Below are 72089 nucleotides of genomic sequence, written 5' to 3'. Positions count from 1 at the left end.
GTAGGAGGCAAAAACAGAAATGCTAGCTAAGTCCAGAAAACCAGAGAAGTTGGCAGCTATCGGATTGCAGACCCCTGAACCTATCAACACAACTAGCAGTAGCCGTGGGGGGTTCCTACGATGCCCTAGACCCCTCGATCACAGCCAGAGAATTAAATAGGCCTAAACAAAGAAAGGGGAAATCTAAACTGCCCCAGAGCAGACCCCAAAGCAATAGGCAGCCCCCAACATATAATGACGGTGAAGCAAGATGAAAATACTAACACAGACAGAAAGATAGACAGAGCAAAGAGGGGCCCAAGCTAACTACATAGGAAAGGACAGGAAGGCTGCTGTCTGCAATCCGTGAAAAACCCTATGAAAATAAGAGCCATCAAATTGACAGTGAAAAAGGCCCTGAAGACGCTAGGCTTCAAAAAACTATGTCAGCACTCAGGAATATACTGAAGACAGAGCTACAGGCAAAAGGAGATTCAGCTCACCCCAGCAGGGGATGGCAGAATACTGAAAAGCAAGGAAAACAAAAAACAAAACAAAAAAGGCTAACAGCCAAAACAGAAAACTTAGCTTTAGGAGCAGGAATCAGACTGGTGTCCTAGGAGTCCACAGAGAAATCACCCGCAGGGCAGAAGGGCGTCGGCAGCCTTATATCCAGTCTGTGTCTCCACTCAGCCAGTCATCCTCATTAGACTCAGGTGCCTGATAATCAGGCTCATTACCTTCCTTCACCAGAATAGGGAGTTCACCAGAATCCAGTGACGAAGGGGAAAATGAACTCACAACAGTACCTCCCCCTTGAGGAGGGGTCACCAAACCCTCAACCACGCCACCATGGCGATCAGGGTGAGCCTGATGAAATGCACGCACCAATCTTTTGGCATGAATATCAGAGGCAGAGACCCAGGAATTATCCTCCTGACCATAACCCTTCCACTTAACCAAATACTGGAGTCTCCGTCTAGCCAGACGGGAATCCAGTATTTTCTCTACCTCATATTTCATGTTACCTTCAACCAAGACAGGGTCTGGAGGTGCCACCCCAGGAACAACTGGTTCAACAAACCTCTTCAACAAGGACTTATGGAACACTTTATGGATTTTAAATGTGACAGGAAGAGCCAAACGAAAAGAGACCGGATTAATAATCTCCAAAATCTTGTAAGGTCCAATAAATCTAGGCTTAAACTTAGGAGAAGCCACCTTCATAGCAATATTTTTTGATGATAACCACACCATATCACCAATCTTAAACTGGGGACCAATGTTCCTATATCGATTGGAAAACCGCTGGGCCTTTTCCTGGGAGAGAGATAACTTATCCACCACTTGGTCCCAGATCTGGTGCATTCTCTCCACCACAGTGTCAACACCTGGGCAGGCAGAAGGCTCCACCTGCCCTGAAGAAAATCGAGGATGAAACCCAAAGTTACAAAAAAAAGGTGACATCAAAGTGGCAGAACTAGCTCTATTATTTAAAGCAAATTCGGCCAAGGGCAAAAATGAAACCCAATCATCCTGATCAGCGGAAATAAAACATCTCAAATACGACTCCAAGGTCTGGTTTGTTCTCTCTGTCTGCCCATTGGTCTGAGGGTGAAAAGCAGAGGAGAAGGACAACTGAATTCCCAGCTTAGAACAGAAAGTCCTCCAAAATCTAGACACAAACTGAACTCCTCTGTCAGATACAATGTTCTCAGGAATCCTGTGTAAGCGAACCACCTGTTGCAAAAACAGGGGCACCAACTCAGAGGAAGATGGCAACTTAGGGAGTGGTACAAGATGAACCATCTTAGAGAACCTATCACAAATCACCCAAATAACAGTCATTCTTTGAGAGACCGGCATATCAGAGATGAAATCCATTGAAATATGGGTCCATGGCCTCCTGGGGACCGGCAAAGGCATCAACAACCCACTAGAACGAGAACAAGATTTAGACCGGGAGCAAGTCCCACAGGACTGCACAAAATTCCTGACATCATGAGACAAGGTGGGCCACCAAAAAGAGCGACTCACCAGATGTCTAGTACCAAAAATACCTGGATGACCAGCCAATGCAGAGCAATAATAATAATAATAATAAATTTTATTTTTATAGCGCCGACATATTCCGCAGCAATGAACTTCAGACATCACTCTCTTCTTCCACTGGTCAGGAACATACAACTTTCCACTGGGACAATGCTCAGGTTTGTCCTCCTGGAACTGTTGCAGAGCAAGTCTCAAATCGGGCGAGATGGCAGAAAGAACTACCCCTTCGCCTAAGATGGTAGCAGGCTTGGTTACCACAGGAGAATCAGCAAAGAAACTCCTAGAGAGGGCGTCTGCCTTTACATTCTTAGTTCCAGGAAGAAAAGAGACCACAAAATCAAAACGTGTGAAAAACAAGGCCCACCTAGCCTGTCTAGGGTTCAAGCGTTTAGCCGACTCTAGGTAAATCAAATTCTTGTGGTCAGTGAGGACCACAACTTGATGTTTAGCTCCCTCCAACCAATGTCTCCACTCCTCAAATGCCCATTTCATGGCCAACAGTTCCCGATTCCGCACATCATAGTTACGTTCAGATGGAGAGAACTTTCGGGAAAAGAAAGCACAGGGATTCATTTTAGATGTTACAGGATCCTTTTGGGACAAAACAGCTCCTGCACCAATCTCAGAAGCATCCACCTCTACCTGGAACGGGAGTGAGACATCAGGTTGCCGCAAAACCAGGGCGGAGGTAAATCTTCGCTTCAGCTCCTGAAAGGAAGCAACAGCCTCAGGAGACCAATTCAGCACATCAGCACCCTTCTTAGTCAGATCAGTCAATGGCTTGGCAATACTAGAAAATTTTACTATAAATTTCCGATAAAAATTAGCAAAACCCAAAAACTTCTGGAGGGCCTTCAAAGAAGTGGGCTGAACCCAATCATATATGGCCTGTACCTTGGCCGGGTCCATTTCAATAATTGACGGAGACAAAATAAATCCCAAAAATGAAATCCTCTGTACTCCAAAAAGGCATTTCGATCCTTTGACATACAGGGAATTCTCCCTCAAGATCCGGAACACAGTCCGAATATGTTCCACATGAGAATCCCAATCCTTGGAGAAGATCAAAATATCATCCAGGTAAATAATCAAAAATGTATCGACAAAGTCTCGGAAAATATCGTTCATGAAGCACTGGAAGACAGAAGGGGCATTAGTGAGCCCAAAAGGCATCACCAGGTACTCAAAATGTCCCTCCGGAGTATTAAACGCCGTCTTCCATTCATCTCCCTGCTTAATGCGGATAAGATTATACGCCCCCCTGAGGTCAAGCTTGGTAAACCAGCAAGCACCTCTAACTCTAGAGAATAGATCCGAAATCAGGGGTAACGGATACTGATATTTAATAGTAATTTTATTGAGGGCACGATAATCAATACAAGGCCTTAAAGAACCATCCTTTTTGGCCACAAAAAAAAACCGGCACCTAAGGGTGAAGAGGATGGTCTAATATGACCCTTCTCCAACGCCTCCTTAATATAGGACTGCATAGCCTCGTGCTCGGGTAGAGATAAATTGAAGAGCTGACCCTTGGGAAATTTACACCCTGGGCTTAGTTCAATTGCACAGTCATAACTCCTATGAGGATGCAAGGACTCAGACTCATTCTCACTAAATACATCATAAAAGTCCGCCAAATAGTCAGGAAAATCATGCGACTGAGGAGAGGTGGAAAAAACCGGAGCCTCACTAAAGGCACACCGACAACCCCAACTCACCACAGACACAGATTTCCAATCCAAAACTTGATTATGAATTTGCAACCAGGGAAACCCCAGAACAACGGCATCATGCAGACCATGCAATACCAAAAATCTGCAATTTTCTTGATGGTCTGGGGCGACCCGCATGACCACCTGGGTCCAAAACTGAGGTTTATTTTTAGCCAAAGGAGTAGCATCAATCCCCCTCAAAGGGATAGGCGTCTGCAGAGGTGTCATCGGAAATCCACAACGTTTAGCAAAATCCAAGTCCATTAGGTTTAGTGCTGCTCCCGAATCCACAAAAGCCTTGGCGTAAAATGTGGACAAGGAGCAGATCAGAGTAATTGCCAGAAGAAACTTAGGCTGAACACCACCAACAGAAAACGTGTGTGCAAAGCGTTTCTCTCGTTTAGGACAAACAGAAATAATATGCGAGGCATCTCCACAGAAAAAACACAGCTTATTACGCCTTCTGAACTCCTGACGTTGCGCCTTAGACAATACTCTATCACATTGCATAGGTTCAGACGTCTGTTCAACCGGTGGCAACACCTCTCGTGCAATCCTGCGTTCACGTAAACGCCGATCAACCTGAATGGCTAATGACATAGAATCGTCCAGACCAGAGGGAACAGGAAATCCCACCATAGTATCTTTTACGGCTTCTGACAAACCCTTCCGAAAGAGAGCAGCCAAGGCATTATCATTCCAGGTAGTAAGGACCGCCCACTTTCGGAACTTTTGACAGTACAACTCTGCAGAATCTCGACCCTGGTTCAATGCCAACAGGGTCTTTTCAGCCTGATCAATAGCATTAGGTTCGTCATACAACAACCCCAAAGCTTGAAAGAATGCGTTCACATTAGTCAGAATAGGATCATCTGGTTTCAAAGAAAACGCCCAATCCTGGGGATTGCCACGCAGCAAAGAGATGACAATTTTAACCTGCTGTGCAGAGCTCCCTGATGAGTTAGGCTTCAAGGCAAAAAATAATTTACAATTATTTTTGAAACTCAAAAATTTAGATCGATCCCCAAAAAATACATCAGGTGTAGGGATCTTTGGTTCAACAGCATGCGAACGAGCAAGGTAGGCGGAAATTCCCCGCACTTACGCAGCGAGCTGCTCCACATGATCAGACAATTGCTTTATCTCCATCGAGAGAAAAAAAAATTCCCCCTATGGCCTCAGAGATATAGAGGAAAGAATATACACACCCTTTTTTTTTTTTTTTAAACACAATTCTTTCCTGCAATTGAGTACCCTAAGATCTGCGGTATGGTGGGTGATTCTGTTATGATTGAGTCACCGTAGGAGGCAAAAACAGAAATGCTAGCTAAGTCCAGAAAACCAGAGAAGTTGGCAGCTATCGGATTGCAGACCCCTGAACCTATCAACACAACTAGCAGTAGCCGTGGGGGGTTCCTACGATGCCCTAGACCCCTCGATCACAGCCGGAGAATTAAATAGGCCTAAAGAAAGAAAGGGGAAATCTAAACTGCCCCAGAGCAGACCCCAAAGCAATAGGCAGCCCCCAACATATAATGACGGTGAAGCAAGATGAAAATACTAACACAGACAGAAAGATAGACAAAGAGGGGCCCAAGCTAACTACATAGGAAAGGACAGGAAGGCTGCTGTCTGCAATCCGTGAAAAACCCTATGAAAATAAGAGCCAACAAACTGACAGTGAAAAAGGCCCTGAAGACGCTAGGCTTCAAAAATCTATGTCAGCACTCAGGAATATACTGAAGACAGAGCTACAGGCAAAAGGAGATTCAGCTCACCCCAGCAGGGGATGGCAGAATACTGAAAAGCAAGGAAAACAAAAAACAAAACAAAAAGGCTAACAGCCAAAACAGAAAACTTAGCTTTAGGAGCAGGAGTCAGACTGGTGTCCTAGGAGTCCACAGAGAAATCACCCGCAAGGCAGAAGGGCGTCGGCAGCCTTATATCCAGTCTGTGACTCCACTCAGCCAGTCATCCTCATTAGACTCAGGTGCCTGATAATCAGGCTCATTACCTTCCTTCACCAGAATAGGGAGTTCACCAGAATCCAGTGACGAAGGGGAAAATGAACTCACAACATCTTCCCATCTGAACGCAACTATGATGTGGGGAATCGGGAACTGTTAGCCATGCAATGGGCATTTGAGGAGTGGAGACATTGGTTGGAGGGAGCTAGACATCATGTCGTGGTCCTCACTGACCACAAGAATTTGATTTACCTTGAGTCGGCCAAACGCTTGAACCCTAGACAGGCTAGGTGGGCCTTGTTTTTCACACGTTTTGATTTTGTGGTCTCTTTTCTTCCTGGAACTAAGAATGTAAAGGCAGACGCCCTCTCTAGGAGTTTCTTTGCTGATTCTCCTGTGGTAACCAAGCCTGCTACCATCTTAGGCGAAGGGGTAGTTCTTTCTGCCATCTCGCCCGATTTGAGACTTGCTCTGCAACAGTTCCAGGAGGACAAACCTGAGCGTTGTCCCAGTGGAAAGTTGTATGTTCCTGACCAGTGGAAGAAGAGAGTGATGTCTGAAGTTCATTGCTCTGCATTGGCTGGTCATCCAGGTATTTTTGGTACTAGAGATCTGGTGAGTCGCTCTTTTTGGTGGCCCACCTTGTCTCATGATGTCAGGAATTTTGTGCAGTCCTGTGGGACTTGCTCCCGGTCTAAATCTTGTTCTCGTTCTAGTGGGTTGTTGATGCCTTTGCCGGTCCTCAGGAGGCCATGGACCCATATTTCAATGGATTTCATCTCTGATATGCCGGTCTCTCAAAGAATGACTGTTATTTGGGTGATTTGTGATAGGTTCTCTAAGATGGTCCATCTTGTACCACTCCCTAAGTTGCCATCTTCCTCAGAGTTGGTGCCCTTTTTTTTGCAACAGGTGGTTCACTTGCATGGGATTCCTGAGAACATTGTATCTGACAGAGGAGTTCAGTTTGTCTCTAGATTTTGGAGGACTTTTTGTTCCAGCTGGGAATTCAGTTGTCCTTCTCCTCTGCGTTTCACCCTCAGACCAATGGGCAGATGGAGAGAACAAACCAGACTTTGGAGTCTTATTTGAGATGTTTTATCTCTGTTGATCAGTATGAATGGGTCTCATTTTTGCCCTTGGCCGAATTTGCTTTAAATAACAGAGCTTGTTCTGCCACTTTGATGTCACCTTTTTTTGTAACTTTGGGTTTCATCCTCGATTCTCTTCAGGGCAGGTGGAGTCTTCTGCCTGCCCAGGTATTGACACTGTGGTGTAGAGAATGCACCAGATTTGGGACTAAGTGGTGGATAAGTTGTCTCTCTCCCAAGAAAAGGCCCAGCGGTTTTCCAACCGGCATAGGACCATTGGTCCCCGGTTTAAGGTGGGTGATATGGTTTGGTTGTCATCAAAGAATATCTCTATGAAGGTGGCTTCTCCAAAGTTTAAACCTAGATTTATTGGACCTTACAAGATTTTGGAGATTCTTAATCCGGTCTCTTTTCGATTGGCTCTTCCTGTTACATTTAAGATCCATAACATGTTTCATAAGTCTCTGTTGAAGAGGTTTGTTGAGCCAGTAGGTCCTGTGGTGGCACCTCCTGACCCTATATTGGTTGAAGGTAATGTGAAATATGAGGTTGAGAAGATACTGGATTCTCGTCTGGCTAGACGGAGACTCCAGTATTTGGTTAAGTGGAAGGGTTATGGCCAGGAGGATAATTCCTGGGTCTCTGCATCTGATATTCATGCCGAAAGATTGGTTCGTGCTTTTCATCGGGCCCATCCTGATCGGCCTGGTGGCGTGGATGAGGGTTCGGTGACCCCTCCTCAAGGGGGAAGTACTGTTGTGAGCTCATTTTCTCGTTCACCTTTGATGTCCGATGAACTCTCTCTGCTGGTGAAAGGAGGTGGTGAAACTGATTTGGATGGGAGAAACCTGTCACCTGAACAGGTGGATTGCGATTGGACATCTGGAATCTCTGAGTGGATATAAGGCAGCCTACGCCCTGTAGGGTTGCTGGTGATTTCTCTGCTCTGAGCTCTGGTCTCGACTTCAGTTCCTGTCTTCTAAAGCTAAGTTTTGCTCTGTTATTGTTCCATGAGATTTTGTCTGATTTGCTAAGTTTTGTGTTCTGCCAGCCCCGGCTGAGGCTCCGCTGAATTTCTATTTTTGTCCGTGATCGGTTAAATCTCTTTTGCTCTGTCTTCAGAATATATCAGAGTGCTGATATAGGGATTTTGAAGTCTAGTGACTTCAGGGCCGTTTTTCCTATCAGACGTGTTGTGACATTTTTGGTAGGGTTTTTGCGGATTGTAGCCTGCATCTTTTCTGTCCTTTCCTATCTAGTTAGTTGGGCCCCATCGTTTGCTCTGCCTGTCTTTCTGTCTGTGTTTGTGTTTTCATCTGTTTTCACCGACAATACATGTTGCGGGCTGTCTATTGCTTTAGGGTCTGCTCTGGGGCAGTTTAGATTTCCCCTTTCTTTCTTTAGGCTTATTTAGTTCTCCAGCAGTGAAGAGGCGTCTAGGACCACCGTAGGAACGCTCCACGGCTACTGTTAGTTGTTGTGAATAGGATCAAGGGTCTGCAATCCGCTAGCTACCAACCTCTCCGGTTTTCTGGACTTAGATTGCATTTTTGTTTTTTCCTCCTCCGGTGACTCATTCATAACAGTTAAGTCCTTGGCTGTGTCGAGGCGTCTAGGGCATCGTAGTTACGTCCCATGGCTAATTCTAGTTGTGTTGTTAGTTTTAGGGGTCTGCAATCCGCTAAGTTACCAACCTTTCTGGTCATCTGGTTGCCTAACTTATTCCCCGGTTATCCTCCTCGGTGACCTAATCATAACATATGTCACTATTAGTGATGGGCGAATGTGCTCGGATAAGGCATTATCCGAGTGTGCGAACTGAGTGACTTAGGCGTGTTCGAAAAATATGTTCAAGTCCCCGTGGCTGCACGTCTCGCGACTGATAGACAGCCAAAAACATGCAGGGATTGTCTGTTTGATAAACAATCCCTGCATGTGTTGAAGCTGTTGAACAGCCGCGAGATATGGAGCCGCAGGGAATCAAACATATTTTTCGGGCACACCGAAGGCACTCGGTTAGCATGCTTGGGTAATTCCTTATCTCAGCACATTCACTCATCACTAGTCACTATGTTTCATTCTTGTCATAATTTAAAAGCTGAAGTATATTAATATTCACACAAGAAAACTTTATCCTTGGTTGGTTTGTCTAGAAGGGCAAATCATTTATTGTGCAAGGCGATCTATTCTGACAGCAAAGGTTCATATTAACACACCACCTTAGTACTGATGCTGAGCGGCTGTCAGAAGGGAAACACAGAGGTAAAGATTTTTGATACAAGGGGCTTGACACATTGTAAAGGGCTCCTAAGGAAGCCACCACTGCAGATTATGAAACCTTGACATGCCTACTGCTGAATCAGTGTTCTTGTTATAATCGTGCCTTGATTAAAGCTGATCTTGAAGCTTGCAGTGTGTGGTCCTACTGTGTTACCGCAGTTTGATGAATTAAAGGCTCCAGGCTAAAAAATCAATTACACAGTAAGGAACGTCTGTTTCTTCATTATTGCAATTACTGACCCTTTTTGCATGTTGGAGAAGTGCTGCACTACTTTTATGGAGTCGCCAGGAAGCTTTTCATGACTGCTGTACTGTGACAGGGATGAGTATAGACTAGAGAGTGGTTCTGAGTATATTGTGGGCTGCAGGTAGGGATTTCATGGACTTGGTCTGAAAATAAATCCTCTACTTCATCAGTAGATTTAGAATGCGTTAGCAATATGGTTTAGTTTAACCTTATGCCTTTCAAGTATGCATGAATAATAGACTGAATCACAGATGTAATCCAATAATGCAGTATGTATCTCTAATAATATAAGTCTACTCACTGTCTGAGATTTTTGATACTACAGTATATTGTAAAGGTATTTCTAGATATAGCTTTTTATATTTAGAATTATTCCTCTCAAGTAAAGTAGCATTTAAAGGATAACTATAATTTTAAGTAATTTTTCAGAATAAGCTGTTCTGTACATAAAAAATAATACATTTCCTGGCCATTATATGATTTGTATCCTGGGTTTTCACAAGTTTTCCTCCCTCAGGCTCTATTTCTTTATTTAATTGACTAAGCATTAGTAGAGGGGAGATCAACTGCTATCATCTCTTTCATATTCAGCAAAAAGAGATGGATTCCTGATCTTCAGTCCTTAGTTAACAAACAGATACAGCAGCAGCATGGAAAAATATACAGCAGTAATACACAGTGTAGATGTGAATCCAGCTCTCAGGTGAGATAAAAGACTTGTTAGAAAGCTCAGCAAAATCTTTCTATGTCTACCTCTGCCTGTTTTCTTTTCCTGATCTTTACTCCTACTCCACCCTCCCCCTCTTTACAGAGTTTAATAGACTATGTAACTTGACATCACTGGTTGCAGGCAGTCTTGTTTTGTTGTTTTGATTAAGACAGAATTGCATTTGTTTTTTCAGACTACTGATGAGATCAGGAGAAATGGATAAGAGAAGAACATATTTTCCTGTTAGCTTATAAAGTGTCTTACAGTAGCTTGCAAAATATTCATTCCCTTGGCTTTTTACCAATTTTGTTGCATTACAACCTTGATGAACCCAGACCTTTTTTCATGCTATGTAACTATATAGCAACCTGTGTTTAAACATTTTTGTAATCTTATTTGTGTGTGATGCATCAGCAATAAATTGTCTAATTTGGTGAAGTGAAGTGAGAAAAATATAGGCATAAATTAAATTTATGGTATCAAATAATTAAAAATTGTCAAGTCCATATGTATTCACCACTTTTGCTGTGAAGCTCCTAAAAATTTCTGGTGCAAGCAGTTCTCTTCATAAGTCACTTGCTTAGTTAAAGGAAGTCCACCTGTGTGCAATCTATGTGTCTTATGGTCTATCAGTATACACACACCTCTTCTGAAAATCCACGGAGGCTGCAACACCATTAAGCAAGAGGCACCACTAACCAAACACCATGAAGACCAAGGAGATCTGCAAACCAATCAGGTACAAAGTTGAGAAGTACAAGTCAGGATTGGGTTATAAAAAATAACCCAAAACTATTTCTCATGATCTCCTGGAACACCATCTAATCCATTATCATCAAATGGAAAGGACAAAAGACTGACTGACACTTTCAAGCTTGTGTGAAAAGGAGGATACAAGGAGCAGCCATCTCCATATACAATAAACTAAAAAAGTTGCACTCTGTAGTGCTAAAGCATGTGTGGCGCCCCTGAGGCTCAGTCACCACAGAGGTACTGCACCTTCTCCTAAGGTGTAGTGCCCCACCATCCGGGTAAGGTGGGAGCTCCTTTTCACATTCCAACACTCGCACCCCACACAACAGGGTAGTTCTGCACAACCACATTGCGGCTCCTTGCCCAGAGGGTAGCAGAGCACCTTTGGTGGTTCCCTGCTTGGAACACTGGACGTGCTGGGAGGTGGGTGGAGTTAAGATACATAAAAGAGTGGGAAAGTGGAGGATGAGAGGTTCAGTCTGACAGAAGGTCAGTCGGGTAGGAAGTCACTCAGACAGGAGTGAGGGTCCCTGGAAGAAGGGATGGAGGAAGGAGTGCTGCAGCTGCCTCAGTGATCTGATCCAGCTGGCACAGGAAAGGAACAGAGGGAGAGAGATGTAGAACTGAAACCTAAGCTTCCATAAGAAAGAAAGACAAGTACGGAACGAAGGAGTAGAGAGAACAGAGAGGACGTGGGTTAGAAGAGGAACCCTGCCTATAGGTTCTCAGCGCAAGGCCGGGGCCCGGTCCCCGAGGTTGTATGGACACTTATGGTTCTGCAGCAGACACCGGTGAAGTAGTTGGCTGTAAATGCACTACTCCCATCTAAGACTTGGGGCACAACAGCAATTTGATAGAGAGCCGGGACTCAGGAGAAGGGAGTCCCCGAAGCAGGCTACAGCTGTCTGCCGTACGAGTAGAGTTCTTGGGAACATCTGTCAGGAGGAACTCCAGCGTACCACGGTACTGGAGATCTTCACATTTAAAGGCGCTATAGAGGAGACGTTCAGGAAAGGCACATAAGTTGGCGGAGTGTGGAGGGGAGCTTTCCATCTTGCCTGGGGGTTGGCTGGGTCCCTGACCCGGAGGACACGGCACAGAAACGGGCACTAATGACTGTGAGTAAAGCTTTGGAACTACATGCCCTGGTGTCCTCCATTCCTTCCCGTATCTGTCTGCCTGACACTGCTACATCCCCTCCGCCGGACACTACAACACCTTAGTGTCCCCACATCTACACTGCTCTGGGACAACAGCCCTGCCTGTGGAGGGCTATACCATCATTGCTGCACCACTCCATCTGTCCCGGAGGATCTGTTTGCTGTGTTGGCTTAACACCTCCCTTGCCGAACACTACAGGTGGCGTCACAAACTATTCCATTCCATTAACTACATCCCCCCATTACTTGGACGCCAAGGGCCACGGACCGGGTCACCGCTGCTGTGACACATTCCCCTGACACCGGCCCGGTACCGAGTACCCCACAGCCCTGGGAGGGCGACCCACATGTAAACAGGAAATATATGAAATATGAATAACATTACTGCTTCTGGATACTACGAAAAAACAGATGCTTAGCACATAATTTGGCCAATTCATGCATGCCCAGCAGCCAACGACAAGGCGGTCTCAGATCTGCTGGATCCTACGTGTCCAGTGTGAACACCTCCCTAAGACTGAAGTCTGAATTCCTGGGTAGATGTGAATACCTCTCTTCCAAGTCTGATTTTATGGGATGGTAGAACCCTGTTGCAATTAAAGTCCACCACATGCTGGAGGGCGGAGTGTTCGATCAGAGAGCTAATATACAAATGACAAAAGACTGACTGGCACTTCCAAGCTAGTGTGAACAGGTGCATACTAGGAGCAGCCACCTCCATATACAATAGACTAAAAAAGTTGCACTCTGTAGTGCTAAAGCATGTCAATATGAAATATGTCATGTCAATTTAAGTTGCCAGAATTATACATAACACTTGTCTGTTAGATCAAGCAAAACATAACAAGTTTTCAAATCAACAAAAAAGTTCTGCTTTGCCTAGTAATGGCTGTGGGAAGGGCAGCTTCTTGTTCCCTAAGGCTGGGGTCATACTTGCGAGTGTGATGCGAGAAACGCGCGCATCAATACCCGGCTTTGCCGCTGGCACTTGGGACCGGAGTGTGCGGTTGTATGTATTTCTATGTAGCTACACACTCCGGTCCCGAGTGCTGGTGGCAGTGCCGGGTATTGATGCGAGAGACTCGCGCCACACTCGCAAGTGTGACCCCGGCCTGAGTCATATTCTCTGGCAAGAATCACTTTATCAACAACTGTATATACAAGAGGATCTAGGTGGGATGACTGAGCTACTGAGCATGTGTGACTGTCAGCACAGAACACACTATTTGAAATTTTTGATAATGCATCCAAGCAACCCCTTAAGAAGCGATAGGCTGTAGAGGAACAAACCGTTCCTGTGTCCCAGTCCCCTTTGTCTATCAGTGCCAGCTATACTTATTAGGGGTTTCTGCCATTTCTGGCTATTATGCTGCAGAAATCTGTTAGGGTAAGTTCACACTAGATGTTTTTTCAGTGTTTTTTTCTGCAACAAAACCTGATCTCTTGGCAGGAAAAAAGCTGCAGAAAAAATATGTTTCCCTTCATTTTTGATGCGTTTTTTGTGGTGCTTGTGGCATGCTAGATTTGTCTCTTCTGCATGCTGATAACATTTAATGTTGAAAAAAGTCCTAATCCATAGAATCAGCTTGTGGCACAAAAATAAACGCAGAAAAACATGGTACCTACGTTTTTTCACCACTCATTCAAGTCAATGTGTGAAAAACGCTGAAAAAACACTGAAAGTGGCATGCTTTATGTAAAAAAAAAATATGCAAAGCTCAAACTACTGATGACAAAAAAAACAATGTGTGCATGAGATTTCTGAAATCTCATAGGCTTTGCTGGTACTGTAAAATGCAGCCGAAAATTAGCATAAAAAGCGCAGCAAAAACGCCCAGTGTGAACTTTGCCTTAGACAGTCTGTTTTTGTCAGTTAAAGGATGGGATTAGTTCTTGAGCAGAACGTCACAGACACAGTTTTGTCAGCTATATTCTAGCTGCAGCGAAGTTTTACAGATCTACCACTGTTTTTTCAAAGGGATATGTGCAGTACCTAGAAACGGCCACCATACAGTTGAAGGAGCAGTGTTGTGCAGCTTCATACATGTTCAGATCCAGTTGCCACTAGCACTAGTGTCAGCTGATCGGCAGGGGAGTCGGGTGTCGCGCCAACTACCAATATGATATTGATGATGTTTCCTAAGGATAGGTCATCACTATAAAAGTGCCTGACAATCACTTTAAGTATTTATTAATCTCACAACTTTGCTGTTTCTATTGTAACATTAAGTTTATACTGTACAGTATATTGTTTGGCACTGGCAGAGTGCAAGGGTTCTTGGTGGAGCGATCTGGTAATTATCTTGTTATCATCTTGTTGTATTTCTATTTACATAATCCAATAAAGAAAAGAAGGACCGCACTCACTGGGCTTGTGAAGAGAAAACTTGAAAGGCTGGTTTAGCGCGAAACGGCCGTTGTCAGCTCTCTGCTCACTCCTGCTCTCACTCCCCTGGCCAGAATGTTTTACATGTGCCAGTAAAGCAGCAAGTTTTCTCTTCACAAGCCCGGTGAGTGCAGTCCTTCTTTTCTTTATTGGATTATGGACATCGCTGTGGTCTTCCAAGGATGAGCACCCATGGCTGAAGGCAAGCCGGCAGCATGGTAACTGATTACAGCTTGGACTAACTATGGTAACAGCGGTGCCATCCGTGTTTTCTCTTACACAGTATTTCTATTTACACTTACATAGTTTTAAAATTATTTTACATGTTTTTTTGTCCTTGTTTTCCCCAGTATATTGTAATATGAATAATACCATATAGAGAATATTTAAGGGATTTTATTCCCCATGTATGTATTGCTTGAGGATGCTAAAAAAAAAAAAAAAAGCAGCATATATACGCATACCTATCAACCATTGCTCCTCAGTACTGTTGGCTGGGTTCCTCGTCTTTCTCCTCTCCATCTTAGGTGTTTTCAGAACATTACTGCAGCATTAGTTGACATATTGGAGGAGTCACACACCAACAATGAGAGAAAAGAGAAGAGGCTGGTGAGCAACCTGACCTGTCAGGACTCGACCCCAGCAGATCTTGTGCACCAGGCGGCAGCTCTTCCCTCTGAGCTCTTCAGCTCGCTGGACAGTTCTGTGCTTACCCAGATTCTTGTACCTGTGTTGTTCTTCATTATCTCCACCATGAGTTCCTGATTGTCTTTAGATTGAGGTCCTGATTGGTTCCATCCTGATTGAATATCCTATTTAAATCTGGAATTGCACCCCCTTCCTTGTGAGATTATTGAGCTACCAGCCTCTAGTCAAGCTTCTTTTCACCTACTCCTTCATTCTGTAGTATGTGTGCCGACTGGGGGGTGTTCGTTTTCAGCTGCGAGACAGACTGAAGACAGATGCAGAAACTCATTCAATCAGGTCCACTTTATTGGGTGTCTTCCATGACATCCACAGCAATACAACAGCTTCTGCACCTTGGCCTGGGTACCTGTCACCTCCTCCTACTCCTGTCGGCGATGACCCTCTGGGTTCCTTCACCGTGGCTGCCATTAGGCCCATGGCCACAGCGCTTCCCCATCGTCGAGCCTGCCCGCTGCGACACTTACTGCCCCTTCAGTGTCCAGCCATCCAGTACCCCAGGCGTCCTTTAGTCAGCAGCTGTCCTGTCAGGGCCACCCCTGGCTATCTGTCCCTCTCTCCTCTGTCTCTTTTCCTAAGCTCTTCCTTCCTCCATCTTCTCCTGAGCTCTTCTCTCCTCCAGGGTGTTCTGCCTGATCCTGGGACTCTCTTTCCTTTTATCTCCTTACTCTGGAAATCCCCTACTCAGTCCCGTAACTCCGCCCATCATGACTCTTCAGCTACTGTTAGGTTCCTTTACTCACTATCCTTTGTCTCCATCTTGTGGCCAAAACCCGGTACTACATCGTCTTTTATTAATTCTAGCTGTTTCCTTAGACATGTATACGAATTCTCATCAAACAGTGTACACAACATATTTTACATGTTCCTTCTTCATCAGACAGGTCCATAGGTCAGTCCACCCTCCTACAATTCTACAATTAATTGCTGCTCCGGTGTACCGACTCCTAGGCTGTCCCTGTGTAAGGAGGTGGCAGGAACCTCCCCTTGTCTGCTCTCATCTCTCCTATGTGTACTGTCCTGTTTATGATATGTGGATTTACTGTACTGTTTATGTCTAGTGTACTTATGTAATATATGTTATGTATTCATGTGCTGTATTTGCAAGTGTGAACTCACCCGCAATGTACCGCCAAATGTTGTACCTGTTTACTATGTATTGTATTGTGGGGAGTTCCCCTTTAATTAATACTGTTAAGCTAGGGACAGTTAGGGGTTAAGTTGGGGGCTGGGCCAGCAGCAGGAAGGCAAGAGGAAGCTGCTGCTCCTGGTCAGAAGCTCAGGCACGTTAGCCCTAAGCAGATGTGTAGAAGCAGCCGGGGCATTGTCAGACTACCAGAGGGGAGAAGATCTGCTGCTCCAGACTCAAGAGGACTCAAAAGGACTGCAACACGGCCCCAGGACCTCGGGAGGGAAGGGCCCCAGCTGAAGGAACTATAATCATCCAGATCCCAGTGAGTGGACTACTGCGTAACTTCGGCTACTATGGCTGTTGTTGGTATGGCCATGGATAGTGTTAGGGAGAAAGCAGGAAGCCAGAGTTGTATTCTTTTCTTTCTCATCAATGTTTATTAAAAGCTATTCCCTGTTGGACCACAGCCGTGTTGTTGGGCTTCACTTGCCCAGAGTACTGTGGCCGCAGGGAGAAAAGGTAACCCGTGGGAAGAAGCTGTGTCAGTCCTGTCTATTTATGTACAAGGGGCCGAAGGTGCTCGCTGACCGCTTGCTCTGTGGACTCTGTCTGTGGACTGTGCCGTTAAGTAACTCGGCCATAACTACCCCCCCATGCCACCTTGTTACACTTGACTATGCTACGTGCTGCTCCTTTAAACTACATTGCTGCTCCTGTGTATCGACTCCTTGGCTATCCCTGACCACGCTACCTGCCAATGCTGCCCCTACTGGTTGCAATACCACTACTCCAACCCAGGTCAGTCCATAACATGACCAATGGTACAAATGAGTGGTGCGAGATTAAATAATTAATTATATTATCTTTTATAGCTTATTCCGTCCATATGTAAAATAAAAGAAGGATGGAAAATTCTAATAAAAAAGCAATATTATTTAATCAGTGGGAAACCCACAAGATTCGTGCTTTAAAGATATGGTTGTTTTTTCAAATCAAACAGTGAGCTCTATACAGATGACATTTATGAAAAGTAATCAATTTCATGCCCTCAATTTTTCATCATTGCTAAAAGTATTTTCTGTCTTTTTATTTATGCTTCAGTTGCTTAATTTTACCCACAGATCAGCCACTTAATAGGCACAGTGCCTCTGGATTGAATTTCTTGTGCTGTAACCACTGATGGATCACTGCCCAAATTAAAGCTAGAATTATTTTACTGTGTACATAAAACATCAGGAAGATCATCAAATTCATGTCCATAAGAACAAATCAACTTATCCAGATAAAATATGATCTTCTTAAAGCTAATATTGCAGTGGAAAAAATTGCCAAAGCGTCTTTGGTGTATTTTAAAAAGGTAAAGGTTAAAATTACAGCCCTACCATGAAAAAGATGGGGGTGTTAGATAGTGGACATATGAAAATATGTTTAAGGATGTGTGGCCTGATGTTCATAAGCCATTTAATGTCCATGGAGTTAAGAGAACCTGTCAGCGGGTTTTTGTTATTTTATCTAAGGGCAGCATGATGTAGGGGCTGAGACTCTGATTCCAGTTATGGGTCACTTACTGGACTGTGCTTTGCTGTTATAATATCAGTGTTTTATCAGCAGGAGATTATCACTACAGGATTAGATATATCGTGCCTCCTGGTCAACTGCTCTGTGCAACCCCGTCCACACCACTGATTAGCAGTTTCCTGTCAATATACAGTGTACACAGAAATCTGCCAGCTCAGGAGAGGGAGGCCACACCCCGGCTTGCACAGAATGCAAAAATACCAAGAAAAAACCACAAAAATTGTCAACGATGGGATGGATTTTATGCAATTTTGGATCAAAAACAGTATTACTAAGAGCCCTGTTATTTAGATGCACTTTTGCTTTTTACTTATTTAGCTACAGCAGGATTTTTGCTCATTTTGTCTCTTGTAGGTGTTCTAATGTGAACTAGCTCCACCGCAGCCGATCTCCAGGTAAGCTACTGTTGAAAGGGAATATAGGTCGCACCACCATTTTATTTTAAAAAAAGTTTTCCTATTTTGCACCTCAAAATTTGGGGTGTGTCTTGTGGTCCGGAGACTCTTATAAGTACACAAATACCCTTATTTTTTATATTGATGTTTGGACCATACAATGCAGGCACATTTTACCTTTCGTGTCACCCCTAGTTCCTCGTAGATAGGAAGCTCTTACAAGCGTGTCCCTGACTCCTCATGATCAATTGTTGAACTATGGGTTATGCGGTAATATCTGATATTGTCTGTATATATCCCATCTGGTATGTAAAGTGGTGTAGATTATGTTCCCGTAATATAATAAAAAAAATTTTTTATAAGCATTCCAAAATTATTAATAAAGTGACATATGTACGATTTGAAAAATCTGGCCTGCTCAGGAAGATGAAAACTAGCTGTGGCAGTAAGGGGCTAAACAATGCAAAAATAAGGATGGGGAGAGTATAGTTGGTAAGTAATACGTCAGTAACATATATATTTTTTAAATGGTTTGACAGAGACGATTGTTGTATCAGTTTGTACATTTTTATAGTTTCAGATGCAATCAATTGAAAAAATAAAGTTATTAAATCTCCTAGCTTGTATTCAGTGTAAGGATCTGCTCCAACGACTATATTTTTGGTTTGGGTGTTGTCAATTAAAATTTTTTCATTCAATAGGGCTGTTCAGAGGGACAGCTGCATTTAACATTTTAGCAGCCACGGTTAGATCACGATTCCACCTGTGCCTGTTAGCGGCACATGTCAGCTGCTCAAATCTGACATGTGCCGGAAACGTTGCAATCTCACCGCCGGAGTCCGCAGCCAGCAGGGAAAGGCCACCTTAGGCCAGTTTCACACGTCAGTGGCTCCAGGACGTGTAGTGACAGTTTTCTCACGAGCCGGAGACACTGACACACATAGACACATTCTAATGAATGTGTCTATGCAGATGTCAGCGTGTTTTCACGGACCGTGTGTCCGTATGCAAAACACGCTGACATATCCGTTTTTGTGCAACAGCACGGATCACACGGACCCATACAAGTCAATGGGTCCGTGTAAACACGTACCGCACACGGATGCTGTCCGTGTGCGATCCGTGTGCGTTTTTAAAAGTCAAAGGGTTAACATTGAAACTAATTTTTCCAATACACGGACACGGACACACGGACAGCACACGGACAGCAGACGGATAGCCACACGGACATACGGATAGCACACGGATGTCACACAGATGGTCTACGTATCCACACGGACACGGATAGCTCCGGTATCGGTTTTTCCGGTACCGGAATTATCTGGATGTGTGAAACTGGCCTTAGACGTAACTATACGTCTAAATTGGTAAAGGGGTTAATAACTGCTAGTGCATAAAAACAGATGTGATATGGCTGTCAATACAGATGAAAAATAATTATTTTTTTCAAGATGAAAATAGGATGTTATTTTATCCTCTCGTGTGAACTTAGGCTAATGGTTTTTAGATGCTAATTATTTTTGCTTGCTGGATAATTATTTATTTCACTAAACTCATTTCTAATTGCTGGTGATGGACAAGTGTCATTTACTCATTTTATGGGATGAATAGTTACCTTAAGAACTTTATGCATTGACCTTGAACAGGCGCCTTTTTACAAATGCATGTGAACCACTTCGACTAGTCTATGCTGTAAATGAAACCCTACATTATGTCTATTACCTTTTGTTGGCCGAAATTCTTTCAGTTTTATGTAATATCTCTGGTGTCACTGGATGTAAATATTATTCTGTATATATACTATATACAAAATAACAAAATTGACATTGTCATGTCCCACGAGTTGGGAAATCATTTAATATTTGCATTGCTTGTGTTGTATCCTTGTTGCTAGGCAGAAGTTTGCCTTTCCCTGTATTTTGTCCCATCTCTCTCCCTGTAGTCCTGTGATGTATGTTTGTTCCCTCCCTTATTCTCCATTTTGTGATCGTTCCTCCATCTGTATGCATCTTCTTACATGTCCTCTGAAGAATATTCCTTTTTACCTGCTGCTTTCATCATAATACAAGAATTTCAGTTAAAGCATCCCTCTTTTCCTGAAGTCTTCTTACATGAGATCGTGGCTGAGTTAAGCTGTCTGATTAATCGGTATAAATGTGAGTACAGGTCGATACGGAAGGGGCCCAGAAAGAGAGGTCTATCCAGGCACCATACGTTCTACATATCCATGAGTCAGAACAGTAAAAAGGAATAACCTGCCTTCAGAGACAGTAACTCAAGGTCTGTGCTGAATCTCAGTGGAAAAGGACATTTTCCAGATAGACTGTAACCCAGTTCCAGCCAGACCCCAGCATGCATAGAAGCCACACTGCAGCTGAACAGAGAGGAATATAACTCCCATCATTACACAGGACCCTGCAGCTGCTCCAGCATTAGATACAAAGTATCAACTCTGTGCAGAGTCTGTGTATTTCCTGTTGCTGAACAGTGAGAAGTATAACCCTCATCATCCACTCTTCCTGTCTGCAATCTAATCATGTCTGAAGCAAGGAATACAATGTCCCTACCAGACTTACAAGCACAGGAAAGAGACCCAGACCCCCATCCACCATCTAGCGAAAGGGGAAAACGTACAGTCAAACCCACATGGAAAGTCATGGAGAATTTAGAGACTGCAAAATGTGAATTATATAGTGATGTGTCTTCAGTATGGAAGAAAGTGCTGAGTCATATAGACACTGCATCAAGGCAGTCATCAAGGCAGTCATGTCAGACTAACTTAATTTCCTTCTATGACGGTATCACTGATTGGGTGGATCAAGGAAATGCTGTAGATATAGTATATCTTGACTTCAGCAAAGCATTTGACAAAGTCTCTCATACAATCCTTATTGAAAAAATGACTAAGTGTGGAATGGACAAGGCAACTGTTAGGTGGATTCATAACTGGCTTAGTGATCGGACCCAAAGAGTGGTCGTAAATGGATGCACATCCAGTTGGAAGAATGTCTCAAGTGGGGTACCACAGGGCTCTGTCCTGGGCCCTGTATTGTTCAACATCTTTATCAACGATTTAGATGAAGGAATTGAGGGTAAACTGATTAAATTTGCTGATGACACAAAGCTAGGAGGGATAGCTAATACTAGAGAAGAGAGAGAGAGGATTCAAAAAGATTTAAATAAACTGGAGAAGTGGGCAGCAACTAACAGAATGGTTTTTAACAGGGAGAAATGCAAAGTACTACATCTGGGCAATAAAAATGAAAAAAGCATATATAGAATGGGAGGAATAGGGCTAAGTGACAGCACATGTGAAAAAGACTTGGGTATACTAATAGTTCACAGACTGAATATGAGTCAACAGTGTGATGCAGCAGCAAAAAAGGCAAATGCAATTCTAGGATGTATTAACAGAAGCATACAGTCTAGATCACGTGAAGTCATTATTTCCCTCTACTCCTCTTTGGTCAGACCTCATCTGGAATATTGTGTCCAGTTTTGGGCACCACATTTTAAAAAAGACATCAACAAACTGGAGCAAGTTCAGAAAAGAGCAACCAGAATGGTGACCGGTCTGCAAACCCTGTCTTATGAGGAAAGGTTGCAGGATTTGGGAATGTTTAGTTTGCAAAAGAGAAGACTGAGAGGAGACTTAATAGCTGTCTACAAATATCTAAAGGGCTGTCACATTGTAGAAGGATCAACTTTATTCTCATTTGCACAAGGAAAGACTAGAAGCAATGGGATGAAACTGAATGGGAGGAGACACAGATTAGATATTAGAAAAAACTTTTTCACAGTTAGAGTGATCAATGAGTGGAACAGGCTGCCATGAGAAGTGGTGAGTTCTCCATCAATGGAAGTATTCAAACAGAGGCTGGACAGACATCTGACTGGGATGATTTAGCGAATCCTGCTTTGAGCAGGGGGTTGGACCAGATGGCCCAGGAGGTCCCTTCCAACTCTACGATTCTATGATTCTATGATTCTAAGGCCTGCTTCTCATGAGTTACCACCAGAGGGAGTCCTAGAACAATTATGCACAGCATACCAAATGTATATGGAGAAGAGTGACCAATATATTATTCTCCTGAAGAAACCGAATCTCCCAGAGACTTTAAACGAATTGCAAGGTTTCCAGCAGCTTAATTCTGAAAGAGACTGCACTGTACATGACATTAAAGCCAAGATAGAGGCTAGAATCACACGAACACCAGATGCATCAACTCGCACATCCAAATCGTGTAAGCACTCAAAACGTTCATCTAGGTCAAGTTCATCAAAATATTCTACTCTTACTGAGCAGCTTATAAGAGCACGTGCTAAGGCTGAAACTACTAAGGTACAAGCTGCCTTTGCACAAAAGAGAGCAGAAATGGATGCAGCTGCTGCACAAAAGAGAGCAGAAATGGATGCTGAAGCTGCACGCATGGAAGCTCTAGAGAAGGAATGTGAGCATTCAACAGCCATGGCAGAATTAAAGGTACTCGAGCAGGCTATCAGTGGGAGTCAAAGAGACAGCGTCAGTTTGTGTGAAATGGAGGCAGAAGACCCTATCGAACGCACAAGAGACTACGTGCTAAGCCAAGATGGCGAACCGCAGATCATCACTAACACTCCTGATGGTGTTGACGCTTCTCCAGAGCACCAGGATGCCGATCCACTTACAGAATCCTGCATTCAAGGTCAGTACAATGCTCCCAAACTTGAACTTCCTTCATATTCCAGTATGCACCAAAACCCTGCATCTCACCAAACTCCACAGGCTAATACCTACATGCAACCCAATATGCCGGCAGGTCATTATACCCTCGACAACCACACAGTGCCACCTCCGCAGGTAGCAGAAACTATACCCACCAAACCAGTTGCTGGACTAAATGCATATGCCACTCCATACTTCCCCATGTTTCAAGGCCAAGACGTCTCCACCCCTATGTACAACACCGCTCAGCCTACAATTGTGCATCCTAACTCAGAAAGAACAGACATGTCCGACTTCGCAAGGTACATGATTCGTCGTGAACTTACTAAAACCGGTCTCACAAGGTTCGACGACCAACCTGAAAATTACAGAGGTTGGAAAAGTGCCTTTAGAACTGTAACTAGTGACCTCGGCATCACTGCTGCGGAAGAGCTGGACCTGCTGATCAGATGGTTAGGACCACAATCCACAGAGCATGTCAAGAGACTCAGGTCTGTACATATCAGTAATCCAACGGCTGGTCTCATGGCTACATGGGAAAGACTAGAGAGAAACTTTGGCAGTCTAGAAGCCATAGAGGATGCACTGTTCAAGCGACTACAGCGTTTTCCAAAGATATCCAGCAAGGACAGTTCAAAGTTCCTAGAGCTCAGTGACCTGCTGTTAGAGCTCCAGCTGGCCAAGGCAGACACCCACCTACCTGGCCTTAGCTACCTGGACACTGCTTGTGGAGTAAACCCCATTATCTCCAAGCTACCATACAATGTACAAGAGAAGTGGACTACAATAGGGTCAAAATACAAGAAAGACCATCAAGTGTCATTTCCTACGTTCTCCTACTTCTGTGAGTTTATAAAAGATATTGCAGAGCGTAAGAACGACCCAAGCTTTTCCTACGGAGAATCCAGTGGCCCAGCTTCACCTAATTCTAAATACGTGAGCACACGCTCGAATGACAGAAACCGCAGGGGTCCAGTGTCAGTGAAGAAGATGGATATTCTTCCCTTACCAACATCAGCCCCAGGCAAGAACAAGGGTGAAAAGATAGAGAACCCAAATCGTGAGTGTCCCATCCACAAGAAGCCACATCCCTTAAAAAAGTGCATCGGCTTCAGGAAGAAACCGCTCCAAGAACGCAAGGAACTTCTAAAGAAGTTTGGGGTATGCTACAGATGTTGTGCTTCTACTGAACACCTTGCTAAAGACTGTAAAACTACAATTAAGTGTATGGAGTGTGACAGTGAGGATCACGTACAAGCACTCCACCCATACCGTCCAGACTCTACATGTACTCCTTCCCCCACCACGAGCCATGGCGGGGAGGACGCAGCTCAAACTGCAAGTCATACCACAATATCTTCTTCATGCACAGAAGTCTGCAGAGAAGGTCTCTGGGACAAGTCCTGTGCGAAGATTTGTCTGGTGAACGTATATCCCAACGGTCACCCAGAGAAAGCCGTGAAGGTGTACGTCCTCTTGGATGATCAGAGCAACCGATCACTTGCAAGGTCAGAACTCTTTGATATGTTTAACTTAAAGGGAAATGCTTACCCTTACACCTTAAGTACCTGCAGCGGTGTTACAGAGGTCTCTGGGAGAAGGGCCAGTGGTCTTATAGCGACATCCCTCGAAAACACCGTAGAGATACCCTTACCTACACTTGTCGAGTGCAACCAGATTCCATCCAATCGAGAAGAGATCCCAACGCCAGAGGCTGCTCTTCATCACCCACATCTCAAGGGGATAGCAAACAAGATACCAGCCCTCAACAACAGCGCAGATATCCTGATTCTGCTTGGCAGAGACATTCTCCGGCTGCACAAGGTACGTCAGCAAATTAACGGACCACATGACGCACCATTTGCCCAATGCTTTGATCTAGGCTGGGTAATTATAGGCAATGTTTGCATACTCAAGATGAAGAGACCAAATAACATCTCCTCTTACAAAACACACATCTTGCCAAATGGTCGCAGCACTCATTTTCAGCCATGCCCACATCATTACTGGGTGAAAGAGAAAATGAGCAACACCAAGAGGCAACAGGAATCCTTCAACAACATGAACATGCTCCAGCCCTGGGACGAAAACCTCGGGTCAACAGTGTTCGATTCCACAAGTGAAGACAACAAGTTAGCACCCACAAGGGAAGATAAAGAATTCATAAAGGTTATGGACAAAGAATTTGTTAAAGATGACTCCAACAGTTGGGTAGCTCCTTTACCCTTTCGTTTCCCAAGAGCGAGGTTGCCGAACAACCTGCAGCAAGCAACGGCAAGGTTCTCATCCTTAAAGCGTACCCTAAAGAGGAAACCAGAGATGGAGAAGCATTTCATTGACTTTATGCAGAACATCTTTGACAAAGATCATGCTGAACCTGCGCCACCACTGAAGGAAGGAGAAGAATGTTGGTACCTTCCATCCTTTGGTGTCTATCATCCTCGCAAGCCTAACCAGATCAGAGTGGTGTTTGACTCCAGTGCTCAGTATGAAGGCCTCTCTCTCAACAACCTGCTACTAACTGGACCCAACCTGAACAACAGCCTCCTTGGAGTATTGATCCGCTTCAGACAAGAACCTGTTGCTATAATGGCCGACATCCAGCAGATGTTTCATTGCTTCATCATGAAGGAAGACAGCAGAAACTATCTTAGGTTCCTATGGCACAAAGACAACAATGTCAACAATCAAGTCATAGACTACCAGATGAAGGTCCATGTCTTCGGCAACAGTCCTTCACCTGCTGTGGCGATCTACGGACTGAGACGGACAGCCCAGGAAGGTGAGAAAGAGTACGGATCCGATGCTCGTCAATTCGTAGTGAAGAACTTCTACGTAGACGACGGGCTCAAGTCCTTGCCCACAAGTGAAGAGGCAATTGACCTACTCTCCAGGACACAGGAAATGCTATCCACATCAAACCTCAGACTCCACAAGATCATCTCTAACAGTCAAGAAGTAATGAGCGCGTTTCCATCTGAGGACCATGCCACGAACCTAAAGGACCTCAACCTAGGTTCTGATGTTCCTCCCACACAGCGCAGCCTTGGTCTACTGTGGGATATCAAACAGGACACCTTCACCTTCCAAGTGTCGCCCTGTGACAAACCCTTTACCAAACGAGGAGTCCTATCTGTCATAAACAGCATCTACGATCCTCTCGGGTTTGTAGCATCCATCACTATTCAAGGCAAGATACTGTTAAGACAGCTCACTGCCGAGAACACTGATTGGGACACCCCGCTTCCGACTCAGAAACAGCAAAGGTGGGAGACATGGAAGAAGTCCTTGAGTTCTTAGAGCAACTCCAAGTCCCACGTTGTTATTCTCCAATGATTCTTACCCCAGCTACACTTCTTACACAGAAGATTGGAGCTGCTACAGTTCCTCCCGGGAATTTCGATAACAAGGACATTTACAAACATCAGTGGAAGCAAGTACAACACATAGCCAACGTGTTTTGGCACCGTTGGAAGACCGAATACTTGCACCTGCTTCAAAACCGTCACAAATGGCAGACACCCAGTCCCAATCTCCAAGAAGGAGACCTTGTTCTCTTAAAAGACAAAGAGGCTCATCGTAACGACTGGCCAATGGGTCTTATCACCAAGGTCATGCCCAGCGAGGACGGAAAGACTCGTAAGAAAGAAGTTAAGGTGACAAAAGGGGGCTCTACCCGAACCTTCTTCCATCCGGTCACTGATCTCGTGCTGCTACTGCCAAAGGAGGACGTCACATGAACTGAACATTGCTCCTGGACGTTGCTAACGGCGGGGAGCATTCCTACTCATTCCCCAGTTTTATTGAACATTGACATTTTCCATTGGATTGAACTTTGAACATTGCCATTGGATTGCTGGGTTGGTGGAAGAGTTGGCATGTTTGCGGCTTCCCCAATCCGAAGATGGGTTTAATAGACTTGGACTTATCTTCCGGTGTGATCTACGGGTCAACAACAACGAGTTGGACTTTAAAAATGTTTATTATTGCATGCATGTTTTTCTTTTCTCTTGTTTTTCAGGTTCGAACGACTTCGAAGAATTAAGGACATCGTGAAATCCAAGGATTTCAGACGGGGAGTGTCATGTCCCATGACTTGGGAAATCATTTAATATTTGCATTGCTTGTGTTGTATCCTTGTTGCTAGGCAGAAGTTTGCCTTTCCCTGTATTGTCCCAACTCTCTCCCTGTAGTCCTGTGATGTATGTTTGTTCCCTCCCTTATTCTCCATTTTGTGATCGTTCCTCCATCTGTATGCATCTTCTTACATGTCCTCTGAAGAATATTCCTTTTTACCTGCTGCTTTCATCATAATACAAGAATTTCAGTTAAAGCATCCCTCTTTTCCTGGAGTCTTCTTACATGAGATCGTGGCTGAGTTAAGCTGTCTGATTAATCGATATGAACGTGAGTACAGGTCGATACGGAAGGGGCCCAGAAAGAGAGGTCTATCCAGGCACCATACGTTCTACATATCCATGAGTCAGAATAGACTGATACATACCAATAAATATAAGCAGCAAAATGCCTATCTCAAGATCAAAAAATCACTCTGGACACTCCAACAAGCATAAATCCTACAGATAAACAACAGAGAAAACCAAAAGCAAAACACAAAACAAATATCCTGGAATAAAAAAGTAAAAAAATATATTGCAAAAATTGCATGAAGGTAGTAATAATAGTAATAATAAGGGTATTTAGTTAACATAATTTTGATCAAAATAATGTAGAAGCCATCCCGCCACGTCACGGCAACCCTTGTGATGGCTTCTACATTATTATGATCAAAATTATGTTAACTAAATACCCTTATTATTACTATTATTACTACCTTCATGCAATTTTTGCAATATTTTTTTTACTTTTTTATTCCAGGATATTTGTTTTGTGTTTTGCTTTTGGTTTTCTCTGTGTAAAGGTCATGTGTTCATATGCAATTACATTTTGCATGCACATTAATTTACTTTTTCTGCTCAGACCCAGTTTCTCATTTGTTTCATTGTGCATTCTGTGCATATAAGGGTGTGACCGCCCTGTTTCTGAGTTGGAAAATCCATCCTGTCTGGCCTATACTATTACTGGTGGTTCAGTCCCTCTGTCCTTGTTCACATTTACGTCACTTGACAAGTGGAAAGGTTTTAAATACAAGAGTTAGGACTGTCCCACAAGGGTTGCCGTGACGTGGCGGGATGGATTCTACATTATTTTGCTCAAAATTATGTTAACTAAATACCCTTATTATTACTATTATTACTACCTTCATGCAATTTTTGCAATATATTTTTTTACTTTTTTATTCCAGGATATTTGTTTTGTGTTTTGCTTTTGGTTTTCTCTGTGTAAAGGTCATGTGTTCATATGCAATTACATTTTGCATGCACATTAATTTACTTTTTCTGCTCAGACCCAGTTTCTCAGATAAACAACAAAGTAAAAAGTCCAAAATTGTATAAAAATATCACAAAATTTTTATTCACATAATTGACATAATTGTCATATAGTATACAGACTCAAAAAGGCAAAGCATAATTCAAAAGCTCATGTGTGAAAAGAACAACAACACTGTTGTAGCAGCATGGACAAGATTAGCACACCTCTATAAGAATTTGCACAAGAATAGTGTAATAAAAAAAAGTGCTTAGTGCATGTAAAGTGCAAAAAGAGGGGAAGTTCAGAGTGGTCACCAAAAATATTTAACAACTTATCACATAAATATGTATCCCAATTGAAGAAGCACTACTAGAGAGATGCACATCTTACCCATAATTGACTGCCAGCGTGTGTGTCCTGCAGCAGCCCCGACGCGTGTTTTGCTTGGGCTTCTTCGGGGGACTGTATGACGTACAGTAATACTCTTCTTTGTTTAACAACCTCCCTTAGGCTACAGTCACACATTGACATGAAACATCTGTGTGCTGCGAGATGTTTTTTTTTCTTTAACAGACAACACACAAACCAATAGAGTTTCATAGATCCATTAAGAAATCTGCAAAAATCACAGATCCGAGCCCCTATGTAAATATTGTAAGGGGGCTGTCGGACACCTAGTAAAAATAAACTTGAAGAAATACTTTAGTACATATAGGACTAAAACGGGTTAATCAGCCATGGCAGATTGAGTGTGAGCAGCTGTTGAGTTGGGAGAGACTGCTGCTCATCATATCTCCATCTCTGACTGTGGTTCACCTGGTAAATTTAGAGCTGCTTTTCTCACACATGCCTCTGTGTATGGAGGTGTGCAGATCTCCTGGATTGATTACCTTTGCTAAAGAGCTAATAAGCTGGACTCAAAGCCAGGCAGGCTAGTCAGCACTATTGTGTGGACTTTATGCTTTACGTTGTACTTTGAGCCAGACAAGGGCTGTATCTGAGCTTCCTGTAATGTGGTTTATGAGGGCTGCAATAAACCAAATGAATTTTAAATAGAAATAGTTCCTGTAATACGTCACATCGCTCCCAAGTGAGTAGCATTGTTGCAATACTTTCATGCCCAAAAAGACAACAGTATTCTAAGCATTACATTTATAATACTCAGAACATGTCTTATACTCATCTGATTTTGAGGATCAAATTAGGATAGATTCAATGGGTCTACATTGTCCAAGAAAAAATTGGGCAGCACAGTGACACTTCATAAAGATGTGTGAATCTAGGCTTATTATGTATAGCACGATCCATTAGTGTATTGTGTGCTCTCTTGTTTTGCATAGCGCTGCCCCTTAGTAGATAGCTTTCTCACTTGTAATGCATTGCACTGTACTTTCTTATGTATAGGGTTGTCTTTTATTACTCCTAGGTTTCTTCAGTGATGGTCGGGTTTCATCCTCCCGTACCTTGGCCATGTCTCTGAGCACTAAACACCTTGTACTTTTAGGCGCTCCAGGTAGGCTGTAGCTCTGGATAATGACTGCACTGAGAGGATAATGACTTCATGGTCTCATCATGTTTGCTTCTCAAATCTGTGGCAGTTAATGTGAATCTTTTTTATCAACTTTTTTTGTAACCCTGTTGACTGTTTGCAACAAAACTTTTGATGGTTTTGTGATCACGCCCCCAATATGTTAGCAAAATCAAGAGTGCTACATACCTCTGTAAGACATTTAACAATTTTTTGACTTTTCATAGTCATCTAAATCTCTTTTTTTGTCCCATTTTGCCTGAGGAAAATTAATAATTTTGCCCATCTTGATAAAGGGTATTGATATCCTTAAGCCTCACCCTTCTTTATTACACAAATACACATCACCTGATCTATTTAATCCAATTAGCATTCAAGTTATACAGCTTGGAATTAGCAAATATACTAAGAATGATAACATGGTCAAAATACTCACTTGCCTAATAATTGTGCACATAGTGTACAGTATGTACCACCTTTACTACCTAGTGATTGTTGCATATAGATGCCTACATTTATTAGCTGCTAGTTCAATTTTAAGAGTTGCCCATTGTTAAATACATGTAACCCGCAAGTACAAATACAAAAGCTGCAAACATAGAGGCCAATTTACTAATGCTAATGTTTAGCTAGACTAGGCAATTTTCAAATGGAGAGATTTGTGGATATTACCTGCGCTGCTCTGGGAATAAAACCACCATTTATATCTCCAATACGCCTGGACATTCTTTCATGCAGCAGCGCGGGTAATATCCACGAACCTCTCCATTTGAAAATTCTGAATCGGTCATTGTCTGACCAGTGGATCTGCAGTAACAGATAACTCTGATGAGTTACTTTTATGCCATAACTCCAAGAAATATCAGGTGAGTGCAAACTCATTTATATTCTGTGATCTCCATCAGATAAGACCCTATTGGTGCTTTTCTCTCCTACAGTATCCCTTATAGCTAGACTAGGCAGTCAGACGATGCACTGAATTAACCCAGTAGCACATCTGGAAGCTGAGCTGCTGAGTGACCTCTACACAGCTAGCAAAACAATACTGTTTAGCTGATTGTCAGTCCACCATCGATCTGAAATGGATGGCCTAGCCTTCGGATAAATGATCATTATCTTTATCCCGGACAACTGTCTCTTTAAATCTTCAGTTGTTTTTATTATATTGATGAAAAAACCAACAAGAAGAGCAAAGTAAACACAGGCCTTCAGGCAAAAACAGGAAAACAACAAAGAAAACAAAAATGCTATAGCAGAGTCCATACGATTGCGGGGAGCAGCCCGCTCTGCAGCAACACAGGTTCAGTCTTTTCTCTTCAGGACACAGACCACTGTAGAGTCTTCTCTCCACTCTTGCTTAACAAAGATTGCCTCTTGAGCCAAGCTATTTAATCCCCAGACCATGTGACTCTTCCCCCATGTGACTAAACACATGATTGTGACATCACACAGGTCCTGTCAGCCCACCTTGGCGCCGGTGCAAGGAGGTGGCGGGGACCCCAATGGTTCCCTCATGTTTTACATTGTTATGCTGTGTATTAATATGTAAAGTGTAATGTGCTCTATATGTTATGTGACTGTATTTGTACACAGTTAGTTTAGGGACAGAATGGGTTACACCTTGGGGAGGAGTTAAGAAAGGGGGATGGCACAGCAGGTTTACAGGAGAAGGATTTCCTGTTCCTAGAGCAGAGCCCGGGCAGGCTTACCCAGAGCAGGATGTTCTTCACAGCATGGAGCAGAAAGTACCCCGGTCGGGGAATAGAAGCTGCTACGGTGTTAGTTCATTTTCCCCTTCACCATTGAGGTCTGATGAACTCCCTCTTCTGGTGAAGGAAGGTAGTGAGGCTGATTACCAAGCACCTGAGCAGGATGATGATGACTGGGTGACTGGAATTGCTGACTGGATATAAGGCAGCCGATGCCCTTCTGCCTTGCTGGTGATTTCTCAGAGGGATTCTAGAAGACCAGTCTGATTCCTGCTCCTCAAAAGCTAAGTTTTCTGCTCTGCTTTTTGCATTTGTGTTTTGGTTTTGTTTTGCCTTGTTTTTCTGGATTTCTGCCATTCCCTGCTGGGGTGAGCTAAATTCCTTTTTGCTCTGTCTTCAGAAAATACCTGAGTACTGATGTAGTCTTTTTGAAGCCTAGCGTCTTCAGGGCTTTTTTCCCTGTCAGTCTGTTGGCTCTTGTTTTGATAGGGTTTTGGCGGATTGCAGACAGCAGCTTTTCTATCCTGTCCTATTTAGTTAGCTTGGGCCCCATCATTTGCTCAGCCTATCTTTCTATCTGTGTGAGTGTTTTTTCATCTTGCTTCACCGTCATTATATGTTGGGGGCTGCCTATTGCTTTGGGGTCTGCTCTGGGGCAGTTTAGATTTCCCTTTCTGTCATTAGGCTATTTAGTTCACCGGCTGTGATCGAGGGGTCTAGAGCACCATAGGAACCCACCACGGCTACTGCTAGTTGTTGTTGATAGGTTCAGGGGTCTGCAATCTGATAGCTGCCAACTTCTCTGGTTTTCTGGACTTAGCTAGTATTTCTGTTTTTGCCTCCTACGTTGACTCATTCATAACACTACGGACTGTCGGGCACTGTGAACGGGCCTTGGTGTTGTGGGAGTGTCCCCAGAAGGATTTTTGGGGTTACCAATCCTGGAGGGGAGCTATTGAAGCTGTGCCGTCTCATGACGTTGCAGGGACAGAGCAGGAAGCATTGTATTTACAGTAAAGTTTTTCCCATTGGAACAGAACTGTGGCCTGTGGTGTTTTCCTGAGTGCTCATCCTCAGCATCTGAACTGAGTGTGTGATGAAGGTAACAGACTGTACCGCAGGACTGGGACTTCACCTGTCATTTTATGTGCAATAGGGTGCTCACTGACTGTGACTTAGTGGACTCGCCCACAACTACCACCCCGTGCCACCTTGTTACACCTGCTCTGCAGGTGGAGATAGGGTGGACACCCACCCACCCACTCTATGGATGTCCACATAAACACCAGCTCATTATGCAACTTAACTAAATCCTCACAACACTTAATGTGTTGGAGGGAAATTATTCTGGATTTTACATCACAGACACCAATAAGTGTAGTGACTAGAGATGAGCGACTTTGCCTTTTTAGGGTCGAGTCAGGTTTCATGAAACCCGACTTTCTCAAAAGTCGAGTCGAACGAAATCGGCCGACTATAGGGAAAAGTCGTGAAACACGAAACCCAATGCAAGTCAATGGGGAGAAAAGTCGGCAGTGAGTGGAGGACTGTAAACACACTTGGCATGAATTTTAACCCTAGAGGCAGCAAAATCTCAAACACACTTGGCATGAATTTTAACCCTAGAGGCAGCAAAATCTCTCTCTCCCACTCCCTCTACGCTCCGCTTCTCTCATTGTTTGAAAAAAGTCACGTGCAAGCATTCGGAGAAACCCGACTTTGACGCTTGGGTCGTCGACTGCATTGCCAACTTCACACTGTGGTCGGGTTTCGTTTCATGAAACCCGACTTTGGCAAAAGTCAGCGACTTTTGAATCTGACCGACCTGTTTCACTCATCTCTAGTGACACATCTCCCCTCCAGCACTCGACCAGTAACTTTGTCACAAGTGGCTTCTAAAAGTTAGGGAACACCTAATCAAAATTTCTGTTATTGTGAACAGTTAAGCAAGTTGAAGATGAACTGATCTCTAATAGGCGTAAAATAAAAGATTAATATGTCCACTGGGTGTCCAAATAGTGAAAAGTGGCTGGCACTTCAAATAAGATTATCAGAGTTTCGGACTAACAGATCAAGTTGCTGAACGAAGAGATCCAGAGAATTGAATTAAAATAGTAATACTTTATTAACACATGTTAAAAAATCAAGGTGACCAATAAAAAAATGTTGCAACCAAAAACAAGAGCGCCCTAACTAGCGGGGACACTGGGCTGTGCAGCAAAATCCTATATCTAATATATAAAGCTCAATGTGGATGTGTGTATGTATGTATGTGTGTGTGTGTATGTCCGGGATTGGCATCCACACCGTCGCAGCTACAGCCACAAAGTTTGGCACAGTCACACGTCTGGACCCGAGAGCGTCATAGGCTATGTTGTGAGGCGAAATTTTAACCCCGCGCGTTCCAATTCACCAAACAATTTTGCCCCTATCTACATAATGGGGAAAAAGTGTATGTATTGGCATCTGCACCGTCGTAGCTACAGCCACAAAATTTTGCAGTCACACGTCTGGACCCTGAGAGCATCATAGGCTATGTTGTGAGGTGAAATTTTAACCCCGCGCATTCCAATTCACCAAACAATTTTGCCCCTATCTACATAATGGGGAAAAAGTGAAAGGAAAAGTGTTGGAGGCAAATTGACAGCTGCCAGATGTGAACAAGGGAGACTGAAAGAATGAGAGTGATGGCGCCAAAGAGTATATACCGTACAGTTGCTAAGGTGCAGCCCTGACATGGGATACTCACCACACACGGGGATATGAACACACAAACAAAATGCGCCACATACTACCACGTGCTTCAACACATATACCACCCTCAGCACACATTTCACCACACATACACCAACCTCGCCACATAAAAGTCGAAACACAAAGCCACGCTGTCCCAGAGCTGTTTAAAAGATGAAAAATGAGTTGTGATTGGTTGCTATCAGCAACAGTTTTCTTTCTAGACAGTTGTGGTAACTGAGGCCTATTATTGTTATCATTTCTATGGTGTTATCGTCCTTCTGTAAAGCTGGAAATAACACAATTTATTACCATGCCAACACAGACCACCCTCTGACACAGAATGCAGGGGGAGCCCAGTATCACACAGGATAGGATTAGATACACGGCTCAGCAGTCAGTATCACACAGGATAGGATTAGATACACAGCTCAGCAGTAAGTATTACACAGGAGAGGATTAGGTACACAGCTCAGCAGTCAATATCACACAGGATAGGAATAGATACATGGCTCAGCAGACAGTATCACACAGGATAGGATTAGATACACAGCTCAGCAGTCAGTATCACATAGGATTAGATACACAGCTCAGCAGTCAGTATCACACAGGATAGGATTAGATACACAGCTCAGCAGTCAGTATCACACAGGATAGGATTAGATACATAGCTCAGCAGTCAGTATCACACAGGATAGGAATAGATACACGGCTCAGCAGACAGTATCACACAGGATAGGATTAGATACATGGCTCAGCAGACAGTCTCACACAGAATAGGATTAGATACACAGCTCAGCAGTCAGTATCACACAGGATAGGATTAGATGCATGGTTTTTATGTGCAATATAATCATTATTTGTTATAACTAACCACAGTTGGTTACTATGCCCAGGCAACGCCGGGCTCTTCAGCTAGTATTATGATAAAGGCCAAATGCACATAAATAATGGGATAGCATAATGGCTAAACACCAGATCAAGTGACCTCCTAAGCAGATTGTAAGTGCATACAGTGCATTTCCTGCTTAACAAGGTGAAAGTTATAGCAGGCAAGTATCAAAATATGAAAGACACATATTACCAGGGTACTGTTGTAGAGCACAGACGCAGGAAGACATCAGTGTCCATCCTCACCCTGACACACATTTCACATCCAGCTTCTTCCAGGGGCGGAAGCTTGTTTTTGGATACAACATTTTTTATTGTTCACCTAGGTTTTTTAACATGTTACTAAAGTATTACTATTTTAATTCATTTCTCTGGATCTCTTCGTTCAGCATCTTGATCTGTTAGTCCGAAACTGTGATAATCTAAAGTAAAAGCTGACACATTTCCTTTGAATTTAAGACAAAAAAAATTTGACATTTTTTCATTTTAAAAATTGCAAACAGGAAAATGGGCCAATGCAAAATTTGGGCACCTGTGGAGATTTGTGTGCTCAGATAACTTTGACCAAGGTTTCAAACCTTAATTAGCCTGTTAGACTTATGTTTGTTCACTATTATCGTTATAAAAGGCCAGGTAATGCAAATTTCCCAGCTTTATGAAAACCCAGCCTTCTCTAACCTTGTGCCAAAAAACAGCAGCCATGGGTTCTTCTAAGCAGCTGCCTAGCACTCTGACAACGGAAATTGTGAAGGCCCACATAGCAGGAAAAGGCTATAAGAAGATGGCAAAGTTTTTTTCAAGTTGCCCTTTCCTCAGTTCGACAAGTAATTAAGCAATGGCAGTTAACATGAACAGTCAAGGTCAAGATAAGGTCTGAAAGGTCAAGTAAAATTTCAGTGAGAGCTGCTTGCATGATTGCTAGAGAGACCAATCAGATCCCCTGCTTGACTGCAAAAGACATTTCGAAAAATTTAGCAGACTCTGGAGTTGTGGTACATTGTTCTACTGTTCAGAGACAAATATGGTCTTCTCGGAAGAGTCATGAGACGAAAACCTCTCCTGCATCCTTACCATAAAATATGGCGTCAGAATTATGCAAAAGAACATCTAAACAATACTGATGCATTTTGGAAACAAGTTCTGTGGACGGTGAGGTTAAACTAGAGCTCTTTGGCCACTATGATCGAAGGTATGTGTGGGGAAAAAAGGGCACAGGATTTCAGGAAAAGAACATCTCGCCAACCATTAAGCATGTGGATGGATCAATCATGATTTGGAATTGTGTTGCAGCCAATGGTAGAGGGAAGAACGGATTCAGTGAAATTTCAGCAAATTCTTGATGCAAACATAACGCTATCTGCAAAAAAGCTGAAGTTGAAAAGAGGATGGCTTCTACAAATGGATAATGATCCTAAATACACATCAAAATCCACAATAGACTACATCAAAAGATGCAAGCTGAATGTTTTACAATGGCCCTCACAGTCCTCTGATCTGAACATCATTGAAAATCTGTGGCTAAATCTCGAAATAGCAGTGGATTCAAGATGGCGCTGCAATCTCACAGAACTGGAAGAGTTTTCCAAGGAAGAATGGATGGAAATCCCTCAAAACAAAAACTGAAAGACTCTTGGCTGGCTTCAAAAAGCGTTAACAAGCTGTGATACTTTCAAAAGGGGGTGCTCCTAGGTATTAACCAAGCAGGGTGCCCAAACTTTTGCATTGGCCCTTTAACTGTTCAGAACAAACAGTAGTTTTGACCAGGGGTACCCAAACTTTTTCATGCCACTCTAAATTCCTTTTATAGAACTGATGCGCAACAATTATAATTGGACACATCTATCTTGTTTCATGAATGTTTTACATGAAGCTGGTGAAACCGAAATAATCTTTAGCAATTTAATCCACGTACAAAGCTGCATTACATGTAACGTTCTGCAAGAACTAACTAAGCCTACTGGCTATCCTAAAGGATAAGCGCTGCAAGAATAATATTCAGTTCTGTCTGGACTTCTCATTCTGAGGTATGTTATCAAGTTTCATAGCTGAGAGTAATATACTCGAAATGATATCAACCGTGAAAGGTTAAAATGTCATTTAGAACCGGATGCAGATTTCTTCCACTTGGGATTATTTTTAGACTATAGTAGGATGATATCAAGTAAGAATAAATAGCTAAAAATCTCACCTGCTAGTATCATCTAATCTTACTAATACTGATTTTGTCACTTTAATCCCATCTATATATGAGAAACTGCAATCCATGACAAAGAAAGCAATTTCATGCAGCAAGGCCCTCTCACAGTGTAAAGGCTTAGGCAATGGGGCTCCCTTATTAATGTCTAAATATTTCTGAATTTAATCTCTTCATAACAAATCAATAAAACATGTCAGCTGCAAGCGAAACATATCCCAGTCCCAAACAAACTTGCAAACACTGCATGCTAATAAGTCTCATCTTTCTTCGCTGGAAATGTCTATGTAGAATTCCTGCTGTATTATTCTTTTAATCTCTAATGTTTAAAATTCCTGATATTTGGGTTTGGATGAGAGAAAGTTCCTGTAACTAATAAAAACGCAAAATGAAAGAAACATCATCAGTTCTCTCAAATGTTTGAAATACGTAAAGTATGAGGGACAAAAACTCCCAAAATACAAATGGAAGTTCTCTTTAGCTGTATATCATGAGCTATATGGCAAGGCCCTGGAAAGAGTTGATATTGACTTTTAGGATTGCTATTCTCCACAAGCGGCACTAGTGTCCCTGTTCTCTTTCTCTGTCAATAAGCTTTATGTAAAACATGAAGAAAAATCTATACATTATGTAAAGTACACATAAAAACTTTGGGTGTCTCTTGGTACATCTTGCATTGTCTGTGTGCAGCAAACCAATATTTATGACAGCTATAATTTCCTCCATAATTCATGCCAAATTTTGGCAAAAATTAGTATGCTGGGGTACCTTTGGTCCTGGCTCTACAGCTAAGCACCACAAACTTCTTAGAAAAGTGATGAAAGCAATATAAAACAGGCAATCGGCAAAATGTCCCCCTTTATATGCCATAAAAATGAAGCAAAGGTCTTGATAAATTTCCTACTTCCGTTTCATACTACTCATTTACATTTCCCACTTTTATGGAATTTCATTATAAAAGCTATGGACATCTTTGGCTTAAAAAAATGATTTTTACATGTTATTGCTTTTTTTTAGTACAGTAATTGCACTAATTTCAGTTTGTAATTTTCATTACTTTATTTTTAGGCCTTTTGATAAGTAGTTCTCTCTTGTGGGAGTTTCCCTCCCAGTACTATAGGATGGATGTGAACTCTGTGTGTTTCAAGTGTACAGGTGTCTTCATTTGCTTTCTAACACTGCACATACTTTTTTCCTATGCGCTTTCCTCCTTGTCTATTTTTTTTTTTTTTTGTCTCCATAAGACCTCAGATATTTTCAGAGCCGTCAAAACCAGGAGCAGGAGCGCTGACGGATTTTGTACGAGTTCAGCAAAAGCACGGCACTAGATAATAGACTTACAGACAGTTGCAAAATTTTGAAATTTTTTTAATGAAGACTATTTAGAAAGTTGCTTAAGTCAGATTTTAGGAAGCCAATAAAAAATCTGTTATCATAATAGATAAGCATAATAGCACAGTAGATTGAACTTCTCCTCCAATTACTTCAGCGTACGTTTTTAAGGGATAATTTTGGTCCTACGAAAGGTTTTCAGGGCTGATTTGTGAGAACTGCTGTTAGTGCCTAACTGACATCTTTAAGGGAATAACTAGAATGCGAAGGGTGTTACAGTACAACCACAATACCAAAAAAGTTAGGACGCTATATAAAATGTAAAGAAAGCAAGGATGCAATGATTTGGAAATCTCTTATAGCCATATTTTATACACAATGGAACATAGATCACAGATCAGAAGGTGAAAGTTCGATTTTTATTTTTTTTCCCCATTTCATTTGGAAAAATTAATTAATTAAATTGATGGCGGCAACACAACTCAAAAATGTGAGACAAGGCTGGAAAATTAATTGATACTAATGAAAAACAGCTGGAGGATGAATTTTCAACTAAGTCACATGACCGTATAAAAAGGACATGTTAGCAAGGCAAAGTCTCTCAGAAGCAAAGATGGTCAGAGGTTCACCCATCTAATTTGTGAATAACTGTGCCGAAAAATGGTGAAGGCACTTCAGAAAAATGTTCCTCAACGTTAAATTGCAAATACTTTGAATATCCCACTATTCTGGAATACATTATGGAAAAATCCATGTGTACAAGGGACAAGGCCACTGTCATATTTGGATGCTCGTTGATCTACAGCAGGTGGCAGTGCATTAAAAACAGGCTTGGTTTGGTCATTGAAATCACTGTATAAGGTTGGCATAGAAAAAAGACCCATGACTATGGAGCAGATAGAATTATTTTTTTCACTTTTCAGCTTTTAAAATCTGGTTAATTTGTTTTACATTTTGATTGATGTAAATCTTACAGGCACGATGATGTCAAATATGTTTTGCGTTTTTTTTATTTAGGTGATCTAAACTTTTTTATTTTTTGCATATTTTTAAAAACTTTTTTAAAATTTTTTGCTTTATCACTTCTACTATAGACTGCAAAACTATAGTGTTGCAGTATACAACGTAAATATGGTTCTCCTACGAATCTCAGCCTCTGGTGGCCTGCGATCACATCGCGTAAGGGCCTTTGGTGGTCAGTGTGTGCATGTGGGTCACCCTCCCAGGGCTGGTGGGGTACTCGGTAACGGGACTGCGGATCTCCAAGAGGGAGATTGCTGTTGTCACAGCAGCTATGACCCGGCCCGTGGCCCTGGGCACCCATTGTGAAAGGCGGAAATGTTCATTGAATGATTCGTGACGCCACCTGTGGTGTTCGGCAATAAAGATGTTAAGCCGACGCTGCAGACAGATCCTCTGGTACAGATGGTGTGGTGCAGCAATGATGTTGTGGCCCTCCATAGGTAGGGCAGCAGTCCCAGGGCAGTGTAGGTGAAGGGATAGGGGAGATGGTGCAGTATCAGGCACAGAGATGTAGCAGTGCTGAGGGTGTTGGTGCAGGAATAAGCGGAGGACACCAGGGCATGTAGTTCCAAAGCTTTACTCACAGTCTGTTGTGCATACAGGTGCCCGCATCCATGCTGTGTCCTCTGGGTCAGGGGCTCAGTCAACTTCCAGGCAAGATGAAGTACTCCGTTCCAACACTCCGCCAACATATGTGCCTTTTCTGAACGTCTCCCTTTTGCGCCTATAGTGACGTACTCTCAGTACGGAGTTACACTGGAGTTCCTCCTGTCAGATGTTCCTATGAACTCTACTTGTACGGCAGACAGCTGTAGCCTGCTTCGGGGACTCCTTGCTACTAAGTCCCGGCTCACTCACGTTGCTGTTGTGCCCCCAAGTCTTGTGTGGGAATAAAGTGGTGACAACTTCTATTCCTCCGGTGTCTGCTGCAGGACCATTAGTATCCATACAACCTTGGGGACCGGACCCCCGGCCTTGCGCTGTGAACTTGGGAAGGGTTCTGCTAAAACCCTAATCCTCAGTCCTCCTCTTCTCCTTACGTTCCGTTCAAATCTATCTTTCTTATAAAGAGTCAGGCTTTCCACCTATGTCTCGTTCCTGTGCCAGCAGACCCAGGTCACTGAGGTCCACTGCAGCACTTCCCTCATCTATCCCTCTCCGGGGATCTTCTCTCTCCTTCCGACCCCGTCAGCCTCACTGACTGACTGACTGAGTCAGACTCTCTCTAGTAGGACTGACCAAATCCTAAACTCTTCCCAATCTTTTGGTGCAGACTAAGCTCCACCCACCTCCCAGCACTCTTCGTGTTCCAAGCAGGGAGCCACCAAAGGGTGCTTTGCTACACTGCTATGTCATGTGGGATGCAGGTGTTGGAGTGTGGTCAGGTGTCTCTGGGTCGCCCCTCACACCCAGGGCAGTGGGGTACTCGGTACCGGGCCGGTGTCAGGGGGAATGTGTGTCACAGCAGCGGTGACCCGGTCCATGGCCCTGGGTGCCCAATATCACTGGCGGTGATGATAATGGTGTAATAGTTTATTTGGATAGTTCATGATGCCACCCGTGGTGTTTGGCAAGTGAGATGTTGAGCCAGTGCTGCATGCAGATCCACTGCGACTGATGGTGTGGTGCAGCAAAGATGGTGTAGCTCCCCACAGGTGGAGCTGTAGTCCTAGGGAAGTGTAGGTGCAATGGATGAGGAGAGGCTCAGAATGGTATAGAGGTTGGTACCCAGGTGTAGCTGTTATGATGAGTCACCGAAGGAGGAAAAAACAAAATACGAGCTAAGTCCAAAAAAACCAGAAAGGTTGACAGCTATCGGATTGCAGACCCCTGAACCTATCCACAACAACTAGCAGTAGCTGTGGGGGGTTCCTACGGTGCCCTAGACCCCTCGATCACAGCCGGAGAACTACATATCCTAAAGACAGAAAGGGGAAAAACTAAACTGCCCCAGAGCAGACCCCAAAGCAATAGGCAGCCCCCAACATATAATGACGGTGAAGCAAGATGAAAACAGTAACACAGATAGGTTGAGCAAATGATGGGGCACAAGCTAACTAAATAGGACAGGATAGGAAAGCTGCTGTCTGCCATCCGCAAAAACCCTATCCAAAATGAGCCAACCGACTGATAGGAAAAACAGGCCCTGAAGTCGCTAGGCTTCAAAACACTATATCAGCACTCAGGTATATTCTGAAGACAGAGCAAAAGATCAACAGATCAGAGCCAAAAATTGAATTCAGCTCACCCCCGGCCGGGGATGGCAGAACTCCCAAAAAACAAGGCAAAACAAAAACAAAACTGAAGTGTACAAAGCAGAGCAGAAAAACTTAGCTTTGAGACGCAGGAATCAGACTGGTCTCCAAGAATCCAGCAGGATCACCAGCAAGGCAGAAGGGCGTCGACTGCCTTATATCCAGTCCTCAATTCCAGCCACCCAGTCATCATCTAGCTGCCCAGGTGTTTGGTAATCTGCCTCACTACCTTCCTTCACCAGAGGAGGGAGTTCATCAGACCTCAATGGTGAAGGGAAAAATGAACTCACAACAGTACCTCCCCCTTGAGAAGGGGTCACCGAACCCTCATCAATGCCACCAGGGCGATCCGGGTGAGCCCGATGAAAGGCACGAACCAATCTTTCGGCATGAATATCAGAGGCAGAGACCCAGGAATTATCCTCCTGACCATAACCCTTCCACTTAGGCTGAGTTCACACGTGGCGTTTTTTTCGCGTTTCCGCGGCGGTTTTAACCGCGCGATTTTGCCGCGAAAACGCGAAAAATAAGCTTCCCATGCATTCCTATGGGATTCCGCAATGCTGTGCTAATGCTGCGGTTTTTACCTCGGCAGAATCGCTTCACGGTAAAAACCGCAGCATGCTCATTAATTTGCGGAATCGCGGCGATCCTGCACCCATAGGAATTCATTGTTCCGCTTACCTCCCGCATGTGGCTGTGCACACCATGCGGAAAGTAAGCAGAACAATTGCGGATGGTACCCACGGTCCGGAGGAGAGGAGACTGTCCTCCGGGCTTTGGGTACCATATCCCTGTAAAAAATAGAATTTGAAGATAAAAAATATTGTTATTCTTACCCTCCGACGTCCCGCGCAGTCTTACCGCTTCTCTTCACGCTCTCGTTCCCAGTAGTCCTTTGCGAAAATGCCCGCGATGGCGTCCGTTCTCGCGGGATCGCAAAGTCTCGCGGTCATTCGCGCGACATCATCGCGAATTACCGCGAGACGTCGCGATCCCGCGAGAACTGACGTCATCGCGGGCATTTTCGCAAAGGACTACTGGGAACGGATGCGCGGAACGTCGGAGGGTAAGAATAACACTATTTTTTTTTTTTTTTTACATTCTATCTTTTACTATTGATGCTGCATAGGCAGCCTCAGTAGTAAAAAGTTGGTCACACTTGTCAAACACTATGTTTGACGAGTGTGACCAACCTGTCAATCAGTTCTCCAAGCGATGCTACAGATCGCTTGGAGAACGCTAGTATTTTGCAAGCTAAATACACTTGCAAAATGCTAGTTTTTCCGCGGGAAAATCGCGGGAATTTAAAAAGCGATTTTCCCGCGGACTGGAATTCCGGAATTCTCGCGGTAATTTCCGCGAGAGTTCCGGTACGTGTGCACTTAGCCTTAACCAAATACTGGAGTCTCCATCTAACCAGACGGGAATCCAGTATCTTCTCTACCTCATATTCCATATTACCTTCAACCAATATAGGGTCAGGAGGTGCCACCACAGGAACTACTGGTTCAACAAACCTCTTCAACAAGGACTTATGAAACACATTATGAATTTTAAATGTGACAGGAAGAGCCAACCGAAAAGAGACCGGATTAATAATCTCCAAAATCTTGTAAGGTCCAATAAATCTAGGCTTAAACTTAGGAGAAGCCACCTTCATAGCGATATTTTTTGATGACAACCTAACCATATCACCCACCTTAAACTGGGGACCAATGGTCCTACGCCGGTTGGAAAACCGCTGGGCCTTTTCCTGGGAGAGAGACAACTTATCCACTACTTGGTCCCAGATCTGGTGCATTCTCTCCACCACAGTGTCAACACCTGGGCAGGCAGAAGGCTCCACCTGCCCTGAAGAAAATCGAGGGTGAAAACCAAATTTACAAAAAAAAGGTGACTTCAAAGTGGCAGAACCAACTCTATTATTTAAAGCAAATTCGTCCAAGGGCAAAAATGAAACCCAATCATCCTGATCGGCAGAAATAAAACATCTCAAATTCGACTCCAAAGTCTGGTTTGTTCTCTCCATCTGCCCATTGGTCTGAGGGTGAAACGCAGAGAAGAAAGACAACTGAATTCCCAGCTTGGAACAGAAAGTCCTCCAAAATCTAGACACAAACTGAACTCCTCTGTCAGATACAATGTTCTCAGGAATCCCGTGCAAGCGAACCACCTGTTGCAAAAACAAGGGCACCAACTCTGAGGAAGATGGCAACTTAGGGAGTGGTACAAGATGGACCATCTTAGAGAATCTATCACAAATCACCCAAATAACAGTCATTCTCTGAGAGACAGGCATATCAGAGATAAAATCCATTGAAATATGGGTCCATGGCCTCCTGGGCACCGGCAAAAGCATCAACAAACCACTAGAGCGAGAACAAGGTTTAGACCGGGAGCAAGTCCTACAGGACTGCACAAAATTCCTGACATCATGAGACAAGGCGGGCCACCAAAAAGACCGACTCACCAGATCTCTAGTACCAAAAATACCTGGATGACCAGCCAATGCAGAGCAATGAACTTCAGACATCACTCTCTTCCTCCACTGGTCAGGATCATACAACTTTCCACTGGGACAACGCTCAGGTTTGTCCTCCTGAAACTCTTCCAGAGCACGTCTCAAATCGGGCGAGATGGCAGAAAGAACTACCCCCTCGCCTAAGATGGTAGCAGGCTTAGTCACAACAGGAGAATCAGCAAGGAAACTCCTAGAGAGGGCGTCTGCCTTGACATTCTTAGTGCCCGGAAGAAAAGAGACCACAAAATCAAAACGTGTGAAAAACAAGGCCCACCTAGCCTGTCTAGGATTCAAGCGCTTGCCCGACTCCAGGTAAATCAAATTCTTGTGGTCAGTAAGGACCACGACTTGGTGTTTGGCTCCCTCCAACCAATGTCTCCACTCCTCAAATGCCCATTTCATGGCCAACAGTTCCCGATTCCCCACATCATAGTTACGTTCGGATGGGAAGAACTTTCGGGAAAAGAAATCACAAGGATTCATTTTAGATGTCACAGGATCTTTTTGGGACAACACCGCTCCTGCACCAATCTCAGAAGCATCCACCTCCACCTGAAACGGGAGTGAGACATCAGGTTGCCGCAAAACCGGAGCAGAAGTGAATCTTCGCTTCAGCTCCTGAAAGGAAGAAACAGCCTCCGAAGACCAATTCAGCACATCAGCACCCTTCCTAGTCAAATGGCTTGGCAATACCAGAAAAATTAGCTATAAATTTCCGATAAAAATTAGCAAAACCCAAAAACTTCTGGAGGGCCTTCAAAGAAGTGGGCTGAACCCAATCATAAATGGCCTGTACCTTGGCTGGTTCCATTTCAATAGTTGACGGAGACAAAATAAATCCCAAAAATGAAATCCTCTGTACCCCAAAAAGGCATTTCGATCCCTTGACATACAGGGAATTCTCCCTCAAAATCCGGAACACAGTCCGAACATGTTCCACATGAGAGTCCAAATTCTTGGAGAAGATCAAAATATCATCCAGATAGATAATCAAAAATTTATCCACAAAGTCTCGGAATATATCGTTCATGAAGCACTGGAAGACAGAAGGGGCATTAGTGAGCCCAAAAGGCATCACCAGGTACTCAAAATGTCCCTCCGGAGTATTAAACGCCGTCTTCCATTCATCCCCATGCTTAATGCGAATAAGATTATATGCCCCCCTGAGGTCAAGCTTGGTAAACCAGCAAGCATCTTTAACTCTGGAGAATAGATCAGAAATCAGGGGTAACAGATACTGATATTTAACAGTAATTTTGTTGAGGGCACGATAGTCAATACAAGGCCTTAATGAACCATCCTTTTTAGCCACGAAAAAAAACCCAGCACCTAAGGGTGAAGAGGATGGTCTAATATGACCCTTCTCCAATGACTCCTTAATATAGGATCGCATAGCCTCGTGCTCGGGTACAGATAAATTGAAAAGCCGACCCTTGGGGAATTTAGACCCCGGGTTCAGCTCAATTGCACAGTCATAACTCCTATGAGGAGGCAAAGACGCAGACTCATTCTCACTAAATACATCATAAAAGTCAGCCAAATAGTCAGGAACATCATGCGACTGGGGAGAGGTGGAGAAAACAGGAGCATCACTAAGGGCACACCGACAACCCCAACTCACCACAGACAAAGATTTCCAATCCAGAACTGGATTACGGATTTGCAACCAGGGAAACCCCAGAACAATGGTATCATGCAAATTATGCAACACCAAAAATCTGCAATTTTCTTGATGGTCTGGGGCGACCCGCATTACCACCTGGGTCCAAAACTGAGGTTTATTCTTCGCCAAAAGAGTAGCATCAATACCCCTCAAAGGGATAGGCGTCCGCAGAGGTGTCATAGGAAATCCACAACGTTTAGCAAAATCCAAGTCCATCAGGTTCAGAGCTGCTCCCAAATCCACAAAAGCCTTGGCGGAAAATGTGGACAGGGAGCAGATCAGAGTAATTGCCAGAAGAAACTTAGGTTGAACGCCACCTACAGAAAAGGTGTGTGCACAACGTTTCTCTCGTTTAGGGCAGACAGAAATAATATGCGAGGCTTCTCCACAAAAAAAACACAGCTTATTACGCCTTCTGAACTCCTGACGTTGCGCCCTAGACAAAACTCTATCACATTGCATAGGTTCAGACATTTGTTCAACAGGTGGCAACATCTCTCGTGTAGTTTTGCGTTCACGTAAACGCCGATCCACCTGAATGGCTAATGACATAGAATCGTGAAGACCAGAGGGAACAGGAAATCCCACCATAGTATCTTTTACAGTTTCTGACAAACCCTTCCGAAAGAGGGCTGCCAAGGCACCATCATTCCAGGTAGTAAGGACCGCCCACTTTCAGAATTTTTGACAGTACAACTCTGCCGAATCCCGACCCTGGCTTAATGCCAACAGGGTCTTTTCAGCCTGATCAATAGCATTAGGTTCATCATACAACAACCCCAAGGCTTGAAAAAATGCGTTCACATTATTCAGAATAGGATCATCGGGTTTCAAAGAAAACGCCCAATCCTGGTGATCGCCGTGCAGCAAAGAGATGACAATCTTAACCTGCTGCGCGGAGTTCCCCGACGAGTTAGGCTTCAAGGCAAAAAATAATTTACAATTATTCTTGAAATTCAAGAATTTAGACCGATCCCCAAAAAACACATCAGGAGTAGGAATCTTTGGTTCAGCAGCATGTGAATGAGCAAGATAGGCGGAAATTCCCCGCACTTCAGCAGCGAGCTGCTCCACATGATCAGACAATTGCTTCATCTCCATTGAGAGAAAAATTACCCCTACGGCCTCAGAGATATAGAGGAAAAAATATGCACAAAAAAAAAAAATTCTGACACACTTTTTTTTTTTTTTTTTTACAATTCTCTCCTGCTATTGAGTACCCAGGATCTGCGGTATGGTTGGTGATTCTGTTATGATGAGTCACCGAAGGAGGAAAAAACAAAATACGAGCTAAGTCCAGAAAAACCAGAGAGGTTGGCAGCTATGGGATTGTAGACCCCTGAACCTATCCACAACAACTAGCAGTAGTCGTGGGGGGTTCCTACGGTGCCCTAGACCCCTCGATCACAGCTGGAGAACTACATAGCCTAAAGACAGAAAGGGGAAAAACTAAACTGCCCCAGAGCAGACCCCAAAGCAATAGGCAGCCCCCAACATATAATGACGGTGAAGCAGGATGAAAACACTAACACAGATAGAAAGATAGGTTGAGCAAATGATGGGGCCCAAGCTAACTAAATAGGAAAGGATAGGAAAGCTGCTGTCTGCCATCCGCAAAAACCCTATCCAAAATGAGCCAACCGACTGATAGGAAAAACAGGCCCTGAAGTCGCTAGGCTTCAAAAGACTATATCAGCACTCAGGTATATTCTGAAGACAGAGCAAAAGATCAACAGATCAGAGACAAAAATGGAATTCAGCTCACCCCCGGCCGGGGATGGCAGAACTCCCAAAAAACAAGGCAAAACAAAAACAAAACTGAAGAGTACAAAGCAGAGCAGAAAAACTTAGCTTTGAGATGCAGGAATCAGACTGGTCTCCAAGAATCCAGCAGGATCACCAGCAAGGCAGAAGGGCGTCGACTGCCTTATATCCAGTCCTCAATTCCAGCCACCCAGTCATCATCTAGCTGCCCAGGTGTTTGGTCATCTGCCTCACTACCTTCCTTCACCAGAGGAGGGAGTTCATCAGACCTCAGTGGTGAAGGGAAAAATGAACTCACAACATGTAGCGGTGCTGGAATAACTGGAGGACAACAGGGTATGTGGTTCCAAAGCTTTACTCACTGTTTGCATTCACATAAATGCCTGCCTCCGCACTGTGTTCTTCAGGTCAGGGCCCCAGCCAACCTCCAGGCAGGATAGGATTCTCCGCTCCACACTCCGCCAATATGTACCTTACTGAACGACTCCTCCAATGCGCCTTTAGGTGCAAAGCACTCCAGTACCTAGTCACCCTGGAATGCCTCTCTCTAGGTGTTCCAAGTCTCTACTTGTATGACAGACAGCTGTAGCCTGCTTCGGGGACTCCTCTCTGCGTCCCGGCTCACTATCCAGTTGCTGTTGAGTCCCAAGTCTATGATGGGAGTTAGGCGTTAGTGGCTCACTACTCCTCCAGTGTCTGTTCCCGGACATAAAGATCCAATCAACCTCGGGGACCGCGCCCTGTGCTTTGCGCTCTGGACTGGAAGGGTTCTCTCTCTTTCTCAACCTGCTTCCCACCGTCCTTCTATTCTCCTTCGTTCCGATCTGTTCTCTCTCTCTTATGGAATCTGTAGTCTCCAGTCTACGTCTTCTTCCTTCTGTTCCTTTCCCGTGCCAGCTGGCTCAGGTCACTGAGTCAGCTGCAGCACTCCTTCCTCCATCCCTCTTCCAGGGATCCTCACTCCTGTCTGAGTGACTTCCTTTCTCTCTCTCACCCTCTGTCAGACTGACCGACTGATCTGAAATCCTACACCTTCCCTCTCTTTTATATCTAACTCCACCCACTTCCCCAGCACCTCCCGTGTTACGAAGCCATGGACCACAAAAGGCATCCTATGACCTTTCCAGCATAAAGCATGGATGGGTCCCTGCTGAACTATCCTGTGTGTGGGGTGCAGGTGTTGGAATGTGAAAGGGAGTTCCCACCCTACCTGGATGGTGGGGTACCACACCTTAGGAGAAAGTGCAGTACCTCTGTGGTGACTAAAGCCTCAGGGATGCCACATCTCCACCTTACCTGAATGGTGGGGTACCACAACTCAGGAGGAGGTGCAGTACCTCTGTGGCGACTGAACCCTCAGGGGCGCCACACATGCACTGTCAGCAGCTCAAGCAGGCCCTTTAAATGCCGCTGTCAATAAGTGACAGTTGCATCTAAATGGCTAGCAGCAGCAATCAGACTGTTAGGCTGTGTGCCCACGATGCGATTTTTAAGCGCTTTGCCGCGATTTTCGGCGCGAAAACGCTTTGAAGACGTTTAAAAATTGTGTACAGAACGCACCCCATGCATTCCTATGGCATTCCGCACATGCTGTGCTAATGCTGCGCTTTTTTCCGCGGCGGAAACGCATCACGGAAAAAATCGCAGCATGATCATTCTTTTGTGTGGAATCGCAAAGAATTGCCGTGATTCCGCACACATAGGAATGCATGGGAACCGCTTACTTCCCGCATGTGGCTATGCCCACCATGCGGGAAGTTAAGCGTCTCATGTGCGGTTGGTACCCACGGTGTGAAGGTGAGGAGACTGTCCTCCAGGCCCTGGGTACCATACCCCTGTAAAAAAAAGAATAAAAAATAAAAATCGGGGAATATTTACCTTCCGGCGTCCCGCGCTGCATTCCCGGGCCACAGTGTTCCCAGTAATGCCTTGCGGCAAGGTCCTGTGATGACGTAGTCTCGCGTGACTCTAGCGGTCTCGTGAGATCACTATAGTAACGCGAGACCAACGTCATCACAAGTCTCGCAAGGCATTACTGGGAACGCTGGGGCCCGGGATAGCAGCGCGGGACGTCGGAAGGTAAATATACCCCGATTTTTTATTTTTTTATCATTTTATCTTTTACTATTGAGGCCGCATAGGCGGCCTCAATAGTAAAAAGCTGCTCACACTTGTCAAACACTATGTTTGACGAGTGTGACCAACCTGTCAATCACTTTCCAAGCGGTGCTTCAAATCGCTTGGAAAGTGCTTGAGAAAATCGCGGCAAAATCGTGAACAGAATCGCGGTAAAATCGCGGAAAAAACGCGCAATTTCTGGGAAGGAGTCCTGTTTTCAGTGTGCGTTTTAACACGCAACGTGGGCACATAGCCTTCGAGGCAAATTCCTGCATATGACACGGGCTCAGCTCCTGAGAGCGCTTCATGCAGCCTTCAGTGACAGAAATGTACGCCACAGGTCATTAAAGGGTTGAAAGGTGCACATTACAGTATTTTATCTGACCATTTTAATGCTTTTGCTGCATGAAGTTCTCTGCCTTTTTTTATTTTCAACCAAATTATACTAAATCTATTGACCTGTAGATCTTAACCTATATAAAAAATATAATTCATCCTCATAATGTTTATGCTGTGTTTCACTTTTTTCTTTTAGAAAAGTTTAATATGGTGTTAATAACGTACTCTATTTTTATATACAGAATGTAACATCTGATCAAATCATTCTTCTCCGCGGGCAGCTCTACTATAGTGCCCCCTCTCACCATGTAACAGTTGAATTTGCAAAGCCCAGCAAGGTTTGTGCCAGCTCTGACAACTATTGTACAATCAGCTGACCCAAGCTATCCCCCCGCTTTGTGTACAGTCAGCATATTTGCTGGCTTAATTGACTTTTTATGTAACAAATAGGAAATAATTCTGCTGTATGTTAAACATTTCTAAACTTAACCAAAACTATTACAATATCCCATATGTTCAATGTAATGTTATGAACCTGAGGTCCCCATATTCCTATGATTTTATAATTGCCCCATTAAGATGCAATTTACACAATTCTTCAAAGCTGAGAACCAGTCTTATCTCTTAGCATAACCATAAATCATCCTTCACACCTAACTTCAAGGATGGTTGGAGAGATAACTTTCCATATGAATTATTCATTATAGAATAACTGTACAAATCTCCCACGTGCCTTACAGGTTTCAATCAGAAATGCTATTAGCATGTCTGACATAAACGACAGGATGCTAAAGCACAGAAGTTTGATATTAGTGTTTACAGCTTGCAGAATCACTCCCGAATCTGCTCATTTCAGATACAAGCTAAATTGCTGCTGTAAAATTTTACTCTAATACCTGGTCTGTCGGCTGTTTGGTTTCCCTAGGTTAATTGCTTTTTTTTACTCGCAATTCCTCACTGCAAAGCACTTGTTTCATTAAACATTACATTGACACAGGGGCACAGTTATAGGGGATGCAAAAGCAGCAGTCACACATGGGTCTTGGTGCTTAAAGGGGCTCACAGACCCCTCTGCCACAAAGGAAGACATCAGTGCTGTTCATGGCATTAGATATTGTAAGCTAATATCGGCCAGAGGCAGCAGGGTCAAAAAGCTTCCTAGGACTGACTTGGCCCAAGCCACTGCGACTAGTAGATTCCTGAGAAACCCCATTCTTCACCCTTGAACCCCAGTACAGAGATCTGGTCTTGCAATTACATCCACTGGATTGCATCCACAGAAGGGCTGCTGGCTGGAGGAGAAAACAAGAGGCAAGATAAGCCAAGGTAGCCAGGTCAGAACCAGGATGGCAGTCAGGGTACAAATCTGAAGACAAGCAATGGTGAGGGGACTGGCTGCACCCTGAAAAATAAAGTGCAAAAAAAAGAACATATAAAAACATGCGAGGTATTAGTCAATATTTTGGCCAAGGTATGCAAGCTCGCAACTTGCGTCAAGGATCCCTACGTTTGTGAGTCCTAACACTAAACAAAGCAACTATAAGAGGAATAAAAATCCTCCAAAAATTCATAAGTACAGCAGAAAGAAGGCAGAGATGTTTTCAGGGAGCAGTCAGGCCCATTTGATCTTTTTTGTGCAACAACATACTGGGCAGCCACCCCCTCCATGGATTGGTAGGCCGTGAGTGGTTGTTTCATTAGTATTCTTGCACCTGTGTTACCGCCATCTTTACTACATGGGCCTGCTGCATCCTGTTAGTGCATTTGTCTGGAGGCCTGGGCAGGTAAGCATCACAGCCAGGAGCATACAAAAGGCCCCTGTCACTACCATTGTTGAGAAAAGCCTTAAGATCAAATACTTAATTAACCTCAAGACATAAGAGATTGAGGGGAACTACCCAAAAAGTGCATTATTTCACCTTACATGAGCTTTTTCAGATCAAAGTGTGACACTAAAGATGGCTGCCATTTCCTGTTTCAACACAGACCATGTGGTGATATACAAGATGACGCCTACCCTGATGACCTCATGGATCCACCCATGACGACGCCCACTCTGATGACCTTATGGACCAACCCAGCCTGATGACCTCATGGATCCGCCCACGGACTAGCTCACTGCCCAACCCACAAACCAATTGGATACATCCGAACACTCCCATTTTAGAGTTAACCGAGCCCCCTTATAAGGGATATATGAACCTATGTTTGGAACAATAAAGCTCTCTCTTGCTCTCTTGGAGCTGTGCCATAGATTGATCAAAGAGAGGTTACATCCGACTGTGTGGTGTGATTTCTTTAGTGCGCACTGATCAATACCCGTTGGGCCAGGAGCAGGCAACTAGTGAACATTTCTTATTGTTCAACCTAACACCATCATTGTTTTCCTATGAAGCCCAGTCCATTTCATAGGAGCTAATAATTTTTTATGAGAAGTATGCTGGCAGGTCGTTTTTACCACATAATGAACACTGTGAAAATGAAACCCAAAAAACAATGGCAAACAATTGCATTTTTTGGCCATTTCACTTCACTTTCACTTCACTGTTTTCATGTTTTACAGTATATTATATGGTAACATGAATGGTGTCATTAAAAATTACATCTTGTATTTCAGAAAAAACTTACACTCATATTGCTATGTCGACAAAAAAAATGACCAAGTTATGACTCTTAGAAGATGGGGAGGAAAAGGTGCCAAAAACAAACATTGGCTACAGCAGGATGGGTTAAAGAAGATTTGTTACCAGATCTAACAATATAACCTGTATACATCATAAAACAGATAATGTAATCCTGATAAGTCTGGTGCCCTTACTAGAGATGAGCAGATCTTTTGAAATTCCAGTTTGACGGCTTTACCTACTTCTCCCCCCAAAATTGATTTATTTAAAATACATTTGCATGAATCTCAATACTGGAAAGCTTATAATTGTTAGTAACAAAACATGTGGGGGGTTGAGAAAGAGAACTCTACTCTACTAGAGTTTACACTCTACAGGAGAGAAAAAAGCAGACCCCGCTGACCACAAGAGCTTACACACAACAGAAAAGAGAGACAGAGGAGCCCGCTGACCATAAGAGCTTACACTCTTTAGGAGAGAAAAAGAGGACCCCGCTGACCTTAAGCACTTACACACTAGAAAAGACAGAGGTCTCCACTGATCATAAGAGCTAGCACTCTATATGAGAGAAAAAGAGGACCACACTGACCATTAGCGCTTACACACTGCAGATAAGAGAGACAGAGGACACCTCTGACCATAAGAGCTTACACTCTATAGGAGAGAAAAAGAGGACCACGCTGACCTTAAGAGCTTACACACTACAGAAGAGAAGGATGAGTATGCTCACCATAAGCACATACACTCTACAGAGGAGAGACATGAACAATCCACTCAACTCAACTACTTACATTGCATATCGATACCAGAATGCCTCTATAATCCTTTCTGAATAGTCAGCATTTTATGAGCATTATGTATTCAAATTTGAGCTTCATCACTGAGTTTTTGAGTGCAGTACACAACCTCCACCTATTGGCTCAATTTGCTTATTGGTACCTGTTTTTTGCCCCTCTCGTGCCACCATCCTCTTCCTGCAGTGGTGCATTGTGGGAAGAAGTTCATTACCTCACAGACTGGTTTTCAAAGGACATCCACCATTTTTCCCCCCTGCAAGATAAATTCGCTGGTAAGAAGGATTATGTGGTACTTGTTTGCATCCACCAGATACACAAGACTCTCACTCCTGCATTAGTCAGCTGCATTTATAAGACTGGATAGCAGGTTGGTTTAAACACATGTTGTTTATACATTAAGTTTTTTTGCCTCCTGTATTTCTGTGTTGCCTTTATACATGTACTGATTCCTTGTTCTTTGACTGCTTCTAGTTTCATCAAATGTATTCAGTAAATGGTACAGACTTCAAGATTGGACTACATTAGATCAGTTTACCATGTAGCGAGGACAGAACAGTGAAACAGCGGCTACCCAGCCAGCGGGATTCAGGACACCGAATACACAGCAAATTTCTTAGGTAATCTCTGCATAGTCAAAAATTCCCTTAAAGGCACCGTGTCCCAAAAATCTTCATACAGAATGAGATCTTTAGCTTCTATCAACTTGAGGGCATTGTCTATCAGCAGTGCTGTCACCATTGTCAGCACAAAAGCTGAAGCCGCCAAACCACAAGCAAGCTTGACTAACCAGGAAATGCAACTGAAGTTACAGAAAGCACACTTGAAAGCAACACTAACAGAGTGAGAGAAGAGAACAAAAATTAAGAAGGCATGCATGGATGCCGCCTTAGAAAGACTAGCAACAGAAAAGGAGGCTGCAGCCACTCTAGCCAAAGCAGAGTCCCTAAAGCTTACTCAACTCCTCGAATTGCAACAACAAAGCAATATGCCAAGCACAAGGCTTATACTGCAGGATTCATTACAACACACATCACGGCATGTTAACTAGCTCCCTGATTCAAACTGCAATCCTGGGCCAGTAGGAAAATGAGAATATGATGTCTCCGGTGAGACAAACAGGATTCAACATCGGGCACAGATCGACGGCATCTGTAAGGCTATGTGCACAAGTATGGAATTCTCGCGGATTTTATGCATTTTTGCCGCGAAAATGCAGAGAGCAGTGCGCAGAGCAGTGAGCAGTGCCTCTGCTTTCCTCACCAGAGAGTACCAGTGTGGCGACAGGCCATACAGAAGAAGCCCCCGTCGTCTACAGAGAGAGTTGTGCAGAGTAGAGCCGTGTCAGCAAAGCAGAGCCGTGCACACAGAGCAGAGCTGAGCCAGGTGTTGCAGCAGTGAGAGAGAGAAGTGCTCCGTCCAGGCAGCACCAGCCCCACACAGACCAGCAACCGCTTTTGTCCGCCGCCAAGAGAGAAAGACAGGCAGTGTGTGCCCTGTGACCGACATAAAGCAAGGAGCCAGACACTTCAGGATTGTGAGCACCGTGCGTGTGCCGCCTGAAAGGGACCGGTAGCATGACCCTAACCTACACCCTGTGCTAGTAAATGTCGGCCCCAGACACTTGCAACTAGACTTGACCATCATGTACTTGCAAAGCCACTTTTGGCTCGTACAGGACTGTGGCCCTCATCGTTGTTTAGCCACCACAGTATATGGACTAGGGGCAGTGAAAGGTACCGGAGACCGACCTCTGTCACCAGAAGATGGGGTATTGTTGTGTGCCGGACTCCATTATTAAGGACACCGCGTCGGGCATTGCCGGCACCACTGAGTTTGCAGCAGGAACTGCTGTTCAGGAACTTCCTTACTCCTGGTCTAACGAACTGCCGTTATCTGAACCGTTGCTATGACTTTTGCCTTAATGTACTGTTTGTCTCCCCTGTCTAACCCTTTATCTCCCGATATCCTTTTTCATTTATGCTGTTTATCTCAATACCTCCCTGCGTCGCGTACTCCCCTGTAAATAAACCGGTAACCCTTGCTCTGTCTGCGTCCCATCACTGCATCCCACGTTCCTGCTCTTACTCTTACAACAATACAAGGTAAGGTCTTATTAAGAGACTTAACTCATGAAATATCTTACTTGGATACACCTCTTTAAAAAGATAAGAAGATCTTCTGGGAGGGATGGAGAAATTCTCTAGCAGCCCTGTCAAAATTGAATGTGCCAAGATGCTACTTCTCTGTGCCTTCCACAGAGATACAAAGCCAAAAACTTTATTTTCAGATGCTTCTGTTAAGGCAATTGCTGCCATTGCCTACATTAAAACTGTGGGTCTAGGTCAGAGTCACATTGGATTTGTCAGTGGGAAAGACAAACTTGCACCGCTCCCAGAGCACGCTATAGTCAGGTTAGAGATTTGTGCTGCAGTATTTTCTGTCTAGTTAGCTGAATTCATTACATCTGAAATTGACATTGACTTCTAAATCAATGGCATTACATATCTACTGATCGGAATCCTGCAGATCACGCTACTAGAGCAGTTGAAGCAAGTCAGATAGAAAGCACAACATGGCTCTCAGGAGGACCAAAACTGTTATATAGCGAAAAACAATTCCTTGAAACCATTAAACTAGTCAAAAGGGACTCAGGTGCTAAAATAACAAGCACTCATGTGTCTACACTTCATACAACAATCTCTGATATTCAACTGGGATCCCATAGATTTGACAAGTTCTCAAGTTGGAAGTCACTTATCCGATTCACCTGCATGTCCTATATAGCTTGCTCATTTAGAGATTCCAGAACTGGTAACATTGACAGATGTAAGGACTGGCACCATTGCAAAAATACCTCTGTTATCTAAGACTTGGATTCTTCTAGAAACTTCATTATCCTTACTGTTCAAAGAGAAGCCTACTTCAGAGCAATCCAATGCCTTATGAACAAAAGTTAAACCTCAATACCAGTAAACAGTGTGAAAACTTGATCCATTTATTGACAACAGTGGTGTAAGGGGGTGAAGTACAGGTAGAGCCGAGGGAGGGTTGCCTCCTCTGCTCTGTGCCTGGAACCATTGAGCAGGGCAGCAGGTTCCCCGGGGGACACTTTAGCAGCCTGTTCAGCAGCCAGGAACAGGAAGTGAGGAGAGCTGAGAGCGTGAAAACAGCGTTCGCTTTGCTCAGAGCAGCGCAGACATTAGACAGTGGAGGACGCTGACGCAGGCGGGGAGAGAACTCTGATACAGCCGCCAGAGTAAGAGAGACCGCAGACAAAGGCTGCAGACCATGAGTACGTGAAACCTGGGACTGCAGTGTCAGGAAGGTTGCACACTTCACCCTGTGATAAGGCGCTGCCCCGCAGAGAGACTGTGTTCTGTGACAAGACGCTCCCCCGCAGACAGACTGTGTTATGTGGCAAGATGCTTATCTGCAAAGAGGCTGCATTCAGTAACGGAGCTGTGACCTGTTTAGAGAGACTGAGCCACGTACAAGGTTGCGGTGACTTATGTGTTAATGCAGAGCCCCTGATTCCGGTGAGAAAGCACCGCTGCAGAGTAAGAGAGAAGGACTTGGAGCAAAGGTGATATCGTCAGTCTCATACCCCTCTGGCTCCCGTATTAACCCCTCATACCCCGGCTGGACAACGTTAAAGGCCCAGGACACAGAGTACTACTGACTACAAGTGCCGCTGGTGATTCGGCGCCAACATTGGAGAAGAGTGACCTCTTCAATCAAGACCCCAGCAGACTGATAAGTTTTCACCATAGGAAAATAACTCTTATTACTGTTGAATACTGTTTATGCTTTTCGGCTGTTTGCTAAACCCGTTCACATTATATTAATTTCAATTCTGTTAACTTTACCAGTATTATTCCCTGTAAATAAACCTCCCCTTTAACTGTTGGTCCGTCTGCTCTGTGGTGACATACCTTCTTACATTGGCATGCTGGGAGTAGGAGGCCGACTTAAAGAAGCCAAAATGGAGTTTACAGAGAAATTTCCTCTTATAGTTCCTGGAAAGTGTCATGTCCCTTATTTAATTGTGCAACACTATCCTAATCTACTCAAAGACCAGGGAAGACTAGTTACAAAAGAGGCCATAAGAACTGCCAGCTTATGTATTGTCAGTGCAAAGAAACTCATCAGCAGTGTCATCTATAAATGTATTACCTGTCACGAGTTCTGTGGTTCAACTCAAACCCAAAAGATGGCTGACCTACCAGTGGACAGGCTCAGCACAGACATTCCTTTTACTAGCATTGGTCTTGATGTGTTTGGACCTTGGTCATTTGTTACATGACACACTAGAAGAGGTCAAGCTAGTAGTAAACATCGAGCAGTCGTATTTACCGGCATGTCTATCAGGGCTGCCCATATAGAGGTCATTGAGTCCCTTGACATTTTGAGTTTCATCAGTGCTCTCAGACAATTTATTGCCATCCATGGTCCCATCAAACAAATATATTCGGACAGAAACGCTAACTTTGTTGTTGCAGCCAAAGAATTAGGAATTTCTTCAAATCTAGACTGAAAAACTATCGAGATATTCCTTTGCGACCAGTGTTGCGTACGGACATTAGCCCACCTCACTAAATTGAAAAATTACATATGCTAATTAAGCATTTTCTGTGTTTTGGGATAAGTGGCTCTATGCAAACCTACAGTGGTACGCAAAAGTTTGGGCACCCTTGGTCAAAATTAATGTCATTGTGAACAGTTAAGCAAGTTGAAGATGAAATAATCTCTAAATGGCCTGACGTTAAAGATGATCCTTTTCCTCTGTATTTTAGGCAAAACATATATAGTTTCAACTTTTACATTTTAAAAATTACAAAAAGGAAAAGTAAAATGGGCTAATGCAAAAGTTTGCATGGTTGGTACCTAGTGGCACCCCCTATTGAAAGTATCACAGCTTGTAAACGCTTTTTGGAGCAAGCCAAGTCTTTCAATTCTTATTTGAGAGATTTTAATCCATCCTTCCTTGGAAAATTCTTTCAGTTCTGAGAGACTCCTGGGTCATCTTGCATTCACTGTTATTTTGATGTCTAGCCACAGATTTTCATTAATGTTCAGGGACCATGAGGGACATTGCAAAACATTCAGCTTGCAACTTTTGAGGTAACCTATTATGGATTTTAACTTGTGTTTAGGATCATTATCCATTTGTAGAAGCATCCTCTTTCCAACTTCAGCCTTTTTAAAGATGTTGTTATGTTTGCATCAAGAATTTGTGAAAATTTCATTGAACCCATTCTGTTGTGAGTTCATTTTTCCCTTCACCGTTGAGGTCTGATGAACTCCCTCCTCTGGTGAAGGAAGGTAGTGAGGCTGATTACCAAACACCTGGGCAGCTAGATGATGACTGGGTGGCTGGAATTGAGAACTGGATATAAGGCAGCCGACGCCCTTCTGCCTTGCTGGTGATCCTGCTGGATTCTAGGAGACCAGTCTGATTCCTGCGTCTCAAAGCTAAGTTTTTCTGCTCTGCTTTGTACACTTCAGTTTTGTTTTTGTTTTGCCTTGTTTTTTGGGAGTTCTGCCATCCCCGGCCGGGGGTGAGCTGAATTCCATTTTTGTCTCTGATCTGTTGATCTTTTGCTCTGTCTTCAGAATATACCTGAGTGCTGATATAGTCTTTTGAAGCCTAGCGACTTCAGGGCCTGTTTTTCCTATCAGTCGGTTGGCACATTTTGGATAGGGTTTTTGCGGATGGCAGACAGCGGCTTTCCTATCCTGTCCTATGTAGTTAGCTTGGGCCCCATCATTTGCTCAACCTATCTTTCTGTGTTAGTGTTTTCATCTTGCTTCACCGTCATTATATGTTGGGGGCTGCCTATTGCTTTGGAGTCTGCTCTGGGGCAGTTTAGTTTTTCCCCTTTCTGTCTTTAGGCTATGTAGTTCTCCGGCTGTGATCGAGGGGTCTAGGGCACCGTAGGAACCCCCCACGGCTACTGCTAGTTGTTGTGGATAGGTTCAGGGGTCTGCAATCTGATAGCTGCCAACCTCTCTGGTTTTTCTGGACTTAGCTAGTATTTTGTTTTTTCCTCCTTCGGTGACTCATCATAACACCATTCTTTCCCTTAGCCATGAAATGTTCCCCCTACCATTGACTGCAACACAATCCCAAAGTATGATTGATCCACCGTCCGGCTTAATGGTGGGCAAGATATTCTTTTCCTGAAATTCTGTGCCCTTTTTTCTCCATATATAGCTTTGCCAAAGAGTTCTGTTTTTCATCCTCATTGGTACACAGGATTTGTTTGCAAAATGCATCAGGCTTGTTTAGATGTTCTTTTACTTACTTATGACACTGAATTTTATGGTGAGGACGCAGGAGAGTCTTTCTTCTGATGACTTTTCCATGAATACCATATTTGCGTAGGTGTCTCTAAACAGTAAAACAATGTACCACAACTCCAGAGTCTGCTAAATCTTTCTAAAGGTCTTTTGCAATCAAGCAGGGGTTCTGGTTTGCCTCTCTACTAATCCTATGAGCAGCTCTTACTGAAATTTTGCTTGGTCTTCCAGACCTTATCTTGACCTCCACTGTTCCTGTTAACTGACATTTCTTAATTACATTTCGACCTAAGAAAAGGGCAACTTGAAAACGTTTTGCTATCTTCTTATAGCCCTCTTCTGCTTTGTGGGCCTCCACCATTTTAATTTTCAGCGTGCTAGACAGTTGCTTAGAAGAATCAATGGCTGGTGGTTTTTGACACAAGGTTAGAGGAGGCTGGGTTTTATATAAAGCTGGGAAATTTGCATCATCTGGCCTTTCCTAATTATGATAGGGTTATGGCTTGTTCACTATCATAATCACTAACAGATTAATTAAGGTCTGAAACCTTGGTCAAAATTATCTGAGCATAGTAATCTCCAAAGGTGTCCAAACTTTTGCCAGGGACCATTTTCCTTTTTGTAATTTTTGAAATGTAAAAAATGACAATATTTTTTTTTTCCTAAGAGACAAAGGAAATGTGTCATCTTTAACATTAGGCCTTTCAGAGACCATTTCATCTTCAATTTGCTTAATTATTCACAATAACAGTAATTTTGTCCAGGAATGCCAAAACTTTTACATGCCACTATATGTATCTCCATGGTTAGAGGTGACAAACAACCCTGTATACTTTTGTCCTGCAATCATATTCTTGGATTGAGTGGGTTACCAAGAATTAGAGTATGTGAGAAAGTATGACAGCAGTATAAGACTAAACAGAGATAGGTTGTTATCTATTACCATTGAGATAGATCGGTTGGCATAGGAGCTGTTTAATCAAAACATATTGTAAATTTAGTACCGTATTTTTCGTTATATAAGACACACTTTTTTCCCAAAAAATTTTGGAGGATTATGGGGGTGCGTATTATAGTCAGAATATACTTACAAATACTGTGGCGGCAGCAGGAGTCGGGCGATTCTGCGGCAGTCCCGGTCCGATGCTGCCGGGCGATAATCACATTCTCTTCCCAGGCTTGTGCAGCAGGTTGTCAGGATCCTGACAGTGCCGGCGTGCAGCCTCCGCTGAGCAGGGACTCACCCGCACTGTAGGGGGCCCGGGGTCAGGTACAGCCGGAAAGTACAGATGCACAGGACCTGTGGATGCTGAAGTTAGCGAGCAGTCACAGGACCTACGGTCACGTGACTGCAAGGGGTCGGGGCTTAGCGTCCTGATTTCAGAGATGGCAGGACACTATACAAAAACTCAGAGTCAGGCAAAACGGAGGTCATACACAGTACGGGCAAGCGAGGTACAGGAGGGATATACAGATGGGAGGTCAAACAAAGCCAAAGGTCATACACAGTACGGGCAAGCACGGTACAGGAGGGATATTCAGGAGGGAGGTCAGACAAAGCCAAGGGTCATACACAGCACAGGCAAAGCAGGTACAGAGTCAGCAAACCAGAGACATAAACCGTAACAGAGCAAGGTCAGAATACCAGGCAGACGGACAATGATTGGCATGACGCACGGACAGAGCAGGGTCGGGCACACTCAGATAAGAGTATAAGCGACAGGGGACAGCTCTCCCCTGAAGCTATAAAAACCCTTCCCAGAACCACAGAGAGGCTCTCAGAGTTAACTCCTTCACCACCTACCCAAAACACACAATGACAGTACCCCTCCTTCAACGCGGGGCCTCCGGACCCCCAGGTCTCTCAGGATACCGAGCATGGCAAGCTCTAACTAGGCGATCAGCGTGCACTAACCTGGCTGGTACCCACAATCGGTCCTCCGAACCGTACCCCTTCCAATGTACAAGATATTGCAAGGAACTGCGTACCCACCGAGACTGTACAATGTTTTGCACTTCGAACTCCATATGACCGTCTACCAACACTGGAGTTGGTATGGAACCAGGTTCCTCTACCACCGAGCCTACTGGTTTGAGTAGAGACCTATGGAACACATTATGAAGTTTCAAGGATGCAGGGAGAAGTAAACGATATGCAACTGGGTTGATTACCTTGGTTATTACATAAGGGTCAATGAATTTAGGTCCCAGCTTGGCGGAAGGTAATTTTAAGGTTATGTTTCGTGCAGAAAGCCATACCTTATCCCCACACTGTAGCGTCAGACCCGGATCCCTCTTATTGTCAGCAAAACGTTTATATTTCTCTTGTGCTCTGGAAATGTTCGTCTGAACCTTAGCCCATAAATCACTTATCCTGCTGACGAAGTCTTCCGCCCCTGGACAGCTTGAATCCAGCCGTGAGAACTCACCAAAGTGAGGGTTCAATCCATAATTAATAAAAAATGGTGACCTACCCGTGGATTGGTTTATTCGACTGTTAAAGGTGAACTCCGCCAATGAAAAGGCCTCGCACCAGTCGTCCTGTAACGTGGAAGTTAAACACCGGAGGATCTGTTCCAATGACTGATTTGTGCGTTCCGTCTGTCCATTGCTCTCTGGGTGGTAAGCTGAGGAGAAAGACAGAGACATCCCCAACTTCCTACAGAAAGCCTGCCAAAACTTAGCCACAAATTGTGTCCCCCTGTCCGAGACAATGTTAGTAGGTACCCCATGGAGGTGAACAATTTGAGAAAGGAAGTGTCGAGATAGAACTTCTGCAGACGGTAATTTAGTCATGGGTACAAAATGTGCCATCTTAGAGAATCTATCCACAATTACCCAAATTACCGTATTACCCCGAGAAGGAGGGAGGTTAGTGATGAAGTCCATGGACAAATGAGTCCAAGGCCTTCTTGGAATTGGTAAAGGCACCAATTCCCCGGCAGGCCGGCCGGCAACGAGAGCTCTTTGAACATGCGCAAACCCCGCATGCAGCGACATGTCTCTTAATCTCCCCTGACATACATGGCCACAAGAAGACTCTTTTAATCACCTCACCTGTGGCAGCAATACCTGGATGAGCGCCCAGTTTAGAATCATGAAACTCTCGCAGGAGATCAGAACGCAAGTATTGCAGGACCAACAATTTTTTAGCGGGTTTGGACCTTGGAGCTAAACATTGAGCCTCCATAATCTCCCGCTCCAGTTCCGATGACAGTGCAGCTAGAACTACCCCAGGTTGAAGAATGGATGACGGAGGATCAGGGGAAGACAATGGTTCAAAACTGCGTGATAATGCGTCTGCTTTCACATTTTTAGATCCTGAACGGAACGTAATCGAGAATTGAAATCGGGGAAAAAAGAGTGACCTGGGGGTCAATCTTTTAGCAGTTTTGATATATTCCAGATTTTTGTGATCAGTGATGACCGTAATCGGATGTTCTGCCCCTTCCAAAAATTAAACAAAAAAACTGAACTGAAGTAGAATTGAATGACATGCATGATGTAAAAGCATGTTCACATTGGCCATAAAAGCAAGCAAAACCAAAGGAAAAAACAATGTATGCATATACCCTAATAAAAATAAATAAGTAAAAAAGCAAGTGCATTAAATAACATAGGGTACTTAGTAAACACTATTTTGATCAAAAAAGTATAAAGCTGTCCCACCACGACAAGGTGTACCCATTTGAGACAGTAACTACACTAACGGTTAAAACCTACCTAGTGTGAATAGTAGCAAAGTCTCTGGGTCCCAAACGGACACCCAGCTTCAGAGGGACTAAATAAACTACACAGCTCAGTAGAATGGAGGCCACACCCTATTTGTACTGAATACAAAAATGCTGAAGAAAAAACAAAAAAACTGAACTGAAGTAGAATTGAATGACATGCATGATGTAAAAGCATGTTCACATTGGCCATAAAAGCAAGCAAAACCAAAGGAAAAAACAATGTATGCATATACCCTAATAAAAATAAATAAGTAAAAAAGCAAGTGCATTAAATAACATAGGGTACTTAGTAAACACTATTTTGATCAAAAAAGTATAAAGCTGTCCCACCACGACAAGGTGTACCCATTTGAGACAGTAACTACACTAACGGTTAAAACCTACCTAGTGTGAATAGTAGCAAAGTCTCTGGGTCCCAAACGGACACCCAGCTTCAGAGGGACTAAATAAACTACACAGCTCAGTAGAATGGAGGCCACACCCTATTTGTACTGAATACAAAAATGCTGAAGAAAAAACAAAAAAACTGAACTGAAGTAGAATTGAATGACATGCATGATGTAAAAGCATGTTCACATTGGCCATAAAAGCAAGCAAAACCAAAGGAAAAAACAATGTATGCATATACCCTAATAAAAATAAATAAGTAAAAAAGCAAGTGCATTAAATAACATAGGGTACTTAGTAAACACTATTTTGATCAAAAAAGTATAAAGCTGTCCCACCACGACAAGGTGTACCCATTTGAGACAGTAACTACACTAACGGTTAAAACCTACCTAGTGTGAATAGTAGCAAAGTCTCTGGGTCCCAAACGGACACCCAGCTTCAGAGGGACTAAATAAACTACACAGCTCAGTAGAATGGAGGCCACACCCTATTTGTACTGAATACAAAAATGCTGAAGAAAAAACAAAAAAACTGAACTGAAGTAGAATTGAATGACATGCATGATGTAAAAGCATGTTCACATTGGCCATAAAAGCAAGCAAAACCAAAGGAAAAAACAATGTATGCATATACCCTAATAAAAATAAATAAGTAAAAAAGCAAGTGCATTAAATAACATAGGGTACTTAGTAAACACTATTTTGATCAAAAAAGTATAAAGCTGTCCCACCACGACAAGGTGTACCCATTTGAGACAGTAACTACACTAACGGTTAAAACCTACCTAGTGTGAATAGTAGCAAAGTCTCTGGGTCCCAAACGGACACCCAGCTTCAGAGGGACTAAATAAACTACACAGCTCAGTAGAATGGAGGCCACACCCTATTTGTACTGAATACAAAAATGCTGAAGAAAAAACAAAAAAACTGAACTGAAGTAGAATTGAATGACATGCATGATGTAAAAGCATGTTCACATTGGCCATAAAAGCAAGCAAAACCAAAGGAAAAAACAATGTATGCATATACCCTAATAAAAATAAATAAGTAAAAAAGCAAGTGCATTAAATAACATAGGGTACTTAGTAAACACTATTTTGATCAAAAAAGTATAAAGCTGTCCCACCACGACAAGGTGTACCCATTTGAGACAGTAACTACACTAACGGTTAAAACCTACCTAGTGTGAATAGTAGCAAAGTCTCTGGGTCCCAAACGGACACCCAGCTTCAGAGGGACTAAATAAACTACACAGCTCAGTAGAATGGAGGCCACACCCTATTTGTACTGAATACAAAAATGCTGAAGAAAAAACAAAAAAACTGAACTGAAGTAGAATTGAATGACATGCATGATGTAAAAGCATGTTCACATTGGCCATAAAAGCAAGCAAAACCAAAGGAAAAAACAATGTATGCATATACCCTAATAAAAATAAATAAGTAAAAAAGCAAGTGCATTAAATAACATAGGGTACTTAGTAAACACTATTTTGATCAAAAAAGTATAAAGCTGTCCCACCACGACAAGGTGTACCCATTTGAGACAGTAACTACACTAACGGTTAAAACCTACCTAGTGTGAATAGTAGCAAAGTCTCTGGGTCCCAAACGGACACCCAGCTTCAGAGGGACTAAATAAACTACACAGCTCAGTAGAATGGAGGCCACACCCTATTTGTACTGAATACAAAAATGCTGAAGAAAAAACAAAAAAACTGAACTGAAGTAGAATTGAATGACATGCATGATGTAAAAGCATGTTCACATTGGCCATAAAAGCAAGCAAAACCAAAGGAAAAAACAATGTATGCATATACCCTAATAAAAATAAATAAGTAAAAAAGCAAGTGCATTAAATAACATAGGGTACTTAGTAAACACTATTTTGATCAAAAAAGTATAAAGCTGTCCCACCACGACAAGGTGTACCCATTTGAGACAGTAACTACACTAACGGTTAAAACCTACCTAGTGTGAATAGTAGCAAAGTCTCTGGGTCCCAAACGGACACCCAGCTTCAGAGGGACTAAATAAACTACACAGCTCAGTAGAATGGAGGCCACACCCTATTTGTACTGAATACAAAAATGCTGAAGAAAAAACAAAAAAACTGAACTGAAGTAGAATTGAATGACATGCATGATGTAAAAGCATGTTCACATTGGCCATAAAAGCAAGCAAAACCAAAGGAAAAAACAATGTATGCATATACCCTAATAAAAATAAATAAGTAAAAAAGCAAGTGCATTAAATAACATAGGGTACTTAGTAAACACTATTTTGATCAAAAAAGTATAAAGCTGTCCCACCACGACAAGGTGTACCCATTTGAGACAGTAACTACACTAACGGTTAAAACCTACCTAGTGTGAATAGTAGCAAAGTCTCTGGGTCCCAAACGGACACCCAGCTTCAGAGGGACTAAATAAACTACACAGCTCAGCCCTTCCAAAAATTGTCTCCATTCTTCAAATGCCAGCTTAATTGCCAGAAGCTCTCTATTCCCAACATCGTAGTTTCTCTCTGCCGGAGAAAACTTTTTGGAAAAATAAGCACAAGGTCTAAGGTTAGTCAGGGTAGCTGGCCCTTGAGACAACACAGCCCCTACCTATACCTCAGAGGCGTCAACCTCCACAACAAATGGCAAGGATGGATCTGGTTGCACAAGTATTGGAGCAGACATAAAACAATTTTTTAAAACCAGAAAGGACTGTTTCGCCGAGGGGGACCAATTTTTGATATCAGTCCCTTTGTGAAACCTCTCACCGATCTCACATGCAATCTGTGAGAAGCCCTTGATAAATCTACGGTAATAGTTTGCGAATCCCAAGCGCTGGAGTCCTTTCAGGTCCTGAGGTTGGACCCACTCCACAATGGCTTGCACTTTCTTGGGATCCATCCAAAACCCCTGTGGCGAGATTATGAGTACCAATAACGTTAGCTCCGGGACGAAAAAAGTACATTTTTCAGGTTTAACAAATAATTGATTTTCCCTGAGTCTTTGAAGTACCGTTTTGACATGGAACAAATGAGACTCTTTGTCAGTCGAGTAAATCAGAATATCATCCAAGTAAATGACAACGAAGCGGCCGATGAGGTCCGCAAAGACCACATTAATGAAATTTTGAAAGACCGCTGGTGCATTAGTGAGGCCAAACGGCATCACTAAATTTTCATACAATCCCTCTGATGTGAGAAAGGCAGTTTTCCATTCATCCCCTTCTTTAATTCTTATCAAATTATAAGCCCCTCTGAGATCCAATTTGGAGAACCATTTTGCCCTCGAAAGTTGGTTACACAAATCTGGAATCAAGGGTAAGGGGTACATATTCCTGACAGTAATCTTGTTGAGTTCTCTGAAGTCGAGGCAGGGGCGCAGGCCACCATCTTTCTTTTTAACAAAGAAAAACCCTGCTGCTACCGAAGAAACTGAGGATCTTATATGCCCTTTTCGGAGACTTTCTGTTATGTATTCCTTCATTGCCAGACTCTAAGGTCCTGACAAATTAAATAAACGGGCTTTGGGCAATGTGGCCCCAGGGATTAGGTTTATAGTGCAGTCAAATGACCTATGTAGGGGTAATGCCTCGGCCTCGCTTTCAGAGAACACATCCTCGAAGTCCTTGAGGTACTCCGGAATACCCTCCAGACAAACAAAAGACTCAGGTAGGTTTTGCAGGTGTAACACAGAACATAGGATTATAGGCACAGTCAATACATTTAGGACCCCACTTAACAATTTCTCTTTTCTCCCAATCAATAACTGGGTTGTGCCGTTGAAGCTACAGCATGCCCAATACCAGCCCTTCGGGCAGGTTGTCCATGACAAAACATTTCATCTCAACATGGGAGGAACCAACATGCAAAACAAAACTGTTAGTAACATAATGAATCCCCGAATGGGTGAGAGGGGAAGAGTCAATGGCCATGATTTTCAGAGGGGTCTACAACCTGACTGTCCCTATCTTGATCCTGGAGACGGTACTGGAACTGACCAGGTTAAGTGATGAACCGCAGTCCACCAAGGCTGTAGAAATAAAATGACAGTTGTCTACTATCAGTTCGACATTAAGAAATTTAGGGCATGAGGAAAAAAGTACCTGGGGGTCTGGGCAGCCTCCTCGATCACTACCCAGACCTAGTAGTTTATCGTCGGCTTGGAGGACGTTGGACACACTGGACAATCTCTCCTCCAATGTCCTGGTTCCCCACAGTAGAAGCAAAGTTGTTTTTCACGGCGGCGCTTCCTCTCTTTCTCTCTGACCGAGGTGGCACCAATTTCCATAGACACAGGACTGGCCTCCACCTCTTTACTGCTGGAAAACAAGGACGACTCGGAGTGCATAACCCCTCTGGCTCTGAGCCGGCGATCCATCCGCACGGCTTGGGTCATGGCATCCTCCAGACTGTCAGGAGGTGGATGCAGAGCCAGGGCATCCTGAAGGCGTTCCGACAGGCCCCTACGGAATAGTCCACGGAGAGCGGCATCATCCCAGGAGACTTCTGCTGAACACCGTCGGAACTCAGAGCAGAACCACTCTGCTGAGTGCCGACCCTGACGTGTGCTCATCACCATGTCCTCTGCCAAGCGAACCCTGTCTGGTTCGTCATAAATGCGGCCCAAGGCCTCAAAAAATGTATCCACAGTCATACGTTCTGGGGCTGTGGGGGCTAGAGAGAATGCCCAGGCTTGGGGGGCACCCCGAAGTAGGGAAATAATCACCCCCACCCTCTGAAATTCTCCCCCAGACAAACGGGGTCTCAGGGAAAAGAACAATTTGCATCCCTCTCTAAAAGCCCTGTACTCCCTTTTGTCCCCAGAAAAAGAGTCCGGCAGTTTAACCGGAGACTCCGGGGAAGTGAGTGACACGTCCCTGATCTCAGGACCAAGAGCTCCTTGCACAGTATTAACCAGCTGCTGCTGGGTTTGGGCCATAGAGCGCTGCTCCACATTAAGTTTCTGAAACATCTGTGAAAGTTGTTTAATCTGGTCAGATAATGTTTGCATGGGGTCTATGATGCAAGCTGCAATTCTCACACTCACACACCTTACTCTCAGGGGCGGGGGGAATGAACTGTTATAGGTTTCTTATAATGTCAGGATCCTGACAGCGCCGGTGTGCAGCCTCCGCTGAGCAGGGACTCACCCGCACTGTAGGGGCCCCTAGGTCAGGTACAGCCGGAAAGTACAGATGCACAGGACCTGTGGATGCTGAAGTTAGCAAGCAGTCACAGGATCTACGGTCACGTGACTGCAAGGGGGCGGGGCTTAGCATCCTGATTTCAGAGATGGGAGGACACTATACAAAAACTCAGAGTCAGGCAAAACGGAGGTCATACACAGTACGGGCAAGCGAGGTACAGGAGGGATATACAGATGGGAGGTCAGACAAAGCCAAAGGTCATACACAGTACGGGCAAGCGCAGTACAGGAGGGATATTCAGGAGGGAGGTCAGACAAAGCCAAGGGTCATACACAGCACAGGCAAAGCAGGTACAGAGTCAGCAAACCAGAGACGTAAACCGTAACAGAGCAGGGTCAGAATACCAGGCAGACGGACAATAATAATAATAATAATAATAATCTTTATTTATATAGCGCCAACATATTCCGCAGCGCTTTACAGTTGAACAGTTTCAAACACAACAGTCATAAGTAACAACGTTAACAATACAATAATTAAAGCGAAATAAGACAACCCTACTTGTGGAGCTTACAATCTACAATGAGGTGGGGGAGATACAAAGCACAGGTTTGTATTTACAATGATGTATTTACAATGATGGTCCAGCCATCTTCAGGGGGTGGGGGTTAGATGGAGATAGTGAATGGGCTACACACACAAACATAACATGACTTTGATTACTGAATGTGATAGGCCGCTCTGAACAAATGTGTTTTGAGCGAGCGCCTAAAACTATGCAAATTGTGGATGGTCCTAATATCTTGGGGTAGAGCATTCCAGAGGATTGGCGCAGCACGGGAGAAGTCTTGGAGTCGGGAGTGGGAGGTACGGATAAGGGCAGAGGTTAGTCGAAAGTCATTTGCAGAGCGCAGCGGTCGGTTAGGCCGATAGACAGAAATGAGGGAGGAGATGTAAGGGGGTGCCGCACTGTGGAGAGCTTTGTGGGTGAGAACAAGTACTTTGAATTGTACCCTGTAATGAATTGGCAGCCAGTGTAACGACTGGCGAAGAGCGGACGCGTCTGAGTAACGATTAGCCAGATGGACAACCCTGGCTGCTGCATTAAGGATAGACTGGAGAGGGGAGAGTCGAGTGAGAGGGAGGCCAATTAATAGAGCATTACAGTAGTCCAGGCGGGAGTGGATCAGGGCGACAGTGAGAGTTTTTGTTGTTTCCATGGTGAGAAAAGGGCGGATTTTAGAGATGTTCTTTAGGTGTAAGCGGCATGAGCGGGCAAGAGATTGCATATGGGAGGTGAAGGAGAGATCGGAGTCGAACATAACACCCAGACAGCGCGCCTGCTGTCGGGGTGTTATTATGATGCCACCCACAGAGAGGGAAATGTCAGATTTAGGGCAATGATTGGCGTGACGCACGGACAGAGCAGGGTCGGGCACACTCAGATAGGAGTATAAGCAACAGGGGACGGCTCTCCCCTGAAGCTATAAAAAAACCCTCCCCAGATCCACAGAGAGGCTCTCAGAGTTAACTCCTTCACCACCTACCCAAAACCCAAAACACACCATGATACAGGTTTGGCGGTGGTGTGGGGGGCTCCACTGGCATCTTGTGAAATCCCAGAGGCCCCGCATATCCATTGCTGCGATGCGGTGGCCTCTGGGAAAATGGCCGCCGGGGGGACAGCGTATGCTCAGATTGAGATTTCAGCAACAAGATATTGTCCCGAGATCTCGGGATATGCGGGGCCTCCAGGCTTTCACAAGATGCCAGCGGAGCCTCCACACACCACAGAGCATCACCGCTGAACCTGCCACACCAGCCTGGGATGAAATTTCCCGGAGGCCACCGCACCTGCCTCATCAGCCTGGGATGGGAGTCATATCGCTGAATCACCGAACACCCGCTGTGACCCCGCTTCACCAGCGCTGCTGATTACCCTCCGGGTAAGATGAATTCGGACTGTAAGACGGACCCCCATTAATTTTTTTTCCCTAATTCCCTTCTGAAAAGTTGGGGTGCGGCTTATGGTCCGGTGCATCTTGTACTCCGAAAAATACGGTACATATTCCCTCATAGATGCATTAGCATAATAAAAACATAATTGGTTGAAAGGTTTCTGTGCACTTTTAGATATCTTAATGATTTTGCCTTGTGCCGTCTCTAATCCAGCATCTGCAAATGGCCATTATCTGGAAAAATTAAATGATGTCATGCATACAATATTCTTTGAAAGAGCGCAACACTTGATCAACATGTCTTGACACCTGGAGTAATTTGTCTTGTGTGACTTATTCCTGACATGTCCTATACACAGGGAGATGAATGTGCTCTAACAAGATAAAATGTGTGGACTCTGCTGCTAGAACGGATCAGCTTTCTGTATAAACAATCATCTTTCACATTGGTACCATTAGTCAATGACAGAGCCACTGCTGGAGTGACCATATTGGCTTGTTCTATATGTTCTACACATGGCTTTGTTTTTCATTATGGTTCTTTTTTTTGTTAAATTGCAAAGCTTTTTCAAGTGACCATAAAAAAAACTTGGGAGAGAGCTCAAAATTGAGACTAAATATTCGGTAACTTATAAGGTAATATTCATGCAAACAAAGATTTGATTTGAAAATGTCCGTGACTTTCATATTTATCCTAATTGAGTTTGCAGAATGGATGTATGATGCAGAAAGAAGCTATTAGGAGGGTGATCTATGCTGCCTGACAAAACCTAAAAACAATAATAGAATATATTTCCTTAAGGTGGAACATGACCATTGAAGATGAGCAAATAATTTTGCAATT

At 43.8% G+C, this 72089-nt stretch overlaps 1 long non-coding RNA gene across 2 annotated transcripts; it reads left to right on the top strand.

Annotated features, from left to right (window-relative positions):
* Positions 1 to 16288: 16288 nt before the first annotated feature.
* On the top strand, positions 16289 to 52536 carry LOC141092806 (uncharacterized). Of its 2 annotated transcripts, XR_012232931.1 has the most exons (4): positions 16289 to 16495; positions 18106 to 18146; positions 29651 to 29737; positions 52284 to 52536. It is a non-coding gene; the product is annotated as an uncharacterized lncRNA (long non-coding RNA). The 2 variants fall into 2 exon arrangements; XR_012232932.1 differs by lacking the exon at positions 29651 to 29737 and having other exon boundaries at positions 16291 to 16495.
* Positions 52537 to 72089: the final 19553 nt, after the last annotated feature.

The sequence above is a fragment of the Dendrobates tinctorius genome, unplaced genomic scaffold, assembly GCF_039654945.1.
Source record: "Dendrobates tinctorius isolate UK_male_01 unplaced genomic scaffold, ASM3965494v1 ptg000060l, whole genome shotgun sequence".
NCBI classification, from domain to species: Eukaryota; Metazoa; Chordata; class Amphibia; order Anura; family Dendrobatidae; genus Dendrobates; species Dendrobates tinctorius.
The sequence above is the reverse complement of the archived record's forward strand: the minus strand, read 5'-3'. Positions and strand labels throughout refer to the sequence as shown.